The sequence below is a fragment of the Martes martes genome (genome assembly GCF_963455335.1).
Source record: "Martes martes genome assembly, chromosome: 10".
In the NCBI taxonomy this organism is placed as follows: Eukaryota; Metazoa; Chordata; class Mammalia; order Carnivora; family Mustelidae; genus Martes; species Martes martes.
The window spans coordinates 15,581,708-15,642,655 of record NC_137898.1 but is presented as its reverse complement, the minus strand read 5'-3'; the positions used below and the strand labels follow the sequence as shown (position 1 = coordinate 15,642,655).

At 37.1% G+C, this 60,948-nt stretch overlaps 4 protein-coding genes across 4 annotated transcripts; 2 read left to right on the top strand and 2 right to left on the bottom strand.

Annotated features, from left to right (window-relative positions):
• Positions 1 to 6,179: 6,179 nt before the first annotated feature.
• On the top strand, positions 6,180 to 7,124 carry LOC308350731 (olfactory receptor 5L1-like; the record flags this gene model as incomplete). The annotated part of the gene is made up of 1 exon (XM_080816239.1): positions 6,180 to 7,124. The coding sequence occupies one exon, from the start codon at positions 6,180 to 6,182 to the stop codon at positions 7,122 to 7,124; it is 945 nt and encodes a 314-aa protein (XP_080672365.1).
• An 8,169-nt stretch (positions 7,125 to 15,293) lies between these two features.
• LOC308350730 (olfactory receptor 5I1-like) lies at positions 15,294 to 31,560 on the top strand (the record flags this gene model as incomplete). Its single annotated transcript, XM_080816238.1, has 2 exons — positions 15,294 to 15,883; positions 30,606 to 31,560. 2 exons carry the CDS (start codon positions 15,294 to 15,296, stop codon positions 31,558 to 31,560), a joined length of 1,545 nt encoding a protein of 514 aa, XP_080672364.1.
• Positions 31,561 to 35,619: 4,059 nt separating this feature from the next.
• LOC308351102 (olfactory receptor 5W2-like) lies at positions 35,620 to 36,558 on the bottom strand (the record flags this gene model as incomplete). The annotated part of the gene is made up of 1 exon (XM_080816581.1): positions 35,620 to 36,558. The coding sequence occupies one exon, from the start codon at positions 36,556 to 36,558 to the stop codon at positions 35,620 to 35,622; it is 939 nt and encodes a 312-aa protein (XP_080672707.1).
• Positions 36,559 to 54,997: 18,439 nt separating this feature from the next.
• LOC308351118 (olfactory receptor-like protein OLF2) lies at positions 54,998 to 55,933 on the bottom strand (the record flags this gene model as incomplete). The annotated part of the gene is made up of 1 exon (XM_080816597.1): positions 54,998 to 55,933. One exon carries the CDS (start codon positions 55,931 to 55,933, stop codon positions 54,998 to 55,000), a length of 936 nt encoding a protein of 311 aa, XP_080672723.1.
• Positions 55,934 to 60,948: the final 5,015 nt, after the last annotated feature.

The following is a 60,948-nucleotide window of genomic DNA, read 5'->3' as shown; positions in this document are numbered from 1 at the left end:
TCCACACTACTTTACATACTTGAGTGTATTCACATTTGTGAAACTGCCTTCATTACACAGTGTCACTTCTTGATTTTAACTCACATAGAACACTTGTAGAAAAGTATCAGAAATATTATATTGCTTTGACTGGAGTCAATGATGAAAATGAAAACCAAACTCCAATTTTACAAACTACTATTTTAATAGATTCTTCCTAGTGTTTACAAGGACATTTTGGTATTCAAGTAACTATATTAGAAAAGAGGAAAACTCTTTTTTTTTTTTAAATTTTTATTTAATTTTAATTTTTTTCAGTGTTCCAAAATTCATTGTTTATGCACCACACCCAGTGCTCCAGGCAATATATAAAACTAGAAACATAGCATCCACATTAAGAAAGTAAAAACATTTTAAAAAGAACAAAGTTAATTATATGATAATAAAGACCAGAGTACAAGCCAATAAAGTAGTAATATGAAGAGCAGAGGAGATCAATGAGTTTGTACTCTGAAAAGATTAATATAATTGATGAAATTTTAGCTACAATTACTAAAAGAAAAGGAAACAAGAAACAAAATTAATAGAAGAGTTGATGAATTAAACTTGAGTAAATTAAAATGAGTATAATGAAAAGTATAAAAATTTTATGCCAACAATTTAGTCAACTTAGATTATACAGACAAATTTGAAAAAGCTCAGTTCACCAAAACCCATAAAGAAATAGAAAATCTGATCTTGATGAAGCCCCACTAGTTAATTTTTGCCCTTGTTTCCCTTGCCTTTGGCGATGTTCCTCAAGGTCAAAAGCTTTTGCACAGCAAAGGAAACAGTTAACAAAACCAAAAGACAACTGACAGAATGGGAGAAGATATTTGCAAACGACATATCAGATAAAGGGCTAATATCCAAAATCTGTAAAGAACTTATCAAACTCAACAACCAAAGAACAAATAATCCAATCGAAATGGACAGAGGACATGAACAGACATTTCTGCAAAGGAGACATCCAGATGGCCAATAGACACATGAAAAAGTACTCCACATCACTTGGCATCAGGGAAATACAAATCAAAACCACAATGAGATACAACCTCACACCCGTCAGAATGGCTAAAATTAACTAGTCAGGAAATGGCAGATGCTGGTGAGGATGCAGAGAAAGGGGAACCCCTCCTACACTGGTGGTGGGAATGCAAGCTGGTGCAGCCACTCTGGAAAACAGCATGGAGGTTCCTCAAAAAGTTGAAAATAGAGCTACCCTATGACCCAGCAATCGCACTACTGGGTATTTACCCTAAAGATACAAATTTAGTGATCCGAAGGGGCACGTGCACCTGAATGTTTATAGCAGCAATGTCTACAATAGCCAAACTATGGAAAGAACCTAGATGTCCATCAACAGATGAATGGATAAAGAAGAGTGGTGTATATATACAATGGAATACTATGCAGCCATCAAAAGAAATGAAATCTTGCCATTTGTGATGACGTGGATGGAACTAGAGGGTATTATGCTTAGCGAAATAAGTCAATCAGAGAAAGACAATTATGATATGATCTCCTTGATATGAGGAAGTTGAGATGCAACATGGGGGGTTTGGGGGTAAGAAAAGAATAAATGAAACAAGATGGGATCGGGAGGGAGACAAACCATAAGAGACTCTTAATCTCACAAAACAAACTGAGGGTTGCTGGGGGGAGAGGGGAGGGAGAGGGTGGTTGTGTTATGGGCGTTGGGGAAGGTATGTGCTATGGTGAGTGTTGTGAAGTATGTAAACCTGGCAATTCACAGACCTGTGCCTCTGGGGCTAATGATACATTATATGTTAATTTAAAAAATTTTAAAAAAAGGAAATAGAAAATATGAATAGATATGTAAGAATAAATTCAATTTGTAATGAAAATATTCCCTCCCTCCCCCTACCAATATCCAGATACAGACTATTTCACCAGTTGCTTTTACTAAATTAAGTATATAAGCATTAGTACCAATTGTTAATAAACTCATAGAGAACATACAAGACATGATGTTCTTTTTAGTTCATGTGATTATGCCAGTATTCCACTTTTACCAAAGCCAAACAAAGACAAGATGAGAAAGAAAATGCAAACCAATATCTCTCATGGATACAAACACAAAAATTCTCAAAAATATTATATCCAATAATGAAATAAAATAAATGCAATAAAACATATAAAAGGATTATGAACCATGATCAAGTGAGATTTACCCCAGAAATGCAAGGTTGGTTTAACACATGAAAAACAATGTAATACATCACTTACGTAGAATAAAAGGCATTGAAAATCACATGGCCACTTTATAGATGCGGAAAAGTTATTTGACACTAATCAGCACCCATTAAGATAAAATTTACTAGTAAGGTAGAAATAGAGGAAATTGCTTCAATCTATGCAGGATATCTACTCTCAGTACTCACAGACTGAAACATCATAGATGCAGCAAAACAACACCAAGTTGAGGCCGGGGTCCCCAGAGCCGCCATGTTAGCAGTCCAGCTCCTCTGAAAAGAAAAAGTGAAAGCCAGTGACAGCAATCCAATAACCCATCCACCATGCCACTGCTGCCACTGCCAGGGCCAGCCCCAGCAAGAGTCCATGCCCACTGTTGAGCCTCAGCATTCAGACCATAAGCAGCTGCCCAACCATTCAAGGCCAAGATGGCAGTGGCCACAAGAAAGAAAAATTTCAATCTTACCTCACACCATACATGGACATTAACTCGAACAGATCACAGACTTAAATTTGAGAGTAAAAATGCAGATTATTTATCTCAGGAAGGATTTGTGCCCATAATACATAAAGAACACATACTAATAGAACATAGAAAACTAAGTAAAAAAAAATTTAAATAGGCCAAATATTTGATCAGATATTTATAGAAGTTGTAATCTGAAACAGAAATTATATAAGATGGAAAGAGGGAGAGATGCATGTCATAAGTTGCAGGTGCCCTGAATGAGGAACTAAAACATGAAAAATGGCCTTAAGAACACCAATAATCACAGCTCTTTCTTTCTTTTGGCCCACAGATTTCTACTCATGGGACAACTCAAAAAAAGATAGTTTGTGAGAGCTTGTCTTCTCTTTTGTTGATTGTGAGAGGTGATTTGGAAATGGAGAACCAAAGGGAATGTTTTCTCAGCCTTGAGTGTTATCTTTGGCACAGCGATTTTAGGACTATATTATGTGGTAGTTGAGAGTGTGCAAATTTATTTACTTGAGATTACTTGTTGACTACATATACCTTTAAAAATGTATATATACAGCCAGTGAATCCTGTGGCCTAGAATGATATTATAAAGTCAGAAGAAGAACACATCTAGAAGAGATAATTGATGTAGTTCCTTTCAGTGGCTTTCAGCATTGGACATGCACTGAAAAAAAAAAAAAAATGCAACCTCAGAAACCTCTCTGGTTTGTTCTTTTTTTCATATGTTCATTTGAGTGGAAAAAACCAGAGGGCTGTAATTGCTTTTATTGGCTATTTATTGTGAGTGATCCAAGTGGCCACTGTCTGTGTCTCCGTTTTCTCCTTTGTAAGGTAGGCATGAAACCCAGAACTGTTTCCTGGCTAGTTACTAGGAAGGTAAAAGGAATTAATACTTGCATGATATTTAGAACAGTTTCCAACACCCATCAAGGGCTCAATAAGTGTGATCTATTCTATAGTTTTCTGACAAGTAGCATCATCATTTTTACAGTATTTAGAAGAATTCTGATGTGGCATTAGTCACTCTGTCCTATAAGAATATAGGGGATTCTATCATGTTATGAGAAAGGAAGAATTCCTAAGAAATCTTCCTAATTGCCTTATGAGCTGTATCCCACACATATGACACTTGTGATAACATAGCACCATGAAATACAGAAAGAGACATGTTTAGTTTTAACGTTGGGATTGGGATAAAATTGGGATAATTAAAAAAAATAAATTTCCTGATATGCCATAGAGATGAATCTTATTTGTGTTATATCACGTGTAGTCTAGGTTTAATTTTTAAGGTATTTTTTTTAATACCATAAAGATCAGTAACTGTTTTGGGACCTAAGGAGCCCGTTTCCCAGAAGCTTAAATTACAGTATAAGTCTCTGTCTGCTTACACATCTTCACATCTTCAGCACCAGGGAGAAAATGTCTGTCACTCAAGTCCACTAGCTGGCACTGGCCTCTAGTTGTTTGAAAACAGAAATGAAAATAGAAAATGTTCCCTGTCAACAATTATTTTAAAGATGTATTGAACTCATCTCTTTCCTAATTAGAGAATGTTTTAACAAGACTTCTATTTGTGTGCAGTTACTGTTTAAAATGTTTTTGCTTTTCAATATTCAGAAACACTCAATGGTAGATTTAGAACAATTTTCTCTGTAACATCAAACAAGGGTATGTATGAAAGAATATAGAATAAGCGGATGGTAGCTCTCTTCTCTCTCTCTCTCTTTTTCTGTTTCCTCCTAACATCTTTCAGACCAGTTTCTTTCATGAAATCAAGAATTTATGATCATGGAAGAGCTCCTTCGTTGTCTTACTAAGGCTGAGGGTTGCATTAATGTGCCTGCCAGACGGTCATGGACAGTCAGGACTTGTGAACTCTGTGCTTAGAAAATGAAATGAATTATCTTGGATTTGTTTTGGGGTTGTCATGAAATAGTTTCTGATTATCAGCCTAGAGTATTAGGAAGAAGCAGGCAAATAACTCAGGTATTTTGTTCTGTTTCGTTTTTGTTCTTTGTCACGTAATGAAAACAAACAATCATGACTTCAGGAAATTGATTTGTTTCCTCTATTTAAAGTTTGTTCAAGATATGGTGACGATAGCAAGTTATGTTCTAGTTCCGAACCTCTTCACTTAAATTTCATTACACATATGCATAGAGGTCAAGAGTATACTCCCTCTGCTGTCTAGAAGGGAGGGCCCAGAATAAAATGCTTCAACCTCTATTTGCCTTTTATTTGAGGAATGGTCTCAAGGGGTCTCGATCCCCCTTAGTTGATAATCAATGTAACCATTTCTCCCAACCAACTACTTAGAGAATCTGGGAGAGTTTTCAGACACCTCTTTTTTGACGTGGGTAAAGGATTCATCTTCAAGTCATATATAGATCTCTGTGATATGCATTCATATGTTTAAATGTACCTCTTTATTTACATGTACATATATACACCAAGTATACTATTCAGTGACTTTTTTTTTAATTAACCACCTTTAAAATGTAATTTTAAATAGTTTCATAATTTTATGTCCCAGACATGATGGACCACAGTTTAAAAATTACTTTATTTCTGAGAGTCAACTTTTTCATTGTTAATATTATAAACAGTACTGCAACATAGTTTTGAACATAGTTTTTCAATGTTTCAATTTCAATTTTATCAATGTAACTACATATTTCTTACAACACCTTATTAAGAATACAATCTCTCATAAAAAAATACAATATAGCTTTTATTGTTGTCAGGGATAAGACTTTGGATATATGATGCCACCTTACTTTCCAGAAACAATGTATTCAAGAGTTCTATCTTTCTGAGTCTTTATTAATATAGATCATTATAGTTATAATAGATAAAACAGTTAATTTCATAGGTAAAACTCGCATGTTCAAAGTATATCTTAAGTCTCTTGTTTAATAATTCAAAATTTTAAGGTTTTTTTGTGAGCCACAAACCTCAAAAAATTGATAACTTCTACAAAATGGAATATTAGAAAATTTATTTCAAATTTATGTTCCTGATAAACTCAAATTAAAAAGATTTATTTTTATTTTTATTTTAAAAAAAATTTTTTTTTAGAATCACAGTAGATGTCACTCTCCTGGACAGAGATTATTAAGTTTCTGCATAACAGAGACAATTTCTCTATGGGTTAGAAATGTATCATTAAATCTATCTTAAATTCCATCAAATAACTGAACTTAATTAATCATCTCAATGCATTGTGATAGACAAAGTTTGATTTGTTTAAGGTTTCTCCTAACGCCAAAGACAATTTTGATCAATGGGATCCCCTGAGACATTTAACATTTTGAATTATTTGACAACTGTGTTTTTGTTATATCTTATAAATACAATATTTGATATCAATGTTATATTTTTCTGAAGTTGTTATTAATCTGTTTTTACTCCCTTTTTAGAAGAAACGCACATTTAGCATTTGTTTTCCTAAGCCTGACACATGGCAGAAACAAAGGAGGAGAACTGCACCTCCATGGCAGAGTTCATCCTTCTTGGATTAACAGATGCCCCTGAGCTGAAAGTTTTCCTCTTCCTGCTGTTCCTTCTCATCTATGGAGTCACGGTTTTGGGGAATCTAGGCATGATTGCAGTGATTCAGGTCAGCTCTCACCTTCACACCCCCATGTACTTTTTCCTCAGCCATTTGTCCTTTGTGGATTTTTGCTACTCCACGATCATCGTGCCAAAGATGCTGTCCAATATCTTATACAGGGACAAAGCCATCTCCTTCCTGGGATGCATGGTGCAATTCTACTTGTTTTGCACCTGTGCAATCACTGAGATCTTCCTGCTGGCTGTGATGGCCTATGACCGCTTTGTGGCCATCTGCAACCCACTGCTGTACATGGTCACCATGTCCCGAGATCTCTGTATGGAGCTGGCGTCTTTCTGCTATCTCTCTGGGATGCTGTGTTCTCTGATCCACTTGTGTTTAGTTCTTGAGATCCCATCCTACAGATCAAATGTGATTAACCACTTCTTTTGTGATCTGCCCCCTCTCTTATCACTTGCTTGCTCTGATGTCTCTGTCAATGAACTACTGCTGTACATCCTGGCCACCTTCAATGAGATCACCACCATCGTGATCATCCTCACTTCCTACTCACTTATTCTCACCACCATCCTGAGGATGCGCTCTGCAGAGGGAAGGCACAAAGCCTTTTCCACCTGTGCCTCCCACCTCACAGCCATCCTTGTCTTCCATGGAACTATTCTTTTCATTTACTGCCGGCCCAGTTCTGGCAACAGTGTGGATACTGACAAGGTGGCCACCGTATTCTACACCATAGTGATCCCCATGCTGAACCCCCTCATCTACAGCTTGAGGAACAAGGATGTAAAAGAAGCTCTCAGAAAAGTGTTGAGCTCCAAAATATTTTCCTAGAAAATACTTTCTTGGGAGGATTCAGGGTCCCAAAGTGGAGGCTGGTGGAGGGGTGAATGTGTGGACTGTAGTGTTCAAGTGGAGGGAAGAGCCAGGAGGTAGGTGTTTCTGAGTGATTATTTTTGACTCATTTGCCTTTTGCCTCTTCAATTGACCTCAAGGGTAGGACTGAGCCCATTTCAAACTTGAAGCTTACTTCTTTGCTTTCCTTAAATCTCTAATGTCTTAAATGAATATTAGTAATGGATCCTTAAGATACATTTAGTTTGCTGTATAGCCTTCTTGTGTTTTATGAAGAGCACTTGAAAATCACACTTTTCTCAGTACCTATTACGGAAATTTCGATTCTTTCCAAAATTGGATTCCTCCTATTTTATAATGAAGAACACATCTTTGTCCAACAGTTTATATATAGAATGAGATTTCCACAAAAGTGTGTGTCTTTTTTATCTTTTTATCTTTTTTTAGATTTATTGCTTATTTCTTGTCTTCTTTATTCTTGTTGTTGTGGTTGTTTTTGCTGTTGCAGGGTCCAGTGATTTTGGAACTTCAGATATGATCTCAGCTGAAGAAAAATGGAGATAGTATTAATTAACTCCCATGAATGTTAGTAAATTTAATTACATGTCATGTGTAAAGAGCCTAAAATGACCCCTGGCTCACAATCTCTCTGTCTCCCTTTCTGTCCCTTTCTCCTCTTCCCTCTCTTATATTGTATTTGTATTTCATATCTACTGTCTGTCATACACACACACACACACACACACACACAAAAGAGTGTAATTACATGTAAAATCTCCACAAACACACATATAGTTGACATAGTGAATAAACATTACTACAAACACCTGCATCTCTGACTTAGGTCACTCATTATACAGGTTTTTTTTTTTGTTTTTTACTTTGAGTCTCCATTCTAACTCTCCGTTGAAATAAAATGCTGTCACTAAAAGTTGAATTCTAAACCTATTTGTAGAACACATAAGTGTTTCATCTTTAAGCCAAATTATGGAAGGAGCCCACATGTCCATTGACTAATGAATGGATGAAGATGTGGTGTATATACACAATGGAATATTACCCAGCCATCAAAAAGGATGAAGTTTTTGCCCTTTGCAAAGATGTGGATGGAGCTAGAGAGAGTATAGCTAAGCAAAATAAGTCAGTTGGAGAAAGAAAAATACTATATGATCTCACTCATATGTGGATTTAAGAAACAAAGCAGATGAACATAGCAGGGAAAAAAGAGATGCAAATCAGAAAACAGACTCTTAATTATAGAGAAGAAACTGAGGGTTGCTGGTGAGGGGTTGGGTGCAGGATGGGTTAAATGGGTGATGGGTATTAAGAAGTGAGAGAGAGAAAGAGAATCTCATCAGACTTGGCACTGACTGCAGAGCCAGTTGTGGGATTCCATCCCAGAAATCTGAGATCATGACCTGAGCTGAAATCAAAAGTCCATAGCTTAACCACCCCAGGCACCCAGATATTCCCTTAAAGTGGTTTTAAATTAACTGTAATTTTTAATTATAATCTAAACAAAGAAGTAAAAAAAGTCCTAGATTATTGTGTCTATTAGGAAGGATTTTTTTTTAGTACTAGTAATATTTATTTAAAAATGTCTAAATAGATATGGGTTCTTAATTTTCAAAAATTTTATGATATCATGTTTATCTTTCTTCTATCATTAACTTTGCTTGAATGACTTATATATTCTTTGTTCTGTACTCCATTTATGGATAAACCCCAAATTAGTCCAGAAAACTATTGAGAGAAAAATACTAGCTGTTTTTGTTGAGGGTAATATAAAAACTTCACCATAATCTTATATTCGTTCATGAAACAATTTGGAATAGTGATATGATTTTAAACTTATAGTAATGAATTAAAATCAACTTGATTTCACAAATTGGGATATATATAACTATATCCCACACTATTTTATATAATCATATATTCACATATATGAACCTGCCTTCCTTTACACATTGTCACTTTTTTTATTTGAACTCACCTGGAACACTTGTAGAAAAGTAGCAGAAATGTTATATTACTCTTGATTTAAGTCAATGAAGAAAATGAAAAACAACCTATAAAATTTTAATAGATGCTTCCTAGTGTTTACAAGGAAATTTAGGTCTTCAAATAACTATATTAGAAAAGAGAAAAACTTTTGAAACTAGAAACATAGCTTCCACATTAAGAAAGTAAAACAAACAAAAAAATAAACAAAGGAAGTTTGTAATAGACTAGAGCACAAATCAGTAAAGTAGGAAGATGAAGATCAGAGATCAATGAGTTTATACTGTGAAAAGATTAATATAATTGACAAAATTAGCTAGAATTAATGAGAAGAAAGGAAACAAGAAACAAAATTAATGCAGTCGTTGAGGAGAGTAATCCTGAGTAAATTAAAATAAGTATAACGAATAGTATAAACAATTTTATACTATTTACCAACAATTTAGTCAACTTAGGTGACACAAATCTGAAAAACATAAATTTACCAAAACTGACAAAGAAATAGAAAATCTGAATAGTTATGTATACAATAAATTCAATTTATAATGAAGATATTCCCTGCCTCTCCCATCAATATCCAGACATAAATTGTTTCACCAGACATTTTTACTAAATAAGTATATAAGCAATAGTACTAATTGTTAATTAACTCATACAGAAGATAGAAGACATGATGCTCTTTTGAGTTCATTGGATTATGCCAGTATTCCCCTGATAACAAAGCAAAACAAAGACAACATAAGAAAGAAAACACAGGGGTGCCTGGGTGGCTCAGTTGGTTAAGCAACTGACTGGTTCAGATCTGATCCTAGGGTCTCGTGACTGAGCCCTGCATCTGGCTCCCCGCTCAGCAGGGAGCCTGCTTTTCCCTCTTGCTCCTTCTACCCTGCTCTTGCTCTCTGTTTCTCTCTCAATTGAATAAATAAAATCTATAAGAAAAGAGAAAACACAAACCAATATCTCTCACAGATATAAACACAAGAATTCTCAACAAAATATTACATCCAATAATGAAATAAAATAAATGCAATAAAACATATGTTTTATTAACAGGATTATGAACCATGATCAAGTGAGATTTATCGCAGAAAGGCAAGGTTGGTTTAACATATGAAAAACAATGTAATACATCACTTCTGTAGAGTAATAGGCAACACAAATCACATGTCCACCATATAGATACAGAGAAATTATTTGACACCATCCAGCAACCAATCAAGGTAAAAATTAAAAATTAAGTAGAAGTAGAAGATATTACTTCAATCTACCAAAGCTGTTGCTATCATCCCAATTTGTCAGAAAACAATGCAGAATGTCTACTCTCAGTAATCACAGACAGATTGAAATATTAATAGATTGATACATATACATAGAAAGATAAATAGATTAATAAATTAATTGGTCCACTAGTCATTCATCCAGATTTGAAGTAAAACTGGTTTTATTCACATTATACATGATCCTTTAAGAAGAAACTTCTAACCAATCCACACATACACACATGTGTGTGCACATGTTAGAACTATGAGAACTAATAATCAAATTCACCATGATCACAAAATATAGCATCAGTATTTCAAAATAATATTATTTCTTCAGAGTACTAAAATAAAATACCAATGTAAAACTAAGAAAATAAATTCTTGAACACATCAAAATATTGCAATACTTAGAAATAAATAACAAGAGACCACCAAGAAACTGAAAATTTAAAAAAAAATATTATAATCGGTACTGGCATATGGTGAGCATATACTAAAGCATAATAGAATTGAGGGTCCAAAAGTAAACAGATTTATGGTTGATTGATTCTGACAACCTGCTGAGGCAGTCTCCTGCAGAGGGACAGTCTTTTCAATAAATGGCGATGAGTACCTGGATAGTCATATGCAAAAAAGATACGTTTCAACTTACCTCATACCACGCACAGACGTTAGCTCAAAACAGACCATAGACTTAAATTTGGGAGCAAAAAGTGCAAGTTCTATAGCTGAGAAGGGATGTGAGCCCATAATATATAAAGAATACTTACTAATGGAACATAGAAAACCAAGTAAGCCAAATATTTAGCTAGACATTTATAGAAGTTGTAGCCTGAAACAGAAATTGTGTAAGATAGAAAGAGGGAGAGATGCATGCCATGCATGCCATGAGTTACAGGTGCCCTGAATGAGGAATTAAAATATGAAAAATGAGGGTGCTCAGTGGGTTAAGCCTCTGCCTTCGGCTCAGGTCATGATCTCAGGGTCCTGGGGTTGAGCCCCGCATCAGGCCTCTCTGCTCAGCAAGGAGCCTGCTTCCCCCTCTCTCTCTGCCTGCCTCTCTGCCTACTTGTGATCTCCTTCTGTGTCAAATAAATAAATAAAATATTTAGAAGAAAATAAAATAAAATATGAAAAATGACCTTAAGAACACCAATAATTACAGCTCTCTCTTTCTTTTGGCCCACAGATTTCTACTCATGGGGCAACTCAAAAAAAAAAAAAAAAAGTTGGTGAGAGCGTGTCTTCTCTTTTGTTAATTGTGAGAGGTGATTTGGGAATGAAGAACCAAAGGGAATGTCTCCTCAAACTTGGGTGTTACCTTTGGCACAGCAATTTTAGGACTATATTATGTGGTAGTTGAGAGTATGCAAATTTATTTACTTGATATTACTTGTTGACTACATATACCTTTAAAAATGTATATGCACAGCCAGTGAATCCTGGCTGTACATATATATATGTATACATTTTGATATTATAAAGTCAGAAGAAGAACACATCTAGAAGAGATAACTAATGTAGTCCCTTTCAATGGCTTCCAGCACTGGTCATGCACTGAAGAAAAATGCAGCCTCAGAAATCTCTCTGGTTTGTTCTTTTTTAATATACATTCATATGAGTGGAAAAACCAGAGGGCTGTAATTGCTTTTACTGACTATTTATTTTGAGTTGATTCAAGTGGCCACTGTCTGTGTCTCCATCCTCTCCTTTGTAAGATAGGCATGAAACCCAGAACTGTGTCCTGGCTTGTTACTAGGAAGCTAAAAGGAATTAATACTTATGAAATATTTAGAATAGTTTTCAACACCTAGCAAGAGCTCAATAAATGTGATCTATTCTATAGTTTTCTGACCAGTAGCATCATTAATGTTATGGTATTTAAAGGAATTCTGATATGATATTTGTCACTATGCCCTATAGAAAGAATCTAAGGGATTCTATCATGATATTAGAGAGGAAGAAATACTCATGCTATTTCATTATGGCCTTAAAGCTGTGTCCCACACATATGACACTTAGATTTAATATCACATAGCACCATGAAGGCTGGGAGGGTGCATGTTTAGTTTTAAACAGTCATTTCACAAATTGGGATAATTCAAAAAATAAATTTTCTGATGATATGTCATAAAGATTAGTTATTAGGTATGTTCCATGACATATAGTCTCAGTTTGATTTTTATATATTTTGCCCTAGGGATTAGCAATTGTTTGGGGACCTAAGGAGCTCATTTCCCAGGAGCTTAAATTACAGTTTAAGTCTCTGTCTGCTGTATATGTCTTAACATCTTCAACACCAGGGAGAAAATGTCTGTCACTCAGGTCTGTTAGCTAGAGCTAGACTCTGGTTACTTGAAAATAAACATGAATGTATGTTCGCAGTTATTTTAAAGATGTATTGAAGCCATCTCTCCTCTAGTTAGATAATGTTTTAACAGGACTTCTACTTGTATGCAGTTACTGTTTAAAACTCTTTTGTGTTTTAGTTTTCAGAAACACTTAATTTTGAATTTAGAACATTTTCTCTGTAACATCAAACAGGGGTATGTATGAAAGAATACAGAATAAGCAAATGGTAGCCCTCTTCTCTCTCTCTTTCTGATTGCTCTTACCACCTTTTTTTCAGACCAGTTTCTGTGATGAAATCGAGAATTTGTGATCATGGAGAGGCTCCTTCATTGTTGTTCTAATGCTGAGGGTTGCAGTCACCTGCCCACCACACTGTTCACAGACAGTCAATACCTGTGAACTCGCTCTGCTCAGAAAATGAGATTAATTCTTTTGGAGTCGTTTAGAAGTTCCCATGAAGTAGGTTCTTATCAATAGCCTGGAACATTCGGAAAACAAATTAACAAGTTGGCTTTCCTGTTAACTGGGAAGCAGGCAAATAACTCAGGTATTTCGTTTTGTTTTGGTTTTGGTTTTGTTTTAATCTCTGTTCTTGTCTGGATAACGAAAAAAACATGACTTCAGGAAAGTGATATGCTTCTACTTCTTTAAAGATAGTTCAATTATGGAGAAAATACCAAGTTATTCTTCTAGTCCAGAACCTCTTCACTCAATTTTCATTACACGTATGTGCAGAGGTCATGTGTGTACTCCTCCTGCTCATTCAAAGGGAGGGCAGAGAACAGAATCCCTCGATATCTATTGACCTTTACTTTAAGGAAAGGTCTCAGTGCTAGATCCCACTGTATTGAGTACACTGAATAACCACTTTTCCCAGCCAACTGCTTAGAGAACTTGAGAGAGAGTTTTCAGGCACCTCTCTTTGTTGTGGGTCAAGGATGAATATTTCAGTTATAGCCAAATCAAAGGTATTGGTAACAGACCTATCCGATGTATTCATACCTCTCTACGTACATCTTTATATACATCTACATATGCACACCAAGTAGACTATTTGGTATCTTGTTTCTTTTTCTTTTTCTTTTTTTTTTTTTTAAATAACCACCAGCATGATAATTTTCTTTCCTGGATATGACCAACAGTAATTAAATAATTGCTCTATAGTTGATCATTAGTATTTTCCATTGTTATAAATAGTTCTGCCAGGTAGTTTTGGAGTTAGTTTTTCATGATTTTATCAATGTGATTAAATATTTCTAACTACAGCTTATATTGTTAAAGATTTAATTTTTTATTTTATTTGTCTATTTGGGAGATAGAGTGAGCGAGCACTAATGGGGCAGAGGGGCAGATGGAGAGGACGGAGGAGAAGCTGACTCCCTGCTGAGCAGGGAGCCCAATGGGGCTACATCCTAGGACCCTAGGACCATAACCTGAGCCTAAGGCAGACACTTAACTGAATGAGCTACCCTGGCCCCCCTCTAATGACAGGTTATTAAGAATGAAATCTCTTATAAAATTACATAGATTTTATTGTTGTCAGGATTAAGACTTTATTACTGCAGATCATTACTATGATAAATGATTTAACTACTTTGTTAATTGGTATGTAAAAATTTCATTTTCAAATCTCCTGCCTCATAATTCAAAATTTAAAAGGGTTTTGTGAGCTGCAGACCTCAAAAAATGTGTCACAATCTCCAAAGAGGTTTGTTAGAAACTTTGTTTCAAATATTTGATCCTGAAAGACTCAGTGAAAAAAAAAGAAAGTATATCTTTTTATAGAATCACAGTAGGTGCTGCTATCTGAGCTTCTTAAGGGTTTTCAGAGAACAGAGGAACATTTCTGTGTGGCATTGAAATGTATCATTAACTCTATTTTGAAACCCATCCAATAATCGAACTTAGTTAATCATCTCAATATATTGTGGCAAAGGTTGGAATCATTTAAGTTTTTTAATGTTTCTTCCGATGCTGAAGTCAATTTTGATCATTGGGATCCAGTGAGACACTTAACATCTTGAATTATTTGACAACGGTGCTTTTGTTATATTGTATAAATACAATATTTGATGCCAATGCTGTATTTCTCTGAAGTTAATATGAATCTGTTCTTTTTCTTCCCATTTTAGAAGAAACACACATTTAGCATTTGTTTTCCTAAGCCTGACACATGGCAGAAACAAAGGAGGAGAACTGCACCTCCATGGCAGAGTTCATCCTTCTTGGATTAACAGATGCGCCTGAGCTGAAAGTCTTCCTCTTCCTGCTGTTCCTTCTCATCTATGGAGTCACGGTTTTGGGGAATCTAGGCATGATTGCAGTGATTCAGGTCAGCTCTCACCTTCACACCCCCATGTACTTTTTCCTCAGTCACTTGTCCTTTGTGGATTTTTGCTACTCCACGATCATTGTGCCAAAGATGCTGTCCAATATCTTAAACAGGGACAAAGCCATCTCCTTCCTGGGATGCATGGTGCAATTCTACTTGTTTTGTTCCTTTGCAATCACTGAGGTCTTCCTGCTGACTGTGATGGCCTATGACCGCTTTGTGGCCATCTGCAACCCATTGCTGTACACGGTCACTATGTCCCGGAGTCTCTGTATAGAGCTGGTGTTTTGCTGCTATCTCTGGGGGATAATATGTTCTCTGATCCACTTGTGTTTAGCTCTTGAGATCCCATCCTACAGATCAAATGTGATTGATCACTTCTTTTGTGATCTACCCCCTCTCTTATCACTTGCTTGCTCTGATGTCTCTGTTAACGAACTCGTGGTGTTCATTGTGGCCACTGTCAATGAGATCATCACCATTGTGATCATCTTCACCTCCTACTTGCTGATTCTCATCACCATCCTGAGGATGCGCTCTGCAGAGGGAAGGCACAAAGCCTTTTCCACCTGTGCCTCCCACCTCACAGCCATCCTTGTCTTCCATGGAACTATTCTTTTCATTTACTGCCGGCCCAGTTCTGGCAACAGTGTGGATACTGACAAGGTGGCCACGGTGTTCTACACCATAGTGATCCCCATGCTGAACCCTCTCATCTACAGCTTGAGGAACAAGGATGTGAAAGCAGCTCTCAAGAAAGTACTGGGATCTAGATTACTTTTTGAAAAATTGTTTTCTTAACTAGACTCAGAGTTTCATCAGAGACTTTTAATGAGTAGCTGTTTTGAGTGGATGTGAACAAAAAGTAAAGTAGGGAAGGATTTTATGACCTGGGGGCCTAGGCAAGCTTTTGCTTTCCAGTTGCTTATCTTATTAAGTCATATATTATCTCTTTATGGATAATTCAAATGCACTTGTTGCCTTTTCTGCTCTTCTTCAATGTCTAATTACTTTGAATTGGTTGGTGTGGTATTGTTAGACTCGATATATTAGTTTGAGAAAACCATTATATTTCTCACAAAGTACACATCGGTAGACATGTCTTTTCATCATCATTAGAGCATGCAACCTTTTTTTACTAAATTAATTTCTTTTTTTTTTTACATGGAATGAATGTGCATCTGTCTGATATCCTATGTTTTTTTTTTAATAAAAAATGAGTAAAATTCTGTGTATTTTTATTCACTTTTTAATTATTTTTTCCTTTGCAATATTATAATTTTAAGACTTTTGAAACTTCTTTCAGGGGGATTAAGAAGCACAAACTTCTAGTTATAAAATAAATAAGTCACAGGAATGAAAAGAACAGCAAAGGAAATACAGATAATAACATTGTAATAATGTTGTATGGTGACAGATGATAACCACACTTCCCATGGTGAACACCGTGTTGTACCCCTGAAACTGATATAACATTGTATGTCAAGTATACTTCAATAAAATAATAAATAATTTAAAAAAAAACCTTTTGTTCTACAAAGTAGAGATAACACTCTAATTTTCTAATGAGATTTGCATGAAAATTAAGTGTTGTATCTTAAATTCCTGTCACTATATGTGGTATATTATAAGTGATTAATAATGTATTTGCTGATATTACTATTGGTACTTTTAGTTTTACCTTTTTTTTTTTTAATTTTTTTATTTTAATAAACATATAATGTATTTTTATCCCCAGGGGTACAGGTCTGTGAATCGTCTGGTTTACACATTTCACAGCACTCATCATAGCCCATACCCTCCCCAATGTCCATTTCCCCACCACCCTCTCCCGTCCCCCTTCCCCCCCGCAACCCTCAGTCTGTTTCTTGAGATTGAGTCTTTTATGGTTTGTCTCCCTCCCAATCCCATCTTTTCATTTTTTCTTTTCCTACCTCCCCCCAAACCCCCCCACCTTGCATCTCCACTTCCTCATATCAAAGAGATCATATGATAGTTATATTTCTCCGATTGACTTATTTCGCTAAGCATGATACCCTCTAGTTCCATCCACGTCGTCGCAAATGGCAAGATTTCATGTCTTTTGATGGCTGCATAGTATTCCATTGTGTATATATACCACCTCTTCTTTATCCATTCATCTGTTTATGGACATCTAGGCGCTTTCCACAGTTTGGCTATTGTGGACATTGCTGCTATAAACATTCGGGTGCACGTGCCCCTTTGGAGCACCACGTTTGTATCTTTAGGATATATACCCAGGAGTGCAATTGCTGGGTCGTAGGGTAGCTCTATTTTCAGTTTTTTGAGGAACCTCCACACTGTTTTCCAGAGTGGTTGCACCAGCTTGCATTCCCACCAACAGTGTAGGAGGGTTCCCCTCTCTCCGCATCCTTGCCAGCATCTGTCATTTCTTGACTTGTCAATTTTAGCCATTCTGACTGGTGTGAGGTGGTATCTCATTGTGGTTTTGATTTCTATTTCCCTGATGCCGAGTGATGTGGAGCATTTTTTCATGTGTCTGTTGGCCATCTGGATGTCTTCCTTGCAGAAATGTCTGTTCATGTCCTCTGCCCATTTCTTGACTGGATTATTTGTTCTTTGGGTATTGAGTTTGATAAGCTCTTTATAGATTTTGGATACGAGCCCTTTATCTGATATGTCGTTTGCAAATATCTTCTCCCATTCTGTCAGTTGTCTTTTGGTTTTGTTAACTGTTTCCTTTGCTGTGCAAAAGCTTTTGATCTTGATGAAATCCCAATAGTTCATTTTTGCCCTTGCTTCTGTTGCCTTTGGCGATGTTCCTAGGAAGAAGTTGCTGCGGTTGAGGTCAAAGAGGTTGCTGCCTGCATTGTCCTCAAGGATTTTGATAGATTCCTTTCCCACATTGAGGTCCTTCATCCACTTTGAGTCTATTTTCGTGTGTGGTGTAAGGAAATAGTCCAATTTCATTTTTCTGCATGTGGCTGTCCAATTTTCCCAGCACCATTTGTTGAAGAGGCTGTCTTTTTTCCATTGGATATTCTTTCCTGCTTTGTCGAAGATTAGTTGACCATAGAGTCGAGGGTCTATTTCTGGGCTCTCTATTCTGTTCCATTGGTCTATATGTCTGTTTTTGTGCCAGTACCATACTGTCTTGATGATGACAGCTTTGTAATAGAGCTTGAAGTCTGGAATTGTGATGCCACCGACTTTGGCTTTCTTTTTCAATATTCCTTTGGCTATTCGAGGTCTTTTCTGGTTCCATATAAATTTTAGGATTATTTGTTCTATTTCTTTAAAAAAAATGGATGGGATTTTGATAGGGATTGCATTAAATGTGTAGATTGCTTTAGGTAGAATAGACATTTTCACAATATTTGTTCTTCCAATCCATGAGCATGGAATATTTTTCCATTTCTTTGTGTCTTCCTCAATTTCTTTCATGAGGACTTTATAGTTTTCTGAGTATAGATTCTTTGCCTCTTTGGTTAGATTTATTCCTAGGTATCTTATGGTTTTGGGTACGATTGTAAATGGGACTGACTCCTCAATTTCTCTTTCTTCTGTCTTGTTGTTAGTGTAAAGAAATGCGACTGATTTCTGTGCATTGACTTTATATCCTGACACTTTACTGAATTCCTGTATAAGTTCTAGCAGTTTTGGAGTGGAGCCTTTTGGGTTTTCCACATATAGTATCATATCATCTGCAAAGAGTGATAGTTTGACTTCTTCTTTGCCGATTTGGATGCCTTTAATTTCTTTTTGTTGTCTGATTGCTGAGGCTAGGACTTCTAGTACTATATTGAACAGCAGTGGTGATAACGGACATCCCTGCCGTATTCCTGACCTTAGCGGAAAAGCTTTCAGTTTTTCTCCATTGAGAATGATATTTGCGGTGGGTTTTTCATAGATGGCTTTGATAATATTGAGGTATGTGCCTTCTATCCCTACACTTTGAAGAGTTTTAATCAGGAAGGGATGCTGCACTTTGTCAAACGCTTTTTCAGCATCTATTGAGAGTATCATATGGTTCTTACTCTTTCTTTTATTAATGTATTGTATCACATTGATGGATTTGCGGATGTTGAACCAACCTTGCAGCCCTGGAATAAATCCCACCTGGTCGTGGTGAATAATCCTTTTAATGTACTGTTGGATCCTATTGGCCAGTATTTTGGTGAGAATTTTCGCATCTGTGTTCATCAAGGATATGGGTCTGTAATTCTCTTTTTTGGTGGGATCCTTGTCTGGTTTTGGGATCAAGGTGATGCTGGCCTCATAGAATGAGTTTGGAAGTTTTCCTTCCATTTCTATTTTTTGGAACAGTTTCAGGAGAATAGGAATTAATTCTTCTTTAAATGTTTGGTAGAATTCCCCTGGGAAGCCGTCTGGTCCTGGACTTTTGTTTGTTTGGAGATTTTTGATGACTGTTTCAATCTCCTTACTGGTTATGGGTCTGTTCAGGTTATCTATTTCTTCCTGGTTCAGTTGTGGTAGTTTATACATCTCTAGAAATGTATCCATTTCTTCCAGGTTGTCAAATTTGTTGCCATAGAGTTGCTCGTAGTATGTTCTTATAATTGTTTGTATTTCTTTGGTGTTGGTTGTGATCTCTCCTCTTTCATTCATGATTTTATTTATTTGCGTCCTTTCTCTTTTCTTTTTGATAAGTCTGGCCAGGGGCTTATCAATCTTATTAATTCTTTCAAAGAACCAGCTCCTAGTTTTGTTGATTTGTTCTATTGTTTTTTTAGTTTCTATTTCATTGATTTCTGCTCTGATCTTTATGATTTCTCTTCTCCTGCTGGGTTTAGGCTTTCTTTGTTGTTCTCTCTCCAGCTCCTTTAGGTGTAGGGTTAGGTTGTGTATTTGAGACCTTTCTTGTTTCTTGAGAAAGGCTTGCACTGCTATATATTTTCCTCTCAGGACTGCCTTTGTTGTGTCCCACAGATTTTGAACTGTTGTGTTTTCATTATCATTTGTTTCCATGAATTTTTTCAATTCTTCTTTAATTTCCTGGTTGACCCATTCATTTTTTAGAAGGATGCTGTTTAGTCTCCATGTATTTGAGTTCTTTCCAAATTTCCTCTTGTGATTGAGTTCGAGCTTCAGAGCATTGTGGTCTGAAAATATGCAGGGAATGATCTCGATCTTTTGGTACCGATTGAGACCTGATTTCTGACCCAGGATGTGGTCTATTCTGGAGAATGTTCCATGTGCACTAGAGAAGAATGTATATTCTGTTGCTTTGGGATGGAATGTTCTGAATATATCTGTGATGTCCATCTGGTCCAGTGTGTCATTTAAGGCCTTTATTTCCTTGTGGATCTTTTGCTTAGATGATCTGTCCATTTCAGTGAGGGGAGTGTTAAAGTCCCCTGCTATTATTGTATTACTGTCGATGTATTTCTTTGATTTTGTTATTAATTGGTTTATATAGTTGGCTGCTCCCATGTTAGGGGCATAGATATTTAAGATTGTTAGGTCTTCTTGTTGGACAGACCCTTTGAGTATGATATAGTGTCCTTCCTCATCTCTTATTATAGTCTTTGGCTTAAAATCTAATTGATCTGATATAAGGATTGCCACCCCAGCTTTCTTCTGATGTCCATTAGCATGGTACATTGTTTTCCACCCCCTCACTTTAAATCTGGAGGTGTCTTCGGGTCTAAAATGAGTTTCTTGTATGCAGCATATTGATGGGTTTTGTTTTTTTATCCATTCTGATACCCTGTGTCTTTTGATTGGGGCATTTAGCCCATTAACATTCAGGGTAACTATTGAGAGATATGAATTTAGTGCCATTGTATTGCCTGTAAGGTGATTGTTACTGTATATTGTTTCTGTTTCTTTCTGATCTACTACTTTTAGGGTCTCTCTTTGCTTAGAGGACCCCTTTCAATATTTCCTGTAGAGCTGGTTTGGCGTTTGCAAATTCTTTCAGCTTTTGTTTGTCCTGGAAGCTCTTTATCTCTCCTTCTATTTTCAATGATAGCCTAGCCGGATATAGTATTCTTGGCTGCATGTTTTTCTCGTTTAGTGCTCTGAATATATCATGCCAGTTCTTTCTGGCCTGCCAGGTCTCTGTGGATAGGTCCGCTGCCAATCTAATGATTTTACCCTTGTATGTTACAGACTTCTTTTACCGGGCTGCTTTCAGGATTTTCTCTTTGTCGCTAAGACTTGTTAATTTTACTATCAGGTGACGAGGTGTGGACCTATTTTTATTGATTTTGAGGGGCGTTCTTAGCATCTCCTGGATTTTGATGTTTGTTCCCTTTGCCATATTAGGGAAATTCTCTCCAATAATTGTCTCCAATATACCTTCTACTCCCCTCTCTCTTTCTTCTTCTTCTGGAATCCCAATTATTCTAATGTTGTGTCGTCTTATGGTGTCACTTATCTCTCGAATCCTCTCCTCGTGTTCCAGTAGTTGTTTGTCTCTCTTTTGCTCAGCTTCTTTATTCTCTGTCATTTGGTCTTCTATGTCACTAATTCTTTCTTCTGCCTCATTTATCCTGGCAGTGAGAGCTTCCATTTTTGATTGCACCTCATGAATAGCTTTTTTGATTTCAACTTGGTTAGATTTTAGTTCTTTTATTTCTCCAGAAAGGGCTTTTATCTCTCCGGAGAGGGTTTCTCTAATATCTTCTATGCCTTTTTCGAGCCCAGCTAGAACCTTGAGAATTGTCATTCTGAACTCTAGATCTGTCATGCTACCTATGTCTGTATTGATTAGGTCTCCAGCCTTCGGTACGGCCTCTTGTTCTTTTTTTTGAGGTGAGTTTTTCCGCCTTGTCATTTTGTCCAGGTAGGATTTGCTTTCTCCTGCTGTGGAATTCCGCTGTTCTTGGTGACTGAAGTTGGTTTTGGATGGGTTTCTTGTTGATCTTCTGGGGGAGGGGCCTGTTGTAGTGATTCTCAAGTGTCCTTGCCGCAGGCGGAATTGCACCGCCCTTGCCAGGGGCCGGGCTAAGGAATCTGCTCGGGTTTGCTTTCGGGAGCTTTTGTTCCCTGAGCGCTTTCCGTAGAGTTCCGGAGGACGGGAATGAAGATGGCAGCCTCCCAATCTCTCGGCCCGGAGGAGCCGAGAGCTTGGGGTTCCGCTCCTCAGTGCGCTCTCAGAGCAAAGCGCCCAATAGCCCCGCCTCCCTGGCTTGCGGTCGCGCCTCGAGGAAAGCAGTCAATTGCTGGAGCTGGAGAAAAGCGCCGGGTCGCTTTTGTCTCCGTGGCCTCCGGCCACGCTCCGAGCCCACCCAGCCTGCGACCGGCACAAGGTAACCCTGGGCTTAGAGCTCACTCCTCGGCCTTGTCGCTATAGCCGGCTTCCCCGCTCTAATACCTGCGAGCTCTGCGGCACTCAGACACCCCCAGTCCTTCTGTGACCCCGCGGGTCCTGGGGTTATGCTGACCCCGCCTGGGTTTCCCCCCGGTTTAGCCTCTGGAGCGATGTCTCCCAGTGGAGCCGACTTTTAAAAGTCCCGATTTTGTGCTCTGTCGCTCCGCCGCTTGCCGGGTGCCGGCCCCTCCCCCCGGGGTCTATCTTCCCGTCGCTTTGGATTCACTTCTCCGCAGGTCCTACCTTTCAGAAAGTGATCAATTTTCTGTTTCTGGAACTGTTGCTCTTCTTCTCTTTGATTTCCCGTTGGATTTGTAGGTGTTCACCATGGTTAGATAAGCTATCTAGCTGATCTCCTGCTACCCGATGTCGTCTCAGCCTGCTACTTCTCCGCCATCTTCCCTACTCGAGCTAGTTTTACCTTTTGTTCTCTATTCTATCTTATTTCTTTTTTTTTTTAATATTTTATTTATTTATTTGACAGAGATCACAAGTAGGCAGAGAGGCAGGCCGAGAGAGAGGACGAAGCAGGCTCCCCGCGGAGCAGAGAGCCCGATGTGGGGCTCAATCCCAAGACCCTGGGATCATGACCTGAGCCGAAGGCAGAGGCTTTAACCCACTGAGCCACCCAGGCGCCCTATTCTATCTTATTTCTTAATAACTGTGTAGATCATGTATTTGATGATTTACTTTTCTTAAGTTTCTGGGGTTTTGTTAATTATTTTTGTTTTGTTTTGCCTGATACTATTTTAGTCATTTGCTATCTTTTTAAGCCTATTGTATTCTAAACCTATTGATTGCATTAATTTCCTATGGCTTCTAAAAAAATACTATGCATTTATTGGCTTCCTACAATAGACTTTATTCTCTTACAGTTCTAAGGGCAGAAATTTGAAATCAGTGTCACTGGGCCAAAATTAAGGTGTCAGCTGAGCCATACTCCCACAGGAGGTTGTCAGGGATAACACTTTCCCTTATCTCTTTCAGTTTGTGGGGACCACAGGCATTCTTTGACTTGTGGTTGTATTATTTCAGTCTTCAAGACTGGCATCTTCAAACTTCTCTATTCTTCATCTTTCCTACCTTTCTTGCACAAACACCCACGAGTGCACGCGTGTGAAATAGCCTCCCCCCTTTCTTTCTTTTTTTTTTTTAATATTATATTTACTTATTTGACAGAGAAAGAGAGAGAACAATAGGGGGAGTGGCAGAGGGAGAGGAAGAAAGAGGCTCCCTACTGAGCAAGGAGCCAGACATGGGGCTCCATCCCTGGACCCTGGGATCATGACCTGAGCCAAAGACAGACACTTAATTGACTGAGTCACCCAGCTGCCCCTAGTCTCCTTCTCTTGTATAAAGTCATCTGTGAAGTCATATACCGCACTCAGATAATCTAAAATAATCTCCTGATATCAAGATCCTTACCCTAATCACATGTAAACACCCTTCCACCAAATAAGGTGACATTTACAGGTTCCATGTATTAGAGCTTGATATATATAAAGGTCCATTTTCAAACTTAATACACCCACCTTTTAAAGGCCAAAGTATGATTTATTTTTCCTGTATCCTTGCAATGTTAACACTTCATTTTCTTACTTTCTTAGGATTTCATTTTATTTTTGTTATTGTTTATATTTTTATTGGGATGGGTTATTTAAAGTAACATAAGTCCTTGATGCTTTAATGAAGTATGATGGACATTGGATTTTTAAATACCTGGGTCCAGGTTTGGAGCTTAAAGAGTGATTTTGAGGAAGATAGTTAAACTTGCTTAACCTCGAGTCTCTTAAATATAAACTGGAGATAAGCTGTCAGCCTCAGGGTTATCACTGAACTTAAACATAATAACAAAATAACTGCAAAAACCTGGCTTATGAAATTTATTCTTCCTAATGTTTCTTAAAAAGACATCTTTGAGGGGCTCCTGGGTGGCTCAGGAGGTTAAGCCTCTGCCTTCGGCTCAGGTCATGATCTCAGGGTCCTGGGAGCCTGCTTCCCTCCTCTCTCTGCCTGCCTCTCTGACTGCTTGTGATCTCTCTGTCAGTCAAATAAATAAATAAAATATTTAAAAAAAAAGAAAAGACATCTTTGATATGGACATTGGGGAGGGTATGTGCTATGGTGAGTGCTGTGAATTGTGTAAGACAGATGATTCACAGACCTTTACCCCCTGAAAAAAAAAATTATATGTTAATTTAAAAAAAGAAAAAAAGACATCTTTGAGGGCTAGAGTTATTTAAAAATATTCCAGCAAAGACAGCTACTCATTATTTATTTTAATAAATGAATAAATATTGACTAATAGAATAGAATAGAGTTATATTGTGAGTTTGATGAAAATATGGCTCTGTATTGCTTTTCAAATGTTCTAAGTGGAGTAAATTTCCCACATCACACATGGGACTTTGAATTTTAAGATGAAGGTAAAGTGAACATCTTTCTCCTTTGGTCCTCCAACTGGACCAGAGTTTTTCCACCTTGGCACACTTGGTCAAGTATACCATACACACACACACACACATACACACACACACACACACACACACACACACCCCTAGCATTATCTCTCTTCATGAGGCAGCACACTTTCTCTAAATCTCATTTTCAGGCCTGCAATTATATCATACACTTCCCAATCTTTATGCAATTGCTTATGTTGTTTCTTTTACCTTTTCTCATTCACTATTCTGTACCTGACAAACTTCTTAAATGTGTAGAGCAAATTATCCTCTTTTCTTTTTTGCCACCTGGCATACAAATTCACAGAGTATATGTATTTTTAAAGTCTATTTATTTAAGGAATCTCTACTCCCAACATGGGGCTCAAACTCATGATCAAGAGTTGCATGTTCTTCAACTGAGCCAAACCAGTTGCACCTAATAGATGTATTTATTAAAGAAATATTCTCTGATCTATGCTGGCCTTGGATGGCCAGAATTCCACGTGTAATAGATCCACACCTAGCACATATCAGAGTCATTAGCTTCATTCATACTTGGTTTTCCACTGACATTTGATTTTCAAGGTCTTCTAATTCTCAACAGCCAGATAGATATATTTTTGCTTCTTTCTAGTTATTCTATTATCCTATCACATAGAATACTACTCTGATAGTTTGATAAATTGCTTTAAGCTGGTTAAATCAAATTAGACAGCAAATAATACAATCTAGTTTTGTATATAATAAGCTACCATTTCAAAACTAAAAATATATTTTTCTTTGAGACACCCTCAAGATGTATAAAAACATATTGTATTGTTTCATTTTGTTTTTAATCAATTCCTCATAGAAATTTTTAATTGCTCATATATCTTTTCCCACTGGGATTTTCGCATCAGACTGTGAGTTCCTGGGATCCTAGGTGAGCTCTGAAAGCTAACCTCAAAAGACTCTAGGCAAATAAAAAAGTCCCACATTATCTTAAGGAACCACTACCTTCCTAAGGGAGGTACAGGTTTCTTTTATGAAAACAAAAGAACTGGCCAAATGGATTATGGAAAATGTTGCAATGGGTTAATTTTTTAAATATTTAGCTGTCAACACTGATTTTTCAAGTGAAAAATGAATTGATGCTGACAACAGTCTCATAAGAAGGTAAATGAAAGATAGTAATCTGGTAAGTGCTCTTCACATAATCCTGGGATATCAGAGTTGGGGAAGATTTTAAGTGCTCATCTTATAATTATTTATTTTACATGCAAGAAACTGATGTTTTGAGAATACATGTGCCCAGCATAATACAAGTTTTAATTCTCAAGGCATTTCCAACAAACACACCACCACGAACAAAAAAAGCACATTTAACGGATGATATTCTTAAGACAATCTTTAGTATTATTGGACTCAAATTAGAAATCTAACTATAAACACAGGGTTCATTGCCTATTTTTTTTTTAAAGTTAAGCAGACTGAGATATAAAATAAAGGCTCACCCAATTTGTTTATCATATCATTTATTCTATCCTGTGGTTATGTGTTGATATGAGCAGTTATCAATACACAAGCGAGAGGACTGGGATAGGGTTAAGGGAGTGGATTTGAGGGAACAGAAAAAAAATGGTTTACAAAGGTAGGGACTAGGGCTCACTATAAAGAAGTGACTACAGGAATAGATAATTTTGCTAAACACTTTTAGAGTTCATTTTCATTCTCACCTGCCAATTACATAGAAGAACAGATTATTTGACTCCTCTTCGGACTCTTCTTAATTTTTTATCTTTATTCCTTTCCTCTTCTATTGTTCCCTTGACTTTCATATTTCATGTTTCAATTCTGAAAGCCTTTTTTGGTCTTAAACGTATGACATCTTTGAAAGATTATTACAAGCAAATATTCTCTATATAAATGGATTTCTTCAGTACCTCTACTTCTATAATTAGAAATTAAGGATTTGGGATGCCTGGTTGACTCAGTCGGTTAAGCGTCTGTCTTCTGCTCAGGTCAAGATCCCAAAGTCCTAGGATCGAGTCTCACATCAGGATCCTTGCTCAACAGGGAGCCTGCTTCTCCCTCTCCTTGCTCTGCCTGTTCTGCCTGCCGCTCTCTGTGCTTCTGCTCTCTCTCTCTGACAAATAAATAAATAAAATCTTTAAAAGAAAAAAAAAAACAAAACAAGAAAAAAGAAATTAAAGATTTGGTAGAAAATAACTTCAGCAAAAAAGTGGTTGTTCTCCATGGCTCAGTACCCAAGCTTATTTAAGGATTGTCCTAAAGAGGAGACTCTTTCTTTCATGCCTACTTTTTGATAATCATTTTTCATAATTTGCAAAAAAGTGAATAGCACAACAAAGAAACATTTTCATCCACCTTTGCCTTTCTAGCCACTGACTATATATATGTGTGTGTGTGTGTGTGTGTGTGTGTGTGTGTGTGTGTGTGTATATATATTTATATATTCTTTTGCCTTGCTAGCAGTGGCCATTGTTCCACTTTTAGGTCGATCTACAATTTTGCCTCTCATATTCGTAGACAGGAACAGATGGGCTGTCACTCCATGGGAGTTGATATTTTCTAAGGAGGGTGCCATATATATTTCAGGAAGGGAGAGTTCCAAATAGTTGACTAGTAAATCTGAGATGCTTCTTTCTCCAAATAACACTTTTTTTAAGACAAAGTATTTGGAGTGAGATGGAATATAGGAGATAAAAATGGGAATATATATGAAAACTGAGTGTATTTAAATACTGAGCTTGTAAGGAACAGGGAATAATTTAAGGGTTTAAGAAGAAGGAAACACATTACAAAACCTGTTTTATACAGGTGACTCTTACAGTAGTTTATGGATACATTTTGGATCATGTTTGGAAATAAGATGGGAATTGGAGAGAATGAGGCCAATTTAGAGGTTCGAATTGAGGAAAATGAGGGATGCCATTAAATAACGGGATGTGATGACAAGAAGGAGACATTGGATATTTGCCACATTTCACAGATTGAATCAATGGCTCTTGTTCAGTTTTGAGCTAGAGGTTGTTTCTTATTTGGATTAGCAATGGAGGTGGTAGAGAAGTATACCAAGATAGGGATCACAGAAAAGGCATACGTTGTAGGAAGTGATAGTAATTAAATTTTGTTTTAAGCATGCTGAAATGTACACATGCTTATTTGATAGTTCACTTTAGTTGGACAGATGCTTTTGGAATGGGTACATGGAAACTATCACTGTATACTTAGTATTGTTAGAAAAGGCACAGTAAATGTAGGGAAAATATGCATGGTGAGGAGAGAAGTAGGTTCAGAATGAAGCCCTAGGAAAGTGCCACAATGTATGAAGGAGGCTGAGTAGGGGTATATCAACATTAGTACTGAAATCAAGAGAGGTATATAGAAGGCATAAGAGAAGGGGGTTTTAAGAAGAAAGGAGAGGTCAAAGCTCTCACATGGAGTAGAGAAATAAAGTTCACTACCTAACAAAAAAATCTTTGGATTTGACAGTGAGGGTGTAGTTTGGGATTGAAACAAAAAGGGTTTTCAGTTGTTGGCATAAAAATCGTATTTCAGTAGGCTGAAGTGAGAAAGTGGAAATCAGTATAGATGTCTTTAAGAAAATTTTGGCATAAAATAAAAGATAATAAATAGAAATAGATACAGAGTAATATTTTTAAAGGTGAGATTGACTTCAATGGTACATGCTGCAAGTTTATGAAGGAGACATTAGTAGTAATAGTATAAATATATTAACTGATATAGATAGTCAGAATTGGGTGCACAGTTGCAAGGATTAACCTCGGGGCACCTGGTTTGCTCAGTAGGTTAATTCTCTGCCTTTGGCTCAGGTCATGGTCTCAGGGTCCTGGGATCGAGCCCGACATCGGGCTCTCTGCTCAGCTGGGAGCCTGCTTCCCTGCTCTCTCTGCCTGCCTCTCTGCCTACTTGCACGCTTGCGCTCTCTCTCTCTCTCTCTGTGTCAAATAAATACATAAAATCTTAAAAAAAAAAAAAAAGAAAGGATTAACCTCATAGAGGAGGGGCATGGAAAGGAAGGGAGAGAGAAGGTCACTGATGAGCCTAAATGTTTATATGATGACTTGATGAGAAAGTTGAACACATACTTATTTGTTACCTGATATTTTTCTCTACGACACAGAAATCTTTTTCTGGCAGTGAGAAGAAGGTCACAGAATGAGACCTAGGAAGAATTAGGAAGGTTTATAATAGTGATTAAAGGAGAAAAATAGTTGTGTGGGATATGCAATAGTAAAGAACAATTTATTCAACCATATATACAATATGTATGTCTAACTTTAATTCAAATATAAGCTGAAACCATGTCAGTGATTTTACTTCATTTATTCATTAATTCATTCAACTGTTCCAACTGGTATAAAAGATAATGCAAAGAATTATGGAACAAGAATTCACAAATAAATATACAAATAGATACAAAACTGGATTTTTGCACAGGAGGGAGGGGAATCAATTATCTCACTGGACTAGGTGTGCATATCTGTAGACAAGTACCACTTGTGTTGCTATTGGTTGTCCAACAGCTTTCTAAACTAGAGCAAAGACAATGAAAGGGAGAAAGGTAAAGTAGGTAGATGAGGCTTTTTCAACATCTTTTACAATTTTTCACTGTGGAGGGCATGGAAACATTCCTGGATATCATCTGCTCATTGCCTGGATTGAATTTAACACATTTGTGGGCATGAGGATTTCTCCAGTTTTAATCCATAGCTTGAATACTAGAAAAATAAAACAGATGTCTGGATTGACTCAGAATTGCTATGCTGCCAGCTTTAGAACCACAAAAGGACGAGATGGTGAGGAGTTTGAATCTATAGAAGGACATTCATTTAACACTTGCAGTTTGATGGGAACGGTACTATCACTCTCATAGATGATGGACTGAAAGTCGGTGGTTCTTTGGCCTGACCAAGGTCTCACAACTTCTGAGCAACAGAGCTGGGATTCAGTGACTTTTATAACTAATGCAGAACCTTTCTCCTTTCTATTTTATCAGTGGATTTGAAACAACTCATAGGAGTTCTTTGGTTCCTCAGAGGTGAAACCACATCTCAAGGTGAGAGACGTGTAACTTCTGCTCCTCTACCTACATGGGGGTTCACCTGGACCAGTAATGCTGTCTGTTGTGAAAATAAAAACAACACAAGTGGGGACAGAGGCTATTTATTCAGTTTTTTATATAACCATGTTGTTTAACCACTATTACTTGACATTGGTGGAAGATGAGGAAGTTGATGACAGTGGAGTTCAACAACTGATTTGATGGTGGTTTCTCTACGGAAAACGATAGTTTTAAGTAAGACAACTGATGCATTGTCAATTTAATAAAAAGTTGAAAATCTGGGGTACTTGGATGACTCAGTCAGTTGAGCATCTGCTTTTGGCTCAGGTCATGATCCCAGGGTCCTAGAATTAAGCCCTGCCTTGGGCTCCCTACTCAACAGGGAGTCTGCTTTCCCCCTTTCCCTCTGCTACTTTCTGCTGCTCATGCTCTCTCTCATTCTCTCTCTCTCAAATAATTAAAATCTTTTTAAAAAATTAAAATCTGAAAATTTGAAATGCATAACTCTATCCTAGCTATAGATGTACCTAGCTGTTACCAGGATGCCCAAGTGGATGTGGAATTCCTCTTGTATCTATGTTGACTGTCTTAGTTCTTATTTTTTAGTGAATTCTGAGGTTGCTATTAATATTGTCATCATTACTGTGCCACAACTTCAGAAGTCCAAGGGCACTGCAGAGAATGGAGATTGGGAACTACACTGTGAAGACTGAGTTTTTTCTCTTGGGATTTAGTGACCATCCAGAACTTTGGGGGATTCTTTTTGCTGTGTTTCTTTTTATCTACTCTGTTACCCTCATGGGGAACTTTGGGATGATGTTGTTAATCACAACCAGTTCCCACTTGCACACTCCAATGTACTTTTTCCTCTGTGTATTGTCATTTGTAGATGCATGCTACTCTTCTGTAATTGCCCCCAAATTACTTGTGGACTTGGTTTCCGATAAAAAGACCATTTCTTATAAGGGCTGTGTTTCACAATTATATTTTTTCTGCTCTTTGGTTGACACAGAATCTTTCCTCTTGGCTGCCATGGCTTATGACCGGTACATAGCAATCTGCAACCCACTGCTTTATACAGTTATTATGTCCAAAAAGATTTGCTGCCAGCTTGCCCTTGGAGCATTTTTGGGAGGTACCATGAGCTCAATTATTCACACTACTAATACCTTTCATCTGTCTTTCTGCTCCAAAGAAATTAACCATTTCTTCTGTGATATCTCTCCACTCTTCTCTCTGTCCTGCACTGATACTTACATGCATGACATTATTCTAGTAGTCTTCGCTGGTTTGGTGGAGGCTATCTGTCTTCTAGCAGTCCTTCTCTCTTATGTCTGCATCATAGCAGCTATTCTTAAAACAGGTTCTGCTGAAGGAAGAAGAAAAGGGTTTTCCACTTGTGCCTCCCATCTGACCATAGTCACAATCTACCATGGCACCCTCATTTTTATTTATTTGCGCCCCAGCACTGGTCACTCACTGGATATTGACAAAGTAACCTCTGTGTTCTATACATTGATTATACCTATGTTGAATCCCCTAATTTACAGTCTAAGGAACAAAGATGTCAAAAAAGCCTTTAGGAAAATGATCAGCCGAAAATTGTTTTCTTAAGGAAGAATGAAACTGAGCCTGCCAACTTTTCAGCAATGTCAGGAAAAGTCAGTTTAATATGGATGTTCCCCAAATCTGTGGGTAATGAGGTCTCAACTACAGAATAGGGCCCAAGCATGACATCAGAACTGAGTCTGTCACATTACCTGTATTATGTCTGTCTCTTTATTATTTTAAAGTTGACATTTTTAATATATATTCCAGGAATAGATTTACCATTTGCCTAATGTCTGCATTTCATATTTTTACTCCTTTTCTTTCCCATCCTAAATGTATTGCAATTATTCTCAATATTTACTAAGCCATTAAAATACCACAACTCTTTTTTTTTTGTGAAAGAAAATAAATGCAATTTACTGAAAACATTTTTCAATTAATTTTTATTTCCATATAAATATGTGTGCACTGTAGCTTGGCAGTCTAATTATATTCTCCCCAAAAAAATTCTTGCTCAAATTTTAATTACCATATGATTTTTTATACCAATTCAATTCAATTATAGATGATAAGTCACATCCTAAACCTCACTAGAATCTTAAGTGTGCTACTTTTAAGACTCTTAAAAGTAGATAGATATTCTATCTAATCTTGTAGTTGTATGTGTCTGTGTTTTATCCCTTTACTAGACCTTTCATTAATTATTGTCCCTCATTTGATGCATTGCCTCTTTATCACAGTATTTTCTCCAGTGTAGATACTGAGTAAATTTTTATGAAATAAACATGAGTATATTTGTTATTGATTGTTTTTAATTTAGATTATATACCTGTAACTATTTCTCTTGCAGCTTTTTGTTTTGTTTTGTTTTGTTTCTTTCTCTAGAATGGTACTGTATATACATGTGACTATTGCAAAATATTGTCAAGTATGGTGACTTATTTAAAAACAATTTGTAAAATCACCAAAATTAAAGTCTGGCTAATAAACTAGTCCCTCAAGAATAGGTTCCATTTGAAATCTCTTGATTGGTAAGCAAACTTTCTTGGGAGGTTATCCTCTGACAGCAAGAGATGGGATCAGAAGCCAATAAATGGTGGGATCACAGGTGGGCTGCTGGGACATGACCCATAGACAGGTGTGGCAGAAAGCCTAAAGAAAGTGCTAAACCAAAGGTAAGGTTGAATAGTGGGATGGAGTAAATTAGACAGAAAAGCCATCTGTCAGTGAAAATGCAGACTGGGTTATAAACCAAAACACAGTTATATTCACTGCAGTGGAAACTATCTTTAAAAGTAGGTTTTTGTCCATACAGCTCAGTAGTGAGTTAAGGCTCTGGTCAATGGGGTTGTCAATAGGGAAGAGTAGAATGGCAGCTTGATGTCAATGAGAAGCAAGTGTTTCATCCTAAATACTGAGCAGAAAATGTTCACCACAGTGTATGGGTTCATCACAACAGAAGGATATCTGTTCCTTTGTTGTTAAGTGTCTGTTGGTTCAGAACATCCCCCACACACCCACCTCACAGAGGCTGAGGAGAGATGGAAGAAAGAGGCAGACCACTCCAGATTGGTAGGTGGCAGGTGTAATGAACTTACATATGAAGCTTATCTTGGACAGCCATAAAATGAGCAGATATTCACTCCAGAATCCCAGAAGTTTATACAGAGGCTTTAACTGGGGTTCAGTCATGTATATCATCTAGGTCGTCTCAACAGCACATCCATCTCTCAAGGCTATGCCCTTGGAACATTTCAAGCTGTGGGACCGGTGGGCAGAATGTACATTTCAAGGACAGAGTATGAGTGAGGATCCTCTGATTCCTTGGGTCCAGCTTACAGGTCTACCAGTGATCCCATCCTCTCCATGACCTCCTCCAACAACACTCTATTTCAGCTGTGGTCCTTGGGATAGGGCCACACAGGATAACACAAAATGTGGTATTCTGAGATTAATTATCTAAACTTATTTCTTGGCAATGTGGTGTCGGAGACTGAGATCAGAAGTACAGTTCCAGGTATCTGGACTGGACATGGGAAGGGTGTGGGCCAGCATGGGTAGCAGTGAAGAAGTCTTTGCTCAGCTCCAACCAGGAGTAAAGGAAGCATCAGGAAAAACAGGTCCCAATGTGGATGGGCAAAGAGCTCCAAGAGGACCCGAGGTTACAATGTACAACTGGAATCTGAATGAATGGACTCTAAAGTGGATGACAATGGATCCTGGAGACACCATTTCATGACAGGATGCCATGAATATGCCATGTTTTCTTTCAGGACAAGCGTTTAGTTCCTGAGAGGGAGTTGGTTGGCTCTGAATGATGTTAGAATGTTAGAAATTCCATTATCATTCCTCAGACAAATAGATATATACCCAATTATAAAAATATCTATATCTTTATTATATATATATGTGTGTGTGTGTGTGTGTGTATGTATATATTTTAAAGCCACATTAAAGAGATGAGGACACTGAGTGTTAACAGGACCAGTAATCTATGGTCACGTAGCTGACAGGTAAATGATAGTATATAGATGTGAACCATTTCTATCTCCCTTTGAATTCCTGTTCTTATCCTAAATTTTCTCTCATCTTTACCATTTTTTAAAAATGAAAATAAAGCACAAACAAAAACAAAACAAAACAAAATCCTGGTTTCCTGATCATGTGTAAAGGCTATTAAATTAAAATCTTTAAAAGAAAATATAAAGAAGAACAAATATCTACAATCATACACATGTATGAAAGCTCGCCAGTGAATCCAGTTTTCTATAACATGGATAGGTTTAATCTGTACAGATAGGAATATATTTAATACAATTTCAATAAAGTACATTGTGATGGGAAGGGATTTGGACAGTGATGGAGAGGTCCTGATAAATGATATATTCTATGAACAACAAATAAATTGAGATTGTAAAGTAAAATACTCAATAGATAATGATATACTTTGATTTGTCTTAAAATTCTGTTCAATCAGTCATGAAAGACTAATAACTTGCTGAATATTACACCATTTAAATGTGTTATTTAATTCTTATGATAGTCTGAAGTACACTTAGCCCATTTTATACACTAAAGGAATGTATAAAAATAGGGAAGAAGATTTAAATGAAAAACCTTGTACTACCATTGCTCTCTGCTCCTGGAACCAGAAAAAAAATGACCATTGTTGTTCCCTTATTGACAATGACCTAAAATAAAAAGAATACTCTTGAGAACCTCTTGTTATGTTTTTCATAAATGGATTAGTTGTTAGTTGATGACAGTGCAAACAACACATGCAATTAAGTTTACAGAAAAAATACAAGATTACCTAACATCCAACTACTCAGTCATGACCATTATTAAAATTGTGTTTATTTCACAGATTCACAGAGATCCAATTATTACAAATAAAATTCTATATAAATATTACTTTGTCCTTTGCTTTTTTTCATTGAACATATTATAGAGTCAATAAATTTTCCTTTCAACTTAAACTGTTATCAATTAGGCAATTTTTAAAATTTTATTCAAGTAATGCTATGAACACATCAAGGGAGACTGAGTCGTCTTTCCAGTGGCCTTCATTCAAGGTGCAGGTCCCAACTTTCTCTGTGCAGCATCTGTACAGTTGTCAACAGCACGATATCTGTTCTCCAGAGTGAGGTCAGGAAGAGAAGTCCACAGGCTGGTGTGCACACTCTGGGGTGGAATGTAAGTCTAGAGCAATTGTTAGTTTGCAAAGACTCCTTTGCATCAGTTTTGCAGGGGACACTCATGCCTTTATTTAATAAAGATTTTAAATGACATTTGAACCTGAGCTTTGTAAATCATAAAGTAGAAATATTAGTGAACAATACTGGAAAGGGCATTGCATTTACGGAACCTTGAACAGAGAAGACAAGTATAAAAAAGATCTTTTTTGCAAACCAACAATTGAAACTGGTATTACTTTTTCTTAGCTGGAACACAATACCAAGATCAATAATGACTCTTCTCACACTCAATTTAGGTACAATGATAAATAATTGGAAACATCTAGAAGGTTGTGTTGGTGAAACTGTAGGAACATATGTCAAAAGACCTCAGCTTCAGTTCACAAAATCTTTAAATAATTATCATTGGGTGAAAAATACAACTTCACCCAGAATATAATTTGGTGCTGATTGCTTTTTTCAGGGCACCTTTCACATCCTTATTCCTTAAGCTGTAGATGAGTGGGTTTAACATAGGAATGACCACCGTGTAGAAGACAGAGGACATTTTGTCTGTGTCCATGGAGTAACTGGAGCTGGGTCGGAAATACATGAACAGGAGTGTGCCATGAAATATAGCCACTGCGGTCAAGTGGGAGGCGCATGTAGAGAAGGCTTTGTGTCTCCCCTCAGCTGAGTTCATTCTAAGGATGGTAGCAATGATGTAGCTATAGGAGAGGAGAACGGTAATGATGCTGCACCCCACCACGCAACCAATGAAAGTGAACATCACTATCTCATTGATGGATGTATCTGAAGAGGAGAGGGCTAGCAAGGGTGGGATGTCACAGAAAAAGTGGTTGATGATTTTGGAATTGCAGAATGACAGTCGGAATGTGCAGCAGGTGTGGATTGCTGAATCCACTAAGCCCACAAAGTAGGCAAGGGACACGAGCTGGATGCAGATCTTCCTGGACATGGCGATTGTGTAAAGAAGTGGATTACAAATGGCGACATACCGGTCATAAGCCATGACAGCCAACATGAGACATTCCACATCTGCAAAGACCCCAAAAAAATACATCTGAATTGCACATAAATTATATGGAATCCTCTTTTGCTCAGATAAGAAGTCAACCAGCATCTTGGGAGAGACAGTGGAGGAGTAGCAGACATCGCAGAAAGACAGATTGCTCAGGAAATAATACATGGGCGTGTGGAGCCTGGAGTCAAGCTTGATCAGCAGGATCATCCCTAAATTGGCAATTATGGTTATGCCATAAACCAGCAGAAAGAGCACAAAGAGCCCCTGTTGCACATCCTTTCTACCGGAGAGTCCTAGGAGTAGGAAGTCAGTAAATACGGTGCAGTTCTCAACAGCCATCTCTCAGATCTGGGAATCCCTGCTTGTGAGAGAAGGAAACAGAATCAGGATTAACATCATTTTACTATCTTAGTAGTTAAACTGCTGGTTTTCTCTGTTTTCCTACATTTAGGAAGAGAGACAAGCAATGTCAGGGCTCTTTAGGTGAACCAGACTGTCCTGGAAATACACCCAAATCAATATAAATGATTTGATAATAATATTGCCTACGTCTGTACACCACTGTACAGAATTTGTAGCACAATCTCATCCAAATTAAAGCATGCTATTTGGGGCACCTGGGTGGCTCAGTGGGCTAAAGCCTCTGCCTTTGGCTCGGGTCATGATCCCAGGGTCCTGGGATTGAGCCCCACATCGGGCTCTCTGCTCAGCAGGGAGCCTGCTTCCTCCTCTCTCTCTCTCTGCCTGCCTCTCTGCATACTTGTGATCTGTATCTGACAAATAAATAAATAAAATCTTAAAAAAATTAAAGCATGCTATTTGCATACCAACATATGTTGCATTTATGATGTTTTGCTAATTATTTCTTCTATAAGGAAATTAAATGTCCTCACTGTTTAAGGCCATAGTTCTTACAGCTATTTGGCCAGGTTACCACGTGTTTTGTTTTGTTTTGTTTTGTTTTGTTTTTAGATTTAGTAGAAATATTGTTATATTCTATAATAGAGAGGCATAACGGAGAGGCACTCAGTTATGAATATACTGGATAGGCATTCAACAATAAATATATTTATTATCCAAAATATATTATAGTGGGCCCAAAATCCGAAATAGTGGGCCATATAAAGAATTCCATCAGACAACATGCTTCCACTTCCCCACCCACCCCATGTCCTTTCCAGTCTCAGTCAACAACGGATAGAGCCAGTCTGAGGTTCAGGACCCACTGGAGCAGGGAGGATGTGGTTGCTGAGGAGTAAGATGGAGGATGTCCAGGAGCCAAACTCTAAAATGGGCAGACAGGAAATTGCCAGGACTAACCAGGCTCCCTTCGGATACCTGCTCTTGCTTGGGGGAGATTATGAAGAACATTTGGGCTCTAATCATAGAGATTCTGGTAGCAGGTGACAGAGCAGCAAACAAGGGAGTGTGGTTTACTGTGTGAGTCTCTCTGCCCCAATTTACTAGAATTTTGATGTTCTCTTCACCAATAGTTCAAATCTATAAGAGGCATGTTAGAAGCACTCATGTCCACAACCTTAAACTCCAAAGAGATTCAAATTTGAACTGCACCTTTTCCAAATTCCCAGGCTTTTTAATATTGTTTTATTTTATCCCCTTTACTTTCAAATATCTTTGAAATCTGCCTCCCTTTGCTTAAAAAAAAAAATGGTGTTAAGAGGTCATTGGAATTATATGTTCCACTGTTTTATTTTACCCAAATCAATTATATTTTATGTAATATCATACAAGTCCTCCTCTGTGAGAATTTAGGAAAAGTGGAAATGAAGTTAGATGAAGAAGAGATTAAAAAAAAAAATCTGAGGGGCGCCTGGGTGGCTCAGTGGGTTAAAGCCTCTGCCTTCGGCTCGGGTCATGATCCCAGGGTCCTGGGATCGAGCCCCGCATCGGGCTCTCTGCTCAGCGGGGAGCCTGCTTCCTCCTCCCTCTCTCTCTTCCTGCCTCTCCGCCTACTTGTGATCTCTGTCTGTCAAATAAATAAATAAATAATAAATAAATAAAATCTTAAAAAAAAAAAAAATCTGAATAATCATTTAGTGGTCAATGGACAGATCTCCAAACCCTTAGCTTAAACTCATTTAAATAGCAGTCTCTGTAGAAACATATTTTTAAAAATGTTTCCTTAAAAATGTTAAGAAAAAAAATTTTAAGAATATATAAAAATACAAGTCATGAAAAACAATAAAAAATAGGTGACATCTGCGCAATCCATACTTGCTTTTTTGTTTTCCCTGCTTTCTACGTGTATATTTATTTTAAATAAGTAGATTCATAAAAGTAATTGAAATGAAAGTTTGTATAATATATCAGACACTTCTTAGGTTTTATATCATGTTTTCAGTTAAAAATGTGTTTAAAAAAATCTGGGGTATAAATGAGAGAAACAGCAAAAAATGTTAATACCTGCCCCAGAATTACTGACCTCTGTTCCACGCAGTTCTGCCTGTAGGAGGCTTCAGCATTGTCTCCTGACTGACCTGGATTATATAATTATCTCTGAGTCTGGTCCCTGGGTGCTCAACACCGGGTCCCATAGGAATAAGCAAGATAGCTTATACCATGGTGGTTTGTTTTCTGATATTTTGTAGGAGTAAGGTGATTGAACAAAAAATACAAACCAGTAAAGAAATTTGTGTCCTTCTCTACCTTACCACTTAAAATTATACCTATTTTAGGAATAGCAAAACGACCCCATTCAATAAGCATTCCTTATTTCTAACTCGCCAACCCCTATACTCTACTAGAATTGATTTTTGTGATAATTTCATAATTTACAAAACAAATACACACCCATTCATGTCCAGGTACTTACACAGATACACAAACTTGTTCCCATTAAATTCATTCACCACGTAGATTTTTGGGGAAACAGCAAAAAAACCACTGACTGATATCACATTGCCTATTCATAACTGTATTTTGTTGTCTGTATTACTGAATTTTTATTTTTTAAATAAGTGATGTCACGATATAAACATCATATATATAAATAAATATGATGAATACAGGCAATGGATTCCTTGGTATTAATGTACATTAATTTATTCTATATATCCTCTGTTAAATGACCACTTGATTTATATGTAATTCTACATATCATAAAAGCTTTGATATGAATAAAATTATGCAAATATAATTTATCATATCTGAATATTCTTATTTTTTTAAAGATTTTCTTTATTTACTTAAGAGAGAGCACGTGGAGGAGCAGTGAGGAGGGGCAGAGGGAGAAGGAGAGACAGACTCCCCGCTGAGCAGAGCACTTGATGCATGTGGGGCTCGATCCCAGGACCTTGGGTTCATGACCTGAGCTGAAGGCAGACACTTAACCTACTGAACCACACAGACACCACCGTATCCACATATTTTTAAAAATAAATTCTATGAATGGTTTATAAGAGCACAGAGATTGACCCTAAATAAAGGCGCTCTTGGCCTTTTTAACCATAGTCAGAAGTTTTAGGTTGTCTAATTATAGGCACATATTATGATGTATTTCATATGTACCACATGTCCTGCCTTGTCTCTAACCACATCATAACATGATACAGAAATTGAAATGAGAAGTCAGGTTCTAGAGTCTCACTAAGTTTCACTGAATCTACAGAAAATGTTCACAAGAGATTTCTGCATATATTGCAGTGAAACAAATTTTGTCTTAAAAAGCTAGCACTCCAACCCCCACCCCCCCCAGAAGAACGTGATAGTGTGTTTGTGTTGAAGTGACATTCAAAAATTCACAAATTTCCCAAAGACTCCCCAGATTTCTAATAGATGAGAGACGACTCAGTCCCACTTCACCAAGGTGGGACCCCAATGACAATGGAGGGCAGAAGTGTTACCCCATGGGAGGTAATCCAATTTAATTATATTAGCTGGGTACTTGAACATTATTAATGTTGGTGTGAAGAAAAAGTGATTTGAAAGCTCCCTATATGGAACAATTCCATGAATCAAATAGGAAAGAAATTTTATTTCCTTGAGTTTGTGCAACCTCGAAGTTCAGGGGAATAATCCCTGTATTGACTGTTTTCGGAGTCATAGTTTGTCATGTGTATGAATCATTGCTACACACTTACAAGCACACATTGCTATGTATTCTTTAAATGCCTACTCTTCTTTCTTTTTAAGATTTTATTTATTTATTTGACAGACAAAGATCACAAGTAGGCAGAGAGGCAGGCAGAGAGGGGGTGGGAAGCAGGCTCCCTGCTGAGCGGAAAACCCTATGCGGGGCTTGATCCCAGGACCTCAGGATCATGACCTAAGCCGAAGGCAGAGGCTTTAACCCACTGAGCCACCCAGGTGCCCCTAAAGTGCCTACTCTTGATTAATGTTACAAAAAAAGGTAAAAATGTCACATATATTATATTTTGAGGCAGGTAATTTAATTGTCCCAAACCTGTAAATGCAAAATTTGTGTAGACAAACCACAAAAAAAGTAGGGTTCATGGGGCATCTACCAGTTTATGCATCCCAATGCTTCAGGTATTTTCATATTTCTCCTGAAACCTCACCTGGAGTCAATAGACATAGGTTTTGCACTTTTTTTTTTTTTCACTTGTTCGCATCTGTTGTTACAGAATTTCCTGTACTTTCTATAAAACTAGATTACCCTTCAAGCAAAAGTCAAAGAGATGACTATACTTTTAATTTTTGGAAAAGTGATTTTCGTGGCAATGGTTAATGTATTTTTCCTAAATGCATTGTTATTCTTTGTGTGATAATCAAAATGTCAAATACCAAATGTACTCCTCTGGGAAAAACTGCTGAGACAACTCTCAAAGCTCCTAAATAGTGGCCAGTACCTTGCCATCAGATGAATGCAAGAAAGTGAGAGCTTTCCTACTGTTCTCTCTCTCTCTTATTTGGAGGAGGAGCAGCCATCCTCTATCAACTTCTGATTCCTTTCCATACTCATTTTTTTCCCACAAGTGCTTCCCTTTCTGCAGAGAGGTCAAATCTCCTCAAGCTACCCTTGGTTCATAGGGGAGCCAGATTCGAACTTCATAAACATGGTCGCCCTTCAGATTACGTAGTCATCCTGGTCCCCATTAAATCTGGAACGTGTATGGTAATACACTGCACAAAATTGGATAATCTAAATTAATTCCCAAAGGAATTTGTTTGTTAATAGAGAACAGCTTTCTTTAATTATGAGGGGAAAGGCTAAAGGTAAAATTTAAGAAGTCAGAGACAGACAAGTGGGAAAAAGTCTTTAACTAAGGAACTCCCTTGGTGTCACTGGTACCCCTAAACATAGCACTACATAGGAACTGTCTACTTATAAACACCTTCCCTGGGAAGCCTGAGTGGCTCAGTCATTAAGCATCTGCCTTTGGCTCAGGTCATGGTCCCAGGGTTCTGGGATCAAGTTCCACACTGGGCTCCCTGCTTCAGCGGGAAGCCTGCTTCTCCCTCTCCCACTCCCTCTGCTTGTGTTCCTTCTCTCACTGTCTCTCTCTGTCAAATAAATAAATAAAATCTTAAAGAAAAAAAAAAAAAAGCCTTCCTTCAGGGGCACCTGGGTGGTTCAGTCATTTGAATATTGGGCCCTTGATTTTAGCTCAGGTCATGATCTTGTCGTGGGGAGATCGAGCCCTGCTTAGAGCTCTGTGCTGGGCATGTAACCTGCTTAAGATTCTCTCTCTCCCTCTCCCTCTGCCACCCACCTCCCATGTGTGTCCTCTCTCTCAAAAACAAAACAAAACAAAAACCTTCCTTCAAACAATAGTTTTCTGGCCCTGAGTCATGGGCTGTTATGAATAAGTTCTCTGCATGATACTGGTACCAAGTTTTGTTCATGATACTGATACCAAGTTTACTAAGCCTTCCTGTTATAGGAAACGAGAAAATCAGGAGTTGTGCATTGCTAACATCTCTATTTTATAAGCAAGCAACCCATTTTTGGTAACATATAGGGTAACTAATGAAGTATTTCTAACAGTTAGAAATGCTTTATTAATTTTACAGAACTATCTTGAAAACATTCTATAAAATAAACTGGAGATTTTAAAAATTCATGTGAAATTCTGCAGCTGTCTATAGTCTGATAGTAAATATCTTTAATTTTAGAATTAATTTTGAAGTTGTGTGTACGTTTATTATTAAAAACAAAATAAAACAAAACTAGTGACTTTTCAGAAATAAAAATATTTCTGCACACATGACCTAAAACAAAAGACAAACATGAGAGCATTTCAGAGACTCTGAGCCCTAACACAAACTGATGTCCAGTATGATAGTTCCATACGTTTCTTTAATATATTGAAGTGAAATCATTTGGTTTGTAACCTTGTACATCTTACACTCCTTGTTACACATATGATTCCCTTAGGTTGTTGTGCCTGATGGTAACTTATTAACTTTCTTCACTGTGTGGTATCCCAATGGACAAACATACCCTATGCTATTGTCCATTTCCAAATAATGCTACTACCATCATTTTTGTACAAGGTTTGGATGTCCATAGTCACCCATTCGTATTGGATGTAGAGGTAGGGATAGAATTTTGGGGCCAGCTATAGCAGATCCTACCATACAGTTTTCCAAGGTTGTGGCTCAATTCTGATCTCTGCTATCAGTGTGTGAGAGGTAAAATTGTCCCACCTCTACACAAGTACTTGATGTTAATATCGTGAATCATTTTCATTTTGGCCCTTCTTTAGGCAGGTCAAGGTACAGGCCTGAGGTTTTAATTTTTATCTACCTGAATACTAATAATGTTGTACCACCATTTCCATGAAGTGTCTGTTAGATCCTCAAAGTGGATAGGAGGTCAGGAAAGAAGCTGTGTTTACAAGGACTCAGCCTTCTACCGCTTCTAGCCAGTGTCATACCATTAGGTCCAATCAGCCTCGAGACACAACACCATTCTTTTGTATGAAGAGGAAGCCACTTGTTTGGTTTGTTTGCTTACCTCTATTTTAACATTTCCAATAGTGGGAATACGTTTACACAGCAGTAGAATCACAGGCATAGGGCGATGGATTATGGCAAGTGGAAAGGGTCTTAGAGATAATCTAGTGAGGGATCCTCTTTTACAGAGTGCGTGTGAGTTCTAGTGAGGAAGGGCAAGTTGTTAAACACCACAGTGATTTCAAGTTGTATTCAGTGCCAGGTTCACAGCATATTTCTGGAGAGGACTGTGCAAAGAGGCTTAAAGTTGCTTCCTCTGGCTTTCACACAGGTTTGGGTTATTGAGTTTTTACCTCTGTTGTATTCTAACACATGGTGCTAGACAGTCTATCATTAGTATGCATCTATCAGCTCACTAGGTGGTACACATGCCCAAATCTACCAACAGTATGTCATTTTTATCCTTAGGGATTTCAGTGCAAGGCTGAAGGAAAGGAGTCCAGATACAGAAACATGCCTATTATATCCATAGTCACTTATAACATAATACTGGATAATAATTCTCTATCCCTGGTGACTATGTGAGAACCCTGTGATGTAGCCACACAGAGAATGGAAGGGAACTGGTGTGGAAGGAAGTAAATGAGCCAGAATAGACCAAAGCCTTTTAATGGTTTTTTTTTTTCCCCCTATTTCTGTAGAATCCCATATGGAAGGGTTAGTTCAGGCCATCTGCCCCAAGTTTCTATTTAAGTCATGAGTCTACTAGTCAACATTCCTAGTGAGTGATTTTTTACTCTCTAATTACGTAAATCAGGGATATGAAGCCTACAGTTAATTAAATTGGTTTCTTCCATTTTTAGACATACATTCGTTGAACCTAAGATATCTCATTTAATTGGTTTACGATTTTCTTCTCGTCAGTTCCGACTCATTAGATGTGATTCGAGAGGCCAATATGCAGATCAGATCAGTCTTTACATGATATTACTGTCACATGTCATATGGAAGGATGATAGCATATTTATAACTCCTGAATTAGAAGCCTCTGATCTGCTGGTTGGTTTAGACTTTAATACATTTCAAAAAGAATGGCTTTTGCTATGTTGCTTCTCATAAGAAAGAGTAACAAAAGAGTATTGATAAATTGGGAAAATATGGTACAAGTAGAAACTCTTAAAACTTTTTTTTTTCAAAAGAAAACGTCCCATAGATTTTTTTTTCATCACCATATTTTTCCCGCAATCTGTCATACTTTTCCACACGTGTCACCTTCAAAAGCAGAGATTTTTGAGGTTTGATTCTGAAATTCTTTCTGAAATTCTTTCACAAAGGGCAATTATAATTACTTAAGGAGTACTATCGGATAGATACTTAAGAATGTCATTGAGTTGGGGCGCCTGGGTGGCTCCGTGGGTTGAGCCGCTGCCTTCAGCTCAGGTCATGATCTCAGGGTCCTGGGATCGAGCCCCGCATCAGGCTCTCTGCTCAGCGGGGAGCCTGCTTCCCTCTCTCTCTCTCTCTCTCTCTGGCTGCCTCTCTGTCTACTGTGATCTCTCTCTGTCAAACAAATAAATAAAAATCTAAAAAAAAAAAAAAAAAAAAAAGAATGTCATTGAGTCTTCCGTGGTCCATATCCGAGTTTTCTCAAAAAGCTGCTTCAGAAAACTTGAGCAGAGCCAAATGGAGACGAGCACATCCAGAAAGTACACGGATTTTTTTTTTTTTTTTACTTCCCATGTAATGAATATAAGTCTATTTATAAGTTTATTACTTTAGTATCTACAACCCTTTTATGCATTCTCTTATAAGCCATTAAATACATATATACAAGGCATGCATTATACCTTCATCTAATTACGTTTTGACAAATATCTAATGAACATTCAAAAATGTTATCGAGGGTGTGGTTTTTATTATTCATGTGTTTTTCCATTTGGTGCCCCAGACATGATAAAGGACCTGGATTGATAAGAACGATACTCAACTTGCAGCAAAGAATGTTCATCGTCTTACGTTGGAGACAATGGTCAAATCAACTGAACCACAAGTACAGGGATGCCTTAAACCACGAAGAGGAGCATTTAACTGGGATGGAGAAGACAGAGGGAAGGAAGAGCCAAGTGGAAGTGACTGAGTTGAATTTCAGCACAAAGATGTACTTTATCAGGACCTTCCACTTTGCGTTTTTATCCTTCTCTTGTTGGACTTTGAAGGGGGGCAAAATACACCACCCCAAAAGATACCACTTTGGTTATTGATTTTTTTTTTAAGATTTTATTTATGTATTTGACAGACAGAAATCACAAGTAGGCAGAGAGGCAGGCAGAGAGAGAGGGAGAAGCAGGCTCCCTGCTGAGGAGAGAGCCCGATGTGGGGCTCGATCCCAGGACCCTGGGATCATGACCTGAGCTGAAGGCAGAGGCTTTAGCCCACTGAGCCACCCAGGTGCCCCTGATTTTTTTTTTTTTTTAAGATTTATCTTTTTATTTAAGAGAAAGAGTGTGTGTGCACAAAGTGGGTGGTGGGAGTATGGACAGAGGGAGAGGGAGAGAAGCAGACTCCCTGCTCATCACGGAACTGGCTTGGAGCTTGATGTCACGACCCTGAGATCATGGCCCGAGTGGAAAGCAAGAGTCAGATGCTTAACAAACTGACCCAACCAGGTGCCTCAGGCACTGATTATTTTAAGTCAAAGTTTCTTAAGGAACAGCAGGTGTAAGAAGGACACTCTGAGCCTCTTTTGTCTTTCTGAAAGCAGGAAATAAATTTCCTATGCGAAAGGTGCTCTCTTTGCACCAGGAGAGAGAGACTTCCTCATCACCAAAGAGGGAATTGACAGCTGAGCAGTCTATATAGACAAACTCGGTTACTTCTTTACTTATTTACTACACGGAAACCAAATTCTTTGTCATGTCAATTTTTCACAAGTGTATTGTTTCTTTTTCTAAAAATTGTAACAGATACCTTATTTGGCCACTTCTTATTTTTATATTTTTATGAGATCCTGCACATACAAAGTTGATTTTTTTTTCTCTCCTGTTAATCTATCTTATATCAATTTAATTATTAGATCAGCCAAGAACCAGGAAGGGAAGAAAGGGAAAATTTTGTTTCCTTACAATTACAACACCTCTAAGAAGACATTGTCCTATCTGCCTCAGGATCTGTAATTCCAGCCTCTCCATCTGGATTCCTTTTTTTCTCCCCATCCCTGTACCCTCTTCACCATTTAGATCTGAAACAGAATTTCAAGGAATCGTTTCTTCTCCACACTCTACAGGTAGGCATTTTGTTTGAACTTAGAGTTTCTTACCTTTTCACTTCAGGGAGATTTAGAGGTTATCATGATATTTGTAAGACTATTTAATTAATTTTATTTATTTATTTTTAATTAATTTTATTTATTTATATTACATTATTGGATTCACTGGAATATAAACAATGTAATAAACACTTATAGTTCTTATAATAATTAAATTAACACATAAAATAAACAATAAATGCAAAATTAGCACACTAAGATGAAGACAGAAAAGTGTTCCAAATATTAAGTGAGAAATTTTTTTTTTTAAGATTTTATTTATTTATTTGACAGACACGGATCCCAAGTAGGCAGAGAGGCAGGCAGAGAGAGAGGGAGAAGCAGGCTGATGCGGGGCTCAATCCCAAGACCCTGGGATCATGACCTGAGCTAAAGGCAGAGGCTTTAACCCACTGAGCCACCCAGGCACCCCAAGTGAGAATTATTTTAAATAGAGATATACAGTAAAATATACCATATTTAGGAAGCTCCAAATATTGTTATCATAGTGACATAGTAAAATACTTCTGTATTAATTAATGTATTTATGACAACTTAATAGCATAGTATAATATAATGAAATAATACAATATATGAAATCAGAAGAGTATGTTTATGTGTATATGTATATAAATATATATTTTATACTATATAACTACTTACTTAAAATCAGATTTTATTTTTCAGTTTTTCCATCATCTCTTTCACATTCTTGTTCCATAGGCTGTGAATCAAAGAATTTAACACAGGACTCACATGAGTATAAAACAAAGAGTTCATTTTGTCTTAATCTAAGGAGAAGGAAGAATTTGTCCAGGATTATATGAAAAGCATATCTCCCCAGAAGATTGCCACAACTCCTAGGTGGGAGGTGTAGGTGGAGAAGCTTTGAATCTCCTCTCAGCAGAGTGGATCTTCAAGACTGACGAGATAGAGTCAAGCACTCCTAAAACGGTGCTCTGTTCGATGAAGACAAAAATGTTAAAAAAAAAAAAAAAATGAAATCCTTGACCTGTGTATCTAAGTAAGACAACAATAAGAGATGAGAGATATCATAGAAGAAAAGATGAATCACATGACATATGGAAACATAAGTGGAATGTTAATGTCAGGGGTATCAAAGCATCTGACATTCCTACCATGTAAGTCTTGGCTATGAGCAGGGAGCACAAGGGGTAACCAATGACTTTGTACCAGTCAAAGACCAGCACCACAACAGTAGACACTTAGAATCTGCAGGTACAGAAGGTGAAGAATTACAGAGCACAGCCAGTGACGGAAATTGATTTGATGTTGACAAATGCAGCCAGTTGCATCTTGGGTCCAATTGTGTGCTATAGCAGAGGTCACAGAAGGAGAGGTGGCCGAGAACATTAAAATTACAATGTGTAATCCATTGTAATTATAATGAACATTCCAAGATCTGCCAGGAAATTAATAAGTGCCTAGAGACATGGTACAAGTGTTCCCTTTGGGGTCCAGTTACTGGTAATTCCCAAGAGAAATAATTTCTCTGTCCATCTTCTTTATTCTTCTTGTAAACTCTAACAAAAATAATCAATAAGTGGCTCCCGGGTGGCTCAGTCCTTAAGCGTCTGCCTTTGGCTCAGTCATGATCTCAGGGTCCTGGGATGGAGCCCCACATCAGGCTCCCTGCTCAGCAGGAACCCTGCTTCTCTTTCTCCCACTTCCCCTGCGTGTATTCCTTCTCTTGCTGTCTCTCTCTTTCTCTGTCAAATAAACAAATAAAATATTAAAAAAATAATAATAATGAAGAAAATGAGAGTTCAGAATTTGACCTCTCTGGATATATTCAAAAAGTATTATCTCTAAGATTGAACATGATTTATTTCTATAAATTATATTTTTTAAGCTCAGAAAACTGACCAAGTTTTGCATTTGTTTATTTATGCATTCATTCATTCATTTTAATTTACTCTAAATTTATTTTGGATAAAGCTTTTTCTTTAAGAAATGCATTTCTTTATATACAGCAGAAATTAACACTTTAAAATTAAAGAGGAAAAGTATCAGTTACTTATGAGAACTATCTCTTTTCAGCAATTCTTCATCTTTGGAAGACTCTATAAATTATTTATTTATTTATGTATTATGTTCAATTAGCCAACATACAGTTTTACCTTAGCTGAACAATTCATTATTATTGTTGGGTTGCTATATTACACATATTCAGGGAGCACATAAAAAGTAAGTAACCTAACAATCAGTTTGTTCTCTGTATTTAGAGGTCTGATTCTGCTTTTTGTTTGTTTGCTTTGTTTTTCTTTTAGATTCCACATTTACCTGATGGCTGCCAGAGGAAAGGAGGGCAAGGGGAGTAAGAAATACAGACTTCCAGTTATGGAATAAGTCACAGGGATGAAAGGTACAGCATAGGGAATATAGTCGATGGTACCACAGTGACATTGTATGGTGACAGATGGTAGCTACCCTTATGGTGAACATAGCATTAAAATATGGACTTGTCGAATCACCATATTGTACATCTGAAACTAATGTACTATTGTGTCAACTATATTAAAAAAAAATAGTAATGTAGATGGCCCTAAAGTTGGGCAATGTGGCAATGTTGGTGGGTACTGACTGTAGGAGCCATATTGTGTGTGATACTTTCCAACATGTGAATCACCGCAGGATGCTAAAGTAGGGGCCATGGCAGGCCAGCCCAAGTATGCCACTATGGCATATTGATTAGTTATTTAAGAGACAGCCTGTGCAAGGAGGATATTCTGACTCTCCTCTGTCTCCCTGAAAACAGGAACTAAATTTCCCATGCAAAAGTTGCCCTCCTTGTACCAAGAGGTGGAAACACATCCTTATCACCAGTTATGAGAAATTCAGAGCCTAAGAAGGCTGCATAAACAGCCTCATTACATCTTACTAATTTACTACAACAGACCAAATCCTGTTTAGAATTTCTTACCTCACTGAAGCTTGCAAAGTTCAGTTTTCTTTGTCCTGCCAAATGTTTTTTTTTTTTAATTTAATTTAATTTTTTTTCAGTGTTCCAAAATTCATTGTTTATGCACCACACCCAGTGCTCCATGTAATACATGCCCTCCCTAATACCCACCACCAGGTTCATCTAATCCCCCACCGCCCCCCCTCAGTTTGTTTCTCAGAGTCCACAGTCTCTCATGCTTCGTCTCCCCCTCCGATTTCCCCAAAGTCACTTATCCTTTCCTTCTCTTAATGTCCTCCAGTGTTATTCCTTGTGTTCCACAAGTAAGTGAAACCATATGATAATTGACTCTCTCTGCCTGATTTATTTCACTCAGCATAATCTCCTCCAGTCCCATCCATGTTGATACAAAATTTGGGTATTCATCTTTTCTGATGGAGGCATAATTCTCCATTGTATATATTGTCCTGCCAAATCCTTACAGATTTATTGTCCACTTGTATAAATAATACAAAATCTGCCTGCCTTGGTCATTTCTTTAGCTCTCAATTTCATTTCTGGGCCATATTGAGCATATAATAAAATTTTGTGGTTTTTTTTTTTTTTTAGCTCCTATTAATCTGTCATGTCAATTTCACTCCTAATTCAGCAGGAAGACCTTGAAGGGTGGAAGGAAGTTCCTTTCCTTCACTAATAAGCACACATGTCTATGTGTCATTAAAACCCACTGTTGACTGCAGTATACAGTAATGTATTTAATGTCTCCTGCTCTGTGTGTTGCCCTACTGCAATTAATTGATTTCCTCCAAATGAATCAAGTAAATGCCCTATCTGTGTATTCAAAAGATAACAGGAGAACCAGTGTACGGGCACAAACATCCCAGGTCATTTTTTCATCTGAGTCCTCCCTGGGGACTAGACAGGGTCATACTGTTTTTCATGGTTCCTATAAATCTAGACCACATCATAGGTTAAAATCACTAAAATAAAGTATTCTTGATGTGGGGAAAATGGCTTTTAGTGATACATTTCAACAGCCTTTTCATTTATTATTATACAAACATGCTGAATCTACTGCCTTAGGAGATATGATTAAGGCTAAGCTCAAACTACGTAATTGTAATACTTTGCCACCCATTCAGCTGAAGACACCAAAGCATTCGTGGTACCCTAGAACTTTATTACCATTATTTACTTCTCTGCTTCATATTTAAGGAATGAGATTTATCCTTGGTCACTTTATATGATTCCTTTCCAAACTCATTTTCACATCAAGTGGTTCTCTGTCTCTAGGGATAATAAACATCTTTAGGTTATGCTCTATTTAGATAGAATCTAAATTTACCTCCCTGAACTTGACTGCCCCATAGGCCATTTAGTCTAACTTCCCTTTAAACTTTTCCATTGAAATCTGAGCCTTAGTAATTATATTATTATTAAAAATTGAATAATTAACATCCCAAAGGATTTATTTTTAATTGAAGATGAGTTTCTTAAATAATGAAAGAAAATGACTTCATTGCAATGTAAGACACCAGAGACAGGCAAGTGAGAAAAGGAAGCGTATCTAAATGGCTTCCCTGGTGCCATTGTAATCAATGTAGGTAACTATCTATTTATAAAATCCCTCTCTCAGGGGGGCCTGGGTGGTTCATTGGGTTAAAGCCTCTGCCTTCGGGTCAGGTCATGATCCCAGGGTCCTGGGATTGAGTCCCGCATCAGCCTGCTTCCCCCTCTCTCTCTGCCTGCCTCTCTGCCTACTTGTGATATCTGTCTGTGAAATAAATAAATAAAATCTAAAAAAAAAAAAAAAAAATCCTTCCCTCAGAAAGTAGTTGTGCAGCTGAGTGATGAGCCTTTGGGAATAAGTTCAGTGAACGACAATGATACCAAGGAAAACTAGGTGTCCTAAGTCTCTTTGTTGCTGAAAACAATATTAGAGGTTATAGGTTAAATAAGACACAATTGCTGTATTAAAGAGACAGCAATTTTTAATGAGAAAAGTCATAGTTAGTCATAGTTATTCATTGAAATAGTCTGTGAAACTTATGCCATGGATCTTATAAAATATATTTTGAACTTTATTGTCTACATGGCCTTAATGGAGATAAAAGTTTATAATAATAAAATTCTGAAGTCTCCTACAATCTAATGGTGAAGGGACTCTGCTTTTGGAAAATTCTTTGATATTTAAAACATGTATAGAAAATACTTAAATAATTAGTATACTACTGGATAAATGAAAACAAAACAAAATAAAAAACCTGTAGTCAGGACACTGACCAAGAAACAAAACATGATCAGAATGACCAAAGCCTTCCACCTGCTACTTCCTAAGTTACTAGTTTCTTATCCTCAAGGAGTATTTACTTTCCTACCTTTTATCACAAAACATTAGTTTCATATTTTTTGAGCCATGCATAAGTAGATGCCTGCTTCATGTACTGTGTTACTCAACAACATGCTTGTGTAACCCAGTACATTAATTCTCACTGTTGTATAGTATTCTTCTATACAGATATAGTATCCAATTGATGTGTCTATTTTAATGTGGGTAGGCCGTTATCTTCTCTTTTTCTATTCCCAAAAACGTTGATGTGAACATTCTTGCATATGTCTTCTAGTAGAGATATACATTTATTTATCTTGGGTATAAAACCAAGAATAGGAAATGTGTGTGTGTGTGTGTGTGTGTGTGTGTGTGTGTGTGTGTAAAATTTAGTTTTATCTAATTTTACCACACAATTTTCCAAAGCAGTATGCCAACCTATGCTTCCACTATCCCATTATCAATGAGTGAATCCTGTATGCATTTCACATAATATTGTCTGCCATTTGAATTTTAGCTATTCTGTAAACTTGACTAAGAAAGTTGGATATTCACTATGTCATCTCATAAAAGTCTCTTAAAGTCAAAAATGAAGAATTGAAATTTAGTCAAATGGGTCCACTTTATGGTATGAGGGCTCTTGCAATCAGTGCTATCTGTCTGTCATCATTGCCAATTACAGTTCACGTAAAAACTGTCCCAGCATTGTAACGTAGTCCTACCCATCTGCTATATTTCAAATCTCCCCAAAGATAGAAGTAGCTTTATGCATTATCCATTTATAGAATCATATCAGTATGGGTACTGAATGTGGTATCTGGAATGCACAATAAGGATTATTCAGTTTCAAACCCTTTTTTGATAGAATGGAAACTGAGGCCCAAAGAAGAAAAATGATTTATTGAAGGTCAGAATTACCGTGACTTGACCGTAAAGATTCAGACCCAATTTTGCTGTCATTGTTTTTCCAGTACACAGCATGTTTGCAGAGTTCAACCAAAAGTTGCTTCATCTTAAGAAAGAGCTACACAATAACCAATTTGTGAGAATTATTGCTGTTTTGATTTAACAAGTTTCCCTAACCAGCTTTTCCACAGTATGTAGCTCATTGCTTGTATCATTGTACATATTTCCTAATCTTTTATTACTGTAACATTAATGTTTAGGGATGCCAGTGCCTGGTCAGAATAAGAAAGTCTTAAGAAGAAACAGACCTATAATACTGACTCATTGAGTCAGTATTGATAATGTCTTATTTGAACTATAGCTGTTCAATGGCATTGGTAATGTCTTATTTGAACTATAGCTGTCACCATTGGAGATGGGTAAACTATGAGAAGCATATGAATTATGGATAAATTCTAGGAATTGGTCAAGATTGGATTAGATAATATGAATCAGATTTAAACACTTTGATACTACAACTCCCTTTCTATGTAAAATAAAGATATAAATTTCCTGCAGGTCATTAGCCCAAGCTCCTACTTCAATCATTAATTCCCTAAAGTTTATGTTAAGTGATTATTCATCCTCCACTATTACAAATTTAGGCATAGGGGTCTCATAGATTTTACAAATCAGTCAAATTCCTTTTTAGCCACTCTTTCATTGAACTTAAAATATGTCATTTAATAAATATAAAATTTCTTTCTCTAATTCACACATTAGACTTAGATTTGCTTATAGGAACCAAGATGCAGATTGAATACATTGTCATGGTCCACGGGAGAGGAGTGTGCTAGTAGGTGGCATCTTGATGCTTCTGAGGTTGACACCCATCTATGCTTGGGCGTTAGTCTCATTCAAATGCACGTCGGCCATACTGCTCTTCAAGATGATTCCTAATTCATAGATAATATTTGAAAAAAAAAATGGAGCATTTGAGGAGACGTTTTAACGGACAGATAGCATCCTCTGTTCCTTTTGTTTGTTTGTTTCACCTCCCCTTACCATGCCTCAGAATCCCAGAAAAAAATATCATCGACAACAGAAGGACTCTCATTGTCCTATGTGGGCTTTACTGGCAATCTGAAAGGTTTTCACCTAAGGCTTTAACAATGGCACTTAGGTAGCCTTAGACATTGAATGATTTTTAGTTTGTGTCGTTGTAGCAAAGCTTTAAGAGTGCCCCTGATTCCTGTATGGTTCTTCAAATCCCTGTCTTTGTCCCTGCTTACCCAACAAATCACGGCAGTGATTTGATCATCAGCAAGCGAGAGCAGAGAGCCAAGGTAAGTTGCAAATAGGCTGTAAACACCTGGATAAGAGCTCTTTGGTTTAATTATTTTCCAAATAATTTATATGTCTTTAACTTTCCCTTATGTTAGCATCACAACAATTTTATGTGCTTATGTATATGATACAAAAATGTATTTAAGGCACATACATACTTGACCTCAGTGATTTTTTTTTTCTTTTGCCTCCTACAAATAAACATTTAATAAAAATTAACTTTTTTCAGTATCTTTCTTCCTTTCCTTACCCAGATGCTATGGTGGTGCTTGAGTAAACAGACAAAAATGCACAGTCCTTAAACTCTGAGTATTCGTTTCCCCACATTGAAGGGAATGATTTAGGAAACAGTTATGGATTCAACAATGCTCCCGGACAAGGTGATGTGTGAATCAAGTTTAACAAGTGTTGGAGGGAAGGAAAACCAGTGGAGGAAGTGAATGATTGTGAATTGCAGAACTATAATGCAACACACTGGTTATCTTTAAATTCCACAGAAATGGTCTTGTCCCCCTGAGGAACCCCTAGTTGCTGATCCATCAGCATAGAATGCTTTCTCTACCTACAGGTATCTCTCAGCTGATCCCTACTTACCTGTTAAGTCTCAGATTATCTCCGGTACTAGAAGCACTTTCCAACATTCTTCACTGTATTTGAACATTGTGCATGGCTTTACAGTGTTCAGTCTTTTTACTTTATGGCATAATTTCTCTTATTATAAATAATTTGAATGATTAATTAATATTTGTCACTTCCATTAGATGACAAGATTCATTAGCGTAAAACTACCAGATGTGCTATAAAATACAGAGTGGATGCAACAGGTACTGAGGAAGCTCTCAATAACATTTAGAAACTTCATTTCATGCACATATGAAAGATCGAGGAAACAATTATTAGGCAAACTAGAAGTCCAGAAATTTTCAATTAAAGAGTACCAATACAAACTCAAGACATAAAATGAACCACAGAGTACTTAGGGAATGATACATTTGGGTATGGTTGGAACAGATTATAAATATTTCTTGGATCACATCACATTAGTCAAAACAATTTTAATTTTTATAAATTTTACTGTAAGATTGGGAGGAAAATACACACATAAAAGTTTTCAATGAAACCACTTTTTACTTTTAAGGTTTTTCAGGGCATCTTTCACATCCTTGTTCCGTAGGCTATAACTCAGAGGGTTTAGCATGGGAATCACAAGGGTGTAAAACAATGAGGTCATTTTGCCCTGATCAAGAGAGTAGGAAGAACTTGGCCGGAAATACATAAAGAGCAGAGTTCCCTGGAAAATCGCAACAGCAGTTAGGTGGGAGGTGCAGGTGGAGAAAGCTTTGAACCTCCCCTCAGCAGAGCGGATCTTTATCACCGTGAGGATGATATAGCAGTAAGACACAAACAGCCCTGAAAGAGTAATCAGTTCAATGAAGCCAAAAATGGTGAATATCACTAACTCATTAGCCTGTATGTCTGAGCAAGACAACACGAGGAGAGGTAGGACATCACGGAAGAAATGGTTGATCACATTAGACCCACAGAAACACAACCGGAATGTGAGTATGGTATTTACTGAAGCATCCACAATTGCCACCATGTAAACCCCAGCCATGAGCAAGGAACGCAGTCTGCTGGACATGCTGACTGTGTAGAGCAAGGGGTCGCTAATGGCTTTGTACCGGTCAAAGGCCATCACTGCCAGCAGCAGACACTCAGGATCTGCAAAAGTACAGAAGATCAAGAATTGCAGAGCACAGCCATAGAAGGGAATTGACTTGTTCTTGGCAATGAAGCCTACCAGCATCCTGGGTCCAACTGCTGTAGAGTAACAGAGGTCACTGAAGGAGAGGTGTCTGAGGAAGAAATGCATGGGTGTGTGAAGGTGGGAATCCATTCTGATTAAAACGATCATCCCCAGGTTTGCAACAAGAATGATAAGATAGAGGATAAGAAATGTGATAAACAGGGTCATTGTAACTCCCGGGTCATTGCTAATTCCCAAGAGAAGGAATTCATTCACAGAAGAGCAATTTTTTCCATCCATTCTTCTTAATTCTTCTAAGATGCTACAGAAATGATTAAGGAATGGTATATCAAGATTTTAATTCTTCTTGACATTCAGAAAAATATAATCTATATGTCAGAAAGGATTTATTTCAGAAAATAGCCTGGACAAATTTCACTGTCATATTGTTGACAGCGTTAAAGTGTTTGGAATAGAATTTAGAGAGAGTTTGATTCTAAATTTCGAGATCGCTACAAGATATATAACTTGGGTGCTCCCTTCCCTGCTTTATCTCAGTGGTCAATCACAAACAAAGGCTCAGTGCAGGTCAAATATAACATGGAAGTCATGGCTAAATTAAAGACAAGGTTGAATATACATTCTTATATCTGAATAATAAATATCCAATTGAGTACAAAAGAGATTACTCTTACTGAGTTCCTCAGGAATCAAGACTTGTTTGAGACTGTGTTTAATTCAGAAATAGTACACATATCTCTGATTTAAAAATACTGAGCAATACAATGATTTTTACTGCTTTGCCACATTATTGTTACTTACACTCAGGAGTGGTCTGGTGCCAAAAGCCATGTCTCTTGACCAGCAAAGGAAAAAGACTAAAAACGAATAAAAACAACTTAACATATACAACTCCATCTCTTTGGATGTTAAATCTGAGTTTTTCATCAAAAATCAGAGATGGAATGTGTGCCTTGGTAGTGCCATTGGTTAGGCGTTTGAATCTTGGTTTCAGGTAGGGTCATGATCTCAGGGTGGTGGAATCTAGCCCCAAAGCAGGCTTTGCACTCAGCAGAGATTCCGCTTAAGATTCTCTCCCCTTTCCCTTTCCCTTTCCACCTGCTCTCTCTCCCACTCTCTCGCAAATAAATTTTCTTTTTAAACCAATTTTTTAAAATTTTTTTTTAAAGATTTTATTTATTTATTTGACAGACAGAGATCACAAGTAGGCAGAGAGGCAGGCAGAGAGAGAGGGGAGGAAGCAGGCTCTCTGTGGAACAGAGAGCCTGATGTGGGGTTTGATCCCAGGACCCTGAGATGATGACCTGAGCTGAAGACAGAGGCTTTAACCGACTGAGCCACCCAGGCGCCCCAAATGAACAAATTTAAAAAAAAATAAAGATAGGTACAAGAAATAGATATTTTTGATAGATATAGGCTTCTATTTGTGTATATACCTACATATATGCGTGCACCTGTCTTTCTGTGATAGATGACAATTGGAATATAAGTGATGGCCTCACTTTGTTTTGGATGGGCATACCTATGGTATGTGTTCATATGGGCCTGGATTTATACAAATCGGTATTCGTGTTGTGATATCTCAATTTTTATTGTTTTTTTTTAGATTTTTAAAATTTTTATTTATTTATTTGACAGAGAGATCACACGTAGGCAGAGAGGCAGGCAGAGAGAGAAAGAGGAAGAAGCAGGCTTCCTGCTGAGCAAAAAGCCAGACACGGGACTCGATCCCAGCACCCCGAGATCATGACCTGAGCTGAAGGCAGAGGCTTAACCCACTGAGCCACCCAGGTGCCCTCAATTTTTATTGGTTTAAAAACTAGAAAAAAATCTTCAACTTGCATATACCCTTTCTCATGATTAAATAATGTTTTTCTTCTTTTCTTTGGTTTAGGTATAAGAAAAACTATAAATTAACTAATGAAAATTACTCCAAAACACGCTGTTTTATAAGAAATATATATTTTTGCCACTAGATTACAGATTATTACCCAAAGGAAATAAGTAAAAAAAAAAAATACTCATTTATATTTTCTGAATATTTGATTCCTCACTTTTCCAGTGGAAAGTTTTTTATTCATCATTCTTTAAATTTGGTGACTTGGAGGGACACGTGGGTGGCTCAGTTGGTTAAGCTGCTGCCTTTGGCTCAGGTCATGATCCCAGGGTCCTGGGATCGAGTCTCACATCGGGTTCCTTGCTCAGCGGGGAACCTGCTTCTCTCTCTGCTTCTGCCTGCTGCTCTACCTGCTTGTCTTCTCTCTCTCTCTCTCTCTGACAAATAAATAAATAAATAAAATCTTTAAAAAAAAAAAATTTTGGTGACTTGGAAACCTACCTGTGATGAGCAAGTCTTTCTATGTTTGCCTCTGGTAGCTGAACACCACAGACAGGTTGCATTTTGTTTTTATTTAGTGTCCTTTGGGACTGAAGTCTCTCACGCCTTTGCCCTCACACTTCCGTACGCAAACATGTGATTAATCAGATTTCTAGTTCTGTATTTTCCCCTGCGACTGTTGCAATGATTTTAGCAAAGGCTGAATTTGAATTCTTTGCACTTGCATCACACGGATCATCTTTAGGAAGGTAAAATGATCTTACAGTATGAGTCGTTGCTATCCTGAGTCTATGGCATCTTCCTCCAGACATCTAATGAAATTGAAATAGACCCTTTATTTCATTGTTTTTATCTTAATTATTATTTATTTTAATTTATTAAATTCATAAATTTATTAAATAAGTATTTGTTAATCATTATTTATTATTAATTCTTTTTATACTGGTCCTTTCACTTCCAAAACAATCTCTTCCCCTTTCCCACTTAGAAGTATAACCATTCGAGGGGATGCCTCGGTGGCTCAGTTGGTTAAGCAGCTGCCTTCGGCTCAGGTCATGATCTCAGCGTCCTGGGATCGAGTCCCACATCGGGCTCCTTGCTCAGCGGGGAGCCTGCTTCACCCTCTGCCTCCGCCTACCACTCTGTCTGCCTGTGCTCGCTCGCGCTCTCTCTCTCTCTCTAACAAATAAATAAATTTAAAAAAAATAAAAAAAAAAAGCTTTCCCACTTAGAAGTATAACCATTCTTTAACAGTTATATTTACTCCTTTGTTTTCATGAAGCACATTTGATGTCATTCTTACAACCATGTTATCCAGCAGGATTTGAATTAATTTATGACTATAACACCCATATACTTAGCACCCTTTTTCTTGAATTATTTTTATTTCATTCAGATATGTGTCTTTAACTACACCATAAGCTCTTTAGAAATAATAGCTGGCCTTGGCTAAGTTCTGTGTAACCTGCAGCCCTAGTACCAAGACTGGCAGAAGTAATGTCTAATTTAATATCAGTTGGTAAATATTTTAAGTGATTGGATGAAATGGTGGTGGAGAAGAGGAAATAAAGAGGTTTTGCAAACTATTTCAACTCATATAGCTCATACGTGCATTTGTACATGAAGGAGGCTGGTTATAATTTTCTTTCAGTTAGTTTGTTTTTATTCATTTCAACTTTTACAAAGTTAAAAAGTATTGGAGTGTAATTTTGTGTCCTCTCTAAATATTGTTAAAATAGCCATCTTACCGAAAGCGATCTACATATTCAATGCAATTCCTATCAAAATTCCAAAGATGACTATCACTGTAATAGGAAAAACCACTTTAAAGTTTATATGAACAAACAAAGGAAGACCTTAAAAAGCCAAAGCAATCTTGAGAAAACAGAAAAAACTGGAGAACAAAACACCTCCTGCTTTCCGACTGACATTAATTCTTTCAGTGTATGATCATGGAATATCTTTCCATTCATTTGTGTCTTCTTCATCTTCTTTTGTCAATATCTTATAGTTTTTAATGTACAGTTTTCACCTCCTTAACTAAATTTATACTTAAGTATTTTATTTTTTCATGTTACTGTTAATGGAATTTTTTTTAATTTGTCTAACAGATCATTGTTAGTATATAAAAAAGCAAGCAATTTTTTGTATGTCGATTTTATATCCAGCAACTTTACTGATTTTTTTATTGGTTCTGTTTTTTCCTGGAGTCTTTAGGATCCTGTATATATAATATCATGTCATCTGCGAATAGAGACAATTGGATTTCTTCCTTTCCAATTTGGACACTTTTCTTTCTTAATTATTGTGGTTAGGATTTTCACTATTGTTTTGAATAAAAGTGGTAAGAGTGGGCATCCTTATCTTGTTCTTCATGTGAAAGGGTAAGTTTCACCTTTGCACTGTTGAGTATTATGTTAGCCATGGACTTGTTATATGGGATCTTGGTTCATGTTGAGGTAATTTCCCTCTCTACCCAGTCTATGGAAAGTTTTATCACAGAAGGATATTGAATTTTGTCACTTGTGTTTACTGCATCTATTGAGATGATCATATGATTTTTATCTCTTGTTTTGTTGATGTAGTATAACATATTGACAGATTTAAGAATGTTGGACCATCCTTGTATCCCCAGACTAAATCACACTTGATTATGGATTATGACTCTTTTTGTTCACTGTTGAGTTTGGCTTGTGATTATACTGTGGAAACTTTTGCCTCTATGTCCATCAGGGATATTGGTCTTTAATTTTCTTGTAGTGCCCTTGTTTGTTGCTGATTTTAGGGTAGTGATGGTCTCATAAAATGAGTTTGGAAATATTACTTCTAATTTCTGGAAGAGTTTGAAAAGAACTATTTATTACATCTTAAAGTGTTTGGTAGAATTCACAAATGAAGGCATCTTGGTCCTGAATTTTCTTTTTGAGGAGGGTTTAGATTACTGATTTAATCTCCTTAATAGCAATTGGTCTATTCAAATTTTCTATTTTTGCATGATGCAGTCTCAGTCAGTTTTATGTCCTAGAAACTTATTTGTTTCTTCCAGGATGTCCAAATTGTTGACATATAATTATAATTATTCATGGTAACTCATTATGTTTCTTTATATTTGTGTGCTATTGATTGAAGTGTATCTTCTTTCAGTTATAATAATATTTATTTGAGTCTTCTCTCTTTTCGTCTTGGTAAATCTAGCTAAAGACTTGTTTGTTTTATTTATCTTTCCAGAAAACCAGCTCTTAGTTTGATTGAACTTATTTATTTTCTTTGTAATGTCTCTTTCACTTCTTTAAGCTCTGATCTTTGTTAGTTCCTTCCTTGTACTAATGTTGGACTTTGTTTTTCTTTTCCAGTTCCTTGACATGTTAAAGTTAGGCTGTTTATTTAAGATCTTTGTGAGGTTTTTTTTTTTTTCTTAATGTTAGCAGTTATTACTATAATTTCCCACTTAGTATCT